Below are 72,089 nucleotides of genomic sequence, written 5' to 3'. Positions count from 1 at the left end.
CTGGGAGCTAGTCTCAGGCTTCCCAGGATGCCACTGAGCATGTGCAGGAACGAGCAGTGAATGCTGGGAGCACAGCATTCACCACATCCAGGAAATAAATGCTTGTGGGCTTCAAATGCCCACAATGAAGATGGAAACCGCCTGCAGTGAATAATATTAGTTATTCTTTCTGACGAAATCTGACACAGGCGGACATATTACACACAATATGTGAGTATGTAATGCTGAGAAGAAAAGTTTGTGAATGAACTAAAAAAAAAAAAACGATAGATAGGTGGACCCCCGCTTTAAAGTATCGCAAAAAAACGGCATGGTCATAAAGGGGGAGTAAATCTTCCAGGGCTGAAGTAGGTAAAAAAAAAGAAAAAATTTTCTGTTTTCATGCATTATAGCCCCATATCACATTAAATTATATTACTATATTGTGAATACAGTCAATACAAAAGTCTGTACCAAACTTCACATATCAGTTTACTCTCTAATATTCTCTGTTGGCTGGAACTGACTCCTCCAATGTAAACGTTTTAGGAATACAGTGCTATAAATATGTCAGAAAAAATCCCAACCACTACTGATCTGAACTTGAGAACTGGTGCCAAACTGGAATGGGTTCAAATATTACACAGCCTCAAAAAAAAAAATAAATAAATAAATAAAAAAACCTCTTATGCCGCGTACACACGATCGGACTTTACGACATACTTGGTCCGGCGTACCGGATTTCGTTGGACAATTCGATCGTGTGTGGGCTCCAGGGGACTTTGTTTTCTCAAAAGTTTGACGGACTTAGATTTGAAACATGTTTCAAATCTATCCGACGGACTCGAGTCCGGTCGAAAAGTCCGCTCGTCTGTATGCTAGTCCGACGGACAAAAACCGACGCTACGGCAGCTATTGGCTACCGGCTATGAATTTCCTTGTTTTAGTCCGGTCGTACGTCATTACGTACGAATCCGTCGGACTTTGGTTGATCGTGTGTAGGCAAGTCCGTTCATTCGGAAAGTCCGTTGTAAAGTCAGTCGAAAAGTCCGCCGGGCAAAGTATGCTGTAAAGTCCGGTCGTGTGTACGCGGCATTAGTGCCTTGCTTTTTAGATCTGTTCTCAAAGTTATTTGGGGTGCTGATTAAAAAATTGCATTGGCTAGACTGCATTAGCATTATTTTCTTCAGATTTTAGTCAGTTTTTGAAAAGATCTTTCTGATCAACTTGTAATTATGTTTAATAGTTTGTGTTTTTGCACACAAGCTAGCAGATATAGTGAGAGTGTTTGTGTACTTCCAATTGTAATTTTACATTGGAAACATTGGATTCTAAAGTGTCAGTTAATAACTGTATTATAGTTATGATTGTATAGGAGGTGTGTGTATATTGCCACTCATATCGTTTCATTTTTGCAGATCAAGCAACTTAGAGGTTATGACTACTTTTTTTTGTGTGTGTTTCTTTCATGCTACATGGAGATGAAAAAAAAAACACTACTTTAAAATATCCTCATTTTTAAAGGGCAACCAGTGAAGAATGATGGCATTTATGCTGTATCTCAAAAACTAGAGCAGATAGGAAAAAATTGGTGGCATTTTTTAAATCAATGGGTTCAATATACTCAAGAACAGGTCTAAAATTTGAGGCACCAAAATGTGTTTTAACCTGTGTTAATAATATATCTTGCAAGTGCTTGTTAGTAATTTTTAATAATAGGTGATGAACAGCAATAAAAAAAAAAAACACTCGTAAATTTCCACGCTTGATTCTCCATATCTTAACCACTTGCCAACTGGCTCACACCGATATACGTCGGCAAAGTGTCACGTTCTTGCGAAACCCCGTACGGGTATGTCTTCCCATTTAAGAGCCCTTTAAGAACCAATGAGCGTGGCCGGCGGGCACAATCACCGCAGGCCACCCACGATCGTGGGCACGAGACCCAGCATGGGGATTTGTGTGTGTAAACACACAAATCCCTGTTCTGACAGAGGAAGAGAAGCAGATCGTCAACGATCTGGCTCCTCCTTTAGTCAGTCCTATCCCCATACAGTTAGAAACACACCTAGGAAACACATTTAACCCCTTGATCGCCCCCTAGTGCTAACCTCTTCCCTGCCAGTGATATTCACACAGCAATCAGTGCATTTTATAGCTCTAATTGCTATATAAATGTCAGTGGTCTCAAAATGTGTCAAAAGTGTCCAATCTGTCCGCCGCAATGTCGCAAGTACCCCTAAAAATCCCAGATCACCGCCCTTACCAGTAAAAAAAATAATAATAAAAATGGCATAAATGTTTCCTTTAGATTGTAGACGCTATAACTTTTGTGCAAACCAATCAATATACTCTTACTGCATTTTTTTTTTACAAAAAATATGTAGAAGAATATATATTGGCCTAAATTGATGAAGAAATTTGTTTTTAAAAAAGATTTTTAGGGATATTTATTTTAGCAAAAAGTAAAAAATATTGTTTTTTTTTTCAAAATTGATCCTTTTTTTGTTTATAGTGCAAAAAATAAAAACCACAGAGGTGATGAAATACCACCAAAAGAAAGCTCTATTTGTGGGGAAAAAAGGACGTAAATTTTGTTTGGGTACAACATCACACGACCGCGCAATTGTCAGTTAAATCAAAGCAGTGCGGTATCGCAAAAAATGGCCTGGTCATTAACAAGTTTCTGCCTGCCGCCCACTGTCAAATGACGGCGGGGCGGTGCGGCTCTCGTTCTGGGACACCGTCATATGACAGAAACTAAGTAAAATTTTTTAAAAATTCAAATATTTTGGTCTTTTTTTTTTTTTTTTTTTTTTTTAGTGAAAAATAAAAAACCCAGCAGTGATTAAATACCACCAATAGAAAGCTCTATTTGTGTGAAGAAAATGATAAAAATTTCATTTTGGTACAGTGTAGCATGACCGTGCAATTGTCATTCAAAGTGCGACAGTGCTGAAAGCTGAAAAATGACCTGGGCAGGAAGGGGGTGTAAGTGCCCGGTAGGCAAATGGTTAAGCAGGCAAATCTTCCGGTCTGTAAGCAGGTAAACTTTTTTATCCAACCATCCATCCATGGAACCATCCAACCATTCCTTCTATTCATGGAGGACCACATGTCGAGCAATGGTAAGCAGTCTTCCCGTTTCAGAGGGAGAACAGAGTCCCCCTGCAATTTACGTGCAATTGCACACAACCCTTACGCTCAACTTTTGGACCAGCTCTAGACTGCAATGAGCAACTTTCAAATCTTAGAGAATGGGGTCTGGGCCATTGCTCTTAGAAACAATCGCACTCAGAGAGGGCATCATCACCTCAGTGTCACTGAACTTTCCCGAGATGCATCATCACCTCAGTGTCACTGAACTTTCCCGGGACGCCTCATCACCTCAGTGTCACTGAACCGACTGCTCTGAAAAAAAGGTTTTTACAGGGCTGGTTTACTGTCCTGGCACCCAACGATCTTTTGGCCGCATTGGATTGGGACCGGCCATGGTATAGTTTCCATATCTTAAACATTTACACATTACGCCTATCCTCTTTCTATGGATTAGCTGTCCTAAAGTCTACTTACAGAAAATATATGATTCAGGGGCCAAATATCGGAAATCAGATGTTATACTGTATATATAACGCAAAATGCAAGAGATGTGCTACAGGAAAACAAAGGTTCCTTGGCTTGATTTTTTTTTTGTAATATCTTGTCACTTACCATTTTTTCAAAGTAGGAAAATGGATAGACAGACACCCATTAGAAAAGAATGTTAAAGCAGAATTTCAGAAAATATAGAAACTAAGAACATTTATTTTATGTTTCACAAATTTGTCCTGATGGCAGAAGGTATCCTGCATGCCCACAGTTCAACACCCCCTCCCCCCAAATCATGATCATGTTAAGCTAGGCATACACTAATAGAATTTCATTTTTCCTTGCAAGAACATTATAATAATGTTTGTTCACTTTTGTACTAAGTAGTGGAGTCAAATCGATGATCATTTTTAAACTCAACGATGAGAAAAATTGAAGGAGTAGGATGGAAATTTTTTCTTGAATGTACGAATTTCAAACAGTGTGTGTGTGTGATTTTCATTCCAGAATATTTATTGGATTTACTGAGAATTTTTATAGGATGTTTTTGTAATAATTTTCTTACAATTTTTTTTTCACAATTCTACTAGTGTGTACCCAGCTTTACTCATCTACCTGACAGGTGACTGTAGGATAAAATGACTTCTGAAGTTCTGCTAACTTAATCACCTCCCCACCCCCAGCATGTTGATTAGATACTTATGAGAACATCCCTCTGCTCCACCTATTCCTAATGGCAAGCTCCAGCTCCAAGCTCAGCAATATTATACAATGCAACCTCACGGTGATTGCCGTCCTCTCTCAATTTTAGTCCAGGTGTGCAGGGAATGAAACAACAATGATTGTATATACCTATACTGGAAAAAAATTACATTTTGGAAAAAAAAATTAATGTATTCAATCAGAAATAAAATGTGTTTTTATAGGCACTTGCCAATCTACCTGCTTTATTTAATTTATTTAATCAACTCTCCAATGTCCATAGCTAAACATATATATTAATCATTTCTATGTATGTCTGAATAAAAAAGAATTTTTGTATAAAAAAATATTTTTTGTTCTAAAGAGTTATAGCTGGAAACCTTTTAATTTGTTATGGACAACAAATGTTACCTCAATGCATTTCACATACTCAGCAGATCACAAATATCTGGATATGAGGTGATGAGATATATAAAGAGTATCTGTGGCCTAGGGGAAGACATAGATTGTACCTCAATGGGATTAAGATACAAAATACAAATTATTAGAAATAATGAATGCATTTGAGAATTAAACAATAAAGCCAATCATATTTAGAAGCAAGTCTATTCTAGCCTGCCATTAGGTCTGTTCTGGGTAGGATTACCTAGATTTGGGTCTACAGTAACTGCGGGTGCTGATAGTACTGTTGTCTTTCATGATGCCAACAGATGCCTAAAGAACAGAGAGCCTCAGATCCTTAGATACAGAAAAATGTTCTGCCTTGTGGCCAAGAAGCCAGCACAATGAATTGGGATGCCATGATAAGTAGTATGCCCCTCAAAATAAACTGTCTGAAACTTTTTCTAAAATTACTCGGTGAACTGTGGCCAAATGGTCACCATAATGCATTGTATAGCCAAGATATGCCTTGTGCCCCACTTGACCTGAAAAATATGATACTACAACGTGAAAGCGATTAGTGAACATTTTTCATTTCTTCCTCCTTCTTGACACCTTACTTGCACACATATGTACAAATGTTATCTATTATTAAATGTAGTAGTTAGTCACAAAAACTAGGCTTGTTCCTTAATGTTGAAGACATTTGACTAAACAGCTTCTTTGGTTCTAATCAATGCCGGGGTCATACTCCAGGATTTATACCACACAGATACCTGAATCACCTTAATGTACTAAACACCATGGAATGTGTCAAGGCAGATTATTTTCCAAGACTGGGAATCAGTGGCGGCTGGTGCTCCCTTTATTTGGGGGGGGCGCGACAAACAAACCCCCCAGCCCGCCCGCCAGCCCCGCACTTACCACATCCAGGTCAGGGACGACTTTGGTGGCTTTGGTGGCTTCCACGGCTTCCACGACTTCTCTTCCCGGCCAAACCGGTCACTTCTCCTCCTGGCCAATCCAGTCTTAAGTCCTGATTCCTGTTCTGATTTGCCGGGAAGAAAAGCAGGAACACAATAGCGAATGTTGATTAGCTAATGTCACAAGTGGGTGGGCTCACCCGCTTGTGACATTAGCGAATCAAGCTTTTTGAAGCCAATTAGAGCCTCAGGCTCTAATTATGTGCTTAAAAAAAAAACAAACTCATAGAAATCTATGCGTCCGGCGCCTGGCTTGGAGATTAGGGGCCGGCGCATGGAGATTAGGGGGGTGAACCTGTCACCACTGCTAGGAATGACATTCAAGTTTGGATTAAGGTAGATTTCAACCCAAGCATTGCGTGTCTGCCATTAGGGAAAACAGCAAACTATTGGGTTAAAAATTAACAAAACCCCCGGACTTAAAGACAAACTCATTTAGATAATTTAGCTGAACTGATTAAATGGTTTAAAAAAAACAGTTATATTCCCAGCATTCGCGGAATTCTAATTGTCACATTTGCTTGTGTTCTCAACCAAACTATCAAACCATCAAATAGCTGGTGTCATAACTGATCACATGTGCAAGATGACAGCTTCATTGGCTGAAAGGTTAGGACTGGTTTAGTTACTCTGTGACTATAACCCAAATACATTTACATTCAAGGCATGCTTCTAGTTATAACTGTCAAGTGTGCTTATGTTAGCTTTCGACCAAACTGTCAAGTCATTAAATGGCTAGTGTCATAGCTGATCGCATGTGCAGTATCATGGCAACTGCAGAGCTAAACAGGTTAAGATGGCATGCTTCTTGGCAGCAAAGGCTAGGAGGGGTTAGTTCCACTTTAATGACCAAAAAAAAGAGGTTTGTAACTGTGCCAGCCCCCTCCCTGTAAAAGTCAACTCTCCCATCAGCTTTTTAACCATCTGCATTGGAGTTGGATTCACCCATCATATTAACAGTGAACAGTTCTTCTCAGGGCTAAATGTTTGTGATAGCAACAACTTCTGTGGATGTTTTTTTGCTGGGGTGTTTTATTGAGATTTTTCTTTTTTTTTTTTTTTTTACAATGTTTTTATTAGGGCTTTTCAGAGAAAAATACAAAAAAAAGGTAGACAAAAAGGAGGATCTCTGTAACAGGCTGATGATGATGTTGGTTGTGCCTCCAGAACAACCGGACATCCCTATTGGGAGCAAACTGTGTCCGGGTGGGGGCATAGCCAACCATCTCTCTCTTTTTTATCTTTTCTTTTCCCCAAATTATTTTAATGTAAAAGATTAAGAGAGACATTCGTATATGCAAGACATTGAAATAAATAATTAAACATTGATTAATGTCTGTGAGTCGTATAACATCTCTGTTTGAACATGTAAAGTAGAAAATTCATCAAAATTGAGCATATAAAACAAGCAAGCGTAACTTATTCATCCTATCGGATGTATCTGTGAGCCAGAAAGGGGGAAACTAGTCCCCTTCTGTTGGGAGAAAGGGGTTTGGGAGAAGAGGGGAGGGGGGAGGTAGGCAAAGTATTATTGGTCGGGTAAGTGCATGGTCTTACCGGGTACCGTTTTGAGTCCCCACAAGTGAAGGGGTCATATGAGGATTGTACATGGGTAACCATGGAGATGCTGAACCAGGTGGTGTAGGCCAACTGGGGTAGGGATGTGTGGTGTAGAAGATATTGTGCCAGAGTGTAATCTGGAGAGTAGGGTGTTATGTTTGCCATGAGGCGGTGTACTTCTTTCCAGAAGGGTTGTATTCCCACCAGATGTGGAGCAATGAGCCGTGTGCTGTGTTGCACCTCCAGCAAAGTGGTGATACATTGGGGTGGTATTTGTGTAGCTTATCTGTTATTGAGTTTTTTTTTTTAATTTTCTTTTCTTTTACATCTTTCTTTCTGTTTTCTGATCCTCCATTGTGGCCAAGCAAAAACACAGTTCATTAAAGATGTAGAGATTTGAGCGGAGATAGGATTGGGTCCAAGAGGACCAGACTTTCTCACAGAGGGCTAGTCTATCATCAAAGATAGTCATCATTTTGACATTAATCATAATCCAAGGTACTCAGCGCTTAACTTTGGACAGAAATAAGGTGGGGGGTCTTCCATCCTTTTGCAATAGATTGTTTTAACAGATGTTAAAATAAACATCATATACTTGAAGGAGAAGTATGGCCAAAGCTCTTTTGGCCATACTTCTCCTGTTGGTCACAGGAATGCACTCCTGTGACCCAGATTCAGCTGACAGGGGGCTAAAGCCCTCGACTGATGTCACAGAGCCTATCCAGGCTCTGTAGAAATCCTGAGAGTTATGTTGGGATCAGCCCAGATCCTTGATCCGGCACACCGCTGAGAGCCTGTGCCATCTGTTACCGCCCCCTTCACAGCTCAGCGTTCCAGTGAGCACTGGAGGGGCAAAGCAGAGAGTAGTGATTAACAGTCACCACTCTGCACTCAAAGTGGACCCGAGAACTGAGCAATCAGTGGTTTTGATTGCACAGTTCTTGGTGTAGAGACAAGAGGGGACAGCTGCAGCACTGGATTGATGCCTACTAAGTGAGTATAAATGTTTGGGTTTTTTAAACCCTCACTGCTCTTTTAATTACTCCATTTGTAATGTCTTGCCGATGCTTGAATAGCAGCTCTACCTTGTGTTTGTAAAATTAGTGGTGAAAAAAAGCACACAAAGAAAATATCATATACATTCCTCCAAACGTCAGGAGCTACAGAGTATGTGGAGAAATTTGCCTGATTCAGCGCAACTCCAAAAACACAATGGTAAGTAATTTTTATGTAAATTTGGCTACACAAAATGGAACAAAATACCAATGGAAAAGAAGTCTCAAATTTGTTTCTAAAGCCAACATATTGGGAGAGTTTGACTGCCATATTTTAGACTAAATGTAAATATTAAAATCCTTCGCGCTAAAGTGACAGACAGGAAGTAAAGTGACAATCACAAAGTGAATAAATGAAACTAAAAGTGAAAGAATTATATGATGATATCTAGGATGATTGCAGCGAAATCGGAAAGTGTACACATGGCACTCGAGAAAAGAATAGGGATAAGAGGATTTCGCGCATAAAATCTATCATATAAATAAATAAATAAATATATACACATCTAATAATATTGATATGTGGGTGTGCAACAGAGCAAATCTTAAATAAAGTGCATCAATAAAGTGCCCGTGCTAAAAATTCATATATCACAATACATAATCACATTAAAAAATCAAATCAAACGCGTGTGCAAAAATGCAAAACATGTGCAGCAAGGGTGCCAAACTGCAAACAACGTAGTGTAGGATACTTCCAATCAATGGATATATCAGAAACAAGTTAATAAAAATGACCATACAGAGTTCATGAGTGATCACTCATGAACTCTGTATGGTCATTTTTATTAACTTGTTTCTGATATATCCATTGATTGGAAGTATCCTACACTACATTGTTTGCAGTTTGGCACCCTTGCTGCACATGTTTTGCATTTTTGCACACGCGTTTGATTTGATTTTTTAATGTGATTATGTATTGTGATATATGAATTTTTAGCACGGGCACTTTATTGATGCACTTTATTTAAGATTTGCTCTGTTGCACACCCACATATCAATATTATTAGATGTGTATATATTTATTTATTTATTTATATGATAGATATTATGCGCGAAATCCTCTTATCCCCATATTTTAGACTAGTCTTACTAGTCTTCGACTTCTGCATGCATAGATTAGATGCATATGCATAGATTAAAAGAATGAAAGGTTGTATTAGGAGAAGGAAGGAATAGACAAGGGGCACCATTCCCCTTAATGAGAGTCAAACAGACACTTGATTTAAAAGCCATAAGGGCTTGAATATCCAAAGATATCCAAAGATGGATAATTTAAGCTGAAGAAGTAATTTTGATCTGAAGATATTCTGCAATCTCAGAGATGGAGAGTTTATATTCAAGGGTCAAGTGTCCCTGTCGGAGGGCGGAGAGAAGGTTGGTGCCATTGTCACATACAACCATTCCTGGCTGAAGCTGGCGTGGTGTTGACCATCTCTGAGCTTGCCCCTGCAGTGCCGACAGAATTTCTGTCCCAGTGTGGCTCCTGTCCCTTGAGCAGACCAACTCAAGTGCCGCATGACATCTTTTTGCTTGCGTAGGCCCTTGAACGCTTATGGAGCACCGCTGGTTTAGAGGAGAAATCTGCAGAAGAGGCCATAGAGGAAGAAGAAGAGGAGGGGGTGAAGGAGAGAGCTGTGGCAGAATCACCACTACTAGCATTTTGGAGGCGTGGTGGCGGAACAAGCTCCAACAATACTGAACCCTGTCCTGCATCCTTCCCAGCTGCCAGCAGAGTTACCCAGTGCGCCATGAAGGAAAGGTAACATCCCTGCCCATGCCTGCTAGACCATGAGTCTGCGGTAATATGCATCTTACTGCTGACCACCCTGTCCAACAAGGCCAAAACATTGCCTTCCACATGCCGGTAGAGAGCCGAAATGGCCTTCCATGAAAAGAAATGGCGTTTTGGAACCTGCCACTGAGGTACAGCACACTCCACAAATTCATGAAAGGGGGCAGAGTCTACCAGCTGAAAAGGCAGCAGACTGCATGGGAGGTCGTCATATGTCTGGTCAAGCATGTGGTGCCCAAGCGGCTGCTGTTCTGGCCACGCTTGATCAGCTTCAGACATAGGTTGCAAACAGCAATGGTGCGATCTGCTACACACGTGTCAAAAAATGCCCACACCAAGGAACTTTTCAAAATCAGCGAGGAGTCAGCAGAGCCCTAAACCTGAGGAGCTCTGCGGTGTGATGCAGTAGAGTGGCTGCCCTTAAGCTGCCCCTAGAGGACATCCTGCCTCGTTGGAGTTGTGTATCCTCCTCCTCCTCTCTTCTATCAGGCACCCAAGTAGAATCAGTGACCTCATCATCCCCTCCCTCCTCATCACTGGAGCAAACTTGGCAGTATATGCTGCGGCTGGGGGAACTTGATTGCTGGTTTCTTGTCCTTCTTGGGCACCCCCTTTATCTAGGCTCATGTTACTCCCTTCCTCAACCTGGGAACCAACATCGTAGCCTTCTAATCACTGTGCATCCTCCATCAGCATGTACCCGACACTGTGATCGAATAGTTTGGGGGACTCCTCCGCGCATGATGGCGGGGCTATGGAAGGAGTAACTGTGGACAAGGAGCCGGTGGAATAGGCCACTTTGGCAGCTGCATTGGAAGGCAAACTACTCTGAGCCTGGGTGACAGAGGATGAGGAAGATGAGGACAGCTTTGTTATCCACTCCACCATCTCTTCTGCATGTTCTGGCTCAATAACACGGCCAGCAGCAGAAAAAAAGGACAAATGTGCCCCACGGCCACTTGCAGAGGATGCACCATGTCCATGACCAGAACTGTTGACTGTAGACACAGAGCCTGCTTGCCCTTTTTTAGTGGCCTGTAAGCGTCTGCCTCTCCTTGGTGGCCTTCCGGTGTAGTAGCAACTGAACTACAGTTGCACTGTATTGTGTAATGCATACACCACCAGAAAAGTAGTAGCAACTGCACTACGGTTGCACTGTATTGTGTACTGTGTACACCACCAGAAGTGTAGTAGCAACTGCACTACGGCTGCACTGTATTGTGTAATGTGTACACCACCAGAAAAGTATTAGCAACTGCACTGCAGTTGCACTGTATTGTGTACTGTGTACACCACCAGAAAAGTAGTAGCAACTGCACTACAGTTACACTATATTGTGTACTGTGTACACCATCAGAAGTGAAGTAGCAACTGCACTATGGCTGCACTGTACTGTGTACACCACCAAAAAAGTAGTAGAAACAGTACACCATGGAATGCACTGTATATGTAGACTACACTGGAAGCTGCAGAGTGTATATATATATATATATATATATATATATATATATATATATATATATATTAGACTGACTGTATACATATATCAAATACACTGCCTGAAGTAGATTATAAATAGTACACCACGGAATGCACTGTAGAATGTAGATCTAGGCTACATTGACTTGATGCTGCAGAGTATATATATATATATATATATATATATATATATATATATATATATATATATATTAGACTGACTGTATATATGTCCGGTCACCTTGAGGCTAGGTGACAGATGCACACCATTGGGATCAGGAGTGCACCGCAAAGTAGTGGACCCTGACTGCTGCGGATGGGAGTCAGGGTGGTAAGGAAGGCAGGGCCGCTGGAACACCAACACGGATCCCACCGGGGTTAGAGCATAAGATTCCCTAGGGTGCGGAGTCTAAGAGCCAGCAGGTGTTCACCAGAGCCTCTAGTGGTGAGGATGGACTGGGCTGCAACTGGCTCCAGGTCGCGACCCCTAGGGTCCCCCAGCTCACACCCACAGTAGGCAACAGGAGGATAGGGATAGTAAGGGAATAAGCCAAGGTCGGGGCCACAAGCACACAAGGACAACAGAGTTCATGTCAAAGGCTCAGGGTCACAGGCAAACAGGAATAGTTGAGAACACGCCAAGGTCAGTAACAGAAACAAACTTAGAGCACACGGCAGGCATTAAACAGGAAGCCAAACACACAAAGGTTGATCAGCAGAGCTGGCCTGCAGTGCAGAGGTTAATATAGAGTTCTCTGATAGGAGCTGGGATGGAGCCATGCTAGAGGAGAGATTATAAAAGCAGTAAGGTGAGAGTCAGCTGGTCTCTAGAGATGAACACATGGAGACAGGTAAGCTGACAGACAAAACTCTATTGCATAACCATGACAATATATATATATCAAATACACTGCCTGAAGTAGATTAGAAATAGTACACCACAGAATGCACTGTAGAATGTAGATCTAGGCTACACTGACTGGATGCTGCAGAGTATATATATATATATATATATATATATATATATATATATATCTGTCCACGCCAACAACACTACACAGGGCCGCCGTGTAGGCAGCCTTATATAGTGTGGGTCATCGACTTAGACCTGAGCCATGATTGGCCAAAGGCACCCTGCCTTTGGCCAATTATGGCTCTCTTAGCAGAGGGCGCTGGGATTGGCCAAAGCATGCAGGTCAGGTGCATGCTTTGGCCAATCATCATACAGCAATGCACTGCGATCTTGCTGTACATTATTGGGCATTCCACGGGCGCTCAAATTTCCCGCGAACGCCCCATAATGTTCGTCCTTCGGCGAACGGTGAACACCAGATGTTCGAGTCAAACTCATGTTCGACCCGAACATCAAGCTCATCCCTACCATCCACCAGAGTCCACATCATGTGAAACACACTCCCCTAGGGGCTTACACTTACCAAAGGGATGTAATTCAAAAGTCCTGAACACACCAGGTGTCTCCCGTTTGGTCCGGTTATCTCAAACAGCTCATCGCCCAGGGTGGTTTTAGTCATGTAAAAAAAGGCTCCACACAGCGTGATACCATTTTAAAAGTTTATTCAAGATGACCACCCCCTTAAAAACACACTTGAATATAAATTGTAACAGGCATTTTGTTGAAAAAACAAACTGTGTGTTATCAACAATCAGTATGGAATGCCGTCTGCCATCCGTCTGTCCAATCACAGCTGATCACATGTAAACAAGGAAATTCCGGCTATCGGCTTTCCTCTCCTCACACTGACAGCGTGTGAGGAGAGGAGATTAGATCAGCTGCATTTCCTCACATGGAAGACCTGCACAGATAATTAGGGCACTGATCATCAGCAGTGTTGCCAATCAGGAACCTTCAATGATGCCAATTAGTGATCATCAGTGATGCCAATCAGTAATGCCTTTTAGTGCCCATCAGTGCCTGCTCATCAGTGCCACCCATACGTGCTGCCCATCAATGCCGCCTATCCATGCCACCTATCAGTGCCCATATGTGCCCATACTATCAGTGACCACCAGTGCAATCTGTCAGTGCTCATCAGTGCCGCCTATCAGTGCTCATCAGTGCTACATATCAATGCCGCCTATCAGTGCCCATCAGTGCTGCATATTAGTGCCTCCTCATCAGTGCCCTTCAGTGCCGTCTCATCAGTGCCCAACAGTGCCGCCTCATCACCCGCTGAGATCTTCCATCAAGGCCAAAAAACGAGAAGCTTGATTGATATTGGTGTAGTATAAGAAAATTGATGGATGCTAATAGAAGGCTATGAGGATCTGAGAAGAAACCAGCTGGTCAGGACACCCTCTCAGAAAGCGAGTCAGGTCATATATGGATAGAAGACGTCCCGAGTAGATATCTCCAGGATTATGGGAGATCCTTTGACATGGCTGCAGTTGCACTCCTCAAGAGCAGTTGCTCCAGAGCTTAGTCAAAGAGCAGAAGCTCTGCTGACTTTCACCATCCAATCACATGCAAGAAAAAATGCAGTTTTTTTGTGCGTGCACGTGTTTGAGTGTTCTTAGCAAACAGAAGCTTAACCTCATTTACTAAGCTCTGAGGGAAACTACCCTTGCAGAGCGTAACTGCACTTTGCAAAGTGCACAGTCTATTTGCCTTTAGTAAATTAACCCCAAAGAGTGCTCTAGGGAGCACAGTTGGTGAAATTCAAGAGTTTCTGGAAAAACTAGGGAAAGAAGACTGAATTTAAAAAAACAGCATTGGTTTATTTGACCATTAAACATTAAAAGAACAACCAGATCTGTTCCTGAGGTTCTAACAGGCCCACTTTAGCTTTGTTGAAGGGGACCATATAATCCTCCAAGATGCTCAAGCTTGTCCCAGTGACATGTTATGATTCAATATTTTTTTGACCTCTCAACATTTCGTCTGGTGCCTGTACCTGATGAATGTTAGTTTTTGCTCTGATATAGAGATGATGGGTTCAGAATCTGAATCATTTGGAATGAAGTGATATAGAACTTTTATGGCATGAAATGTGTGATTGACAGAGTTACAGAAACTGAATGATGCTATCAAGTCAGCATGGACCAAAACCCTTAACGAGAGTTCCCAGCACCATGTCAAATCCATTTTATAAACATTTTGGCACTAACTCCCAATGACTCTGATGAAATAGATCAGTTAGATTTTGAAAAACTGTTCAACTAAAACACAGTAACTTCCTTGTCAAAGTTCTTATAGCCTTTGAAATATCTTTGTTCCTCAGAGTGTAGACAAATGGGTTGAGTGTTGGAACAACAGCTGTATAGAGCAATGACAACAACTTGTCCAATTCCCTAGAATGCTTAGACTTTGGTTTGGTGTACAGTATAATGATTGGACCAAAGAATAATATTACTGTGGTAAGGTGAGAGGAGCAACTAGAAAAAGCTTTGCGTCGCCCTTTTGATGACTGAATATTCAGTATGGCAGAGATGATGAATACATAGGAAGTTATAATGAACAAAAAAGGTAAAGTTGCCAACAATATAATCTGAGATACCAGAAGTATGTTTCTGCTTGAAGGATCATTAGAGGAAATGGAGTACAATATTTTCTGATCACAAAAGAAGTGGTCAACATTTTCTGTGGAACAGAAAGATAACACAGATGTAACCAGCACATTGATTACTGCATCGATCACAGATATAAGACAAGTGGACATTGCCAATGAAAGGCATACATTTTTGCTCATCAGTAAAGAATACTGTAAGGGCTTACAGATCGCCACGTATCGGTCATAGGACATGGAGGTCAACACAAAAATATCAAAAGCACCCGACAATGCAAAGAAGTATACCTGAGTCATACAGGCAGAGAAAGACATCCGGTGGTCATGTGTTAGGAGTATGGAGAGAAGTTTTGGAAGAGTAACTGAAACATGTAAAACATCAGCTATGGCAAGATTACCCAGGAAGAAATACATTGGAGTATGCAGCCGAGGAGCCAAACACACCAGTAGAGCAATGGTCATGTTGCCAACAACAGTCGTCAGATACATCCATAGAACTGCAGTAAAAAGGATACAGTTTTCTGTTTCGGTGGTGGAAAATGCTAAAATGTAGAACACATTTCCTGTGGTGTTCCAGCATTTTTCCATCTTTCCTGTCTGGACTAAAGAAGATGTAATTGTTTATTTAATATGAATAATATGCTTACCATTATGTCCAGGTCGTGATATGGCTATGAACAGTCAGCCATTTCTTTATCGTACATCACGGGACATAGAGCAGGCTATATATACATTACTAACTGGGTTATGCACCATCTATAGGTGAATGGACACTGGCAGACAAAAAATATAGACAGGAAGTCCCCCTCTATATAACCCCTCCCATACAAGAAGTACTTCAGTTTTTTTGCCAGTGTCTTGAAAGGTGGATGGGAACGTTTGTTTGAGCTCTCTATGAGTTACATATTATGGTCCCGGGACGGTTCCTGAGAATCAAGGGACAGTTTTCTTTATCGGATCCATTTAAAAATTTCGATATGCTAAGATGAGTGGTACCCGAACCTCGCAAAGAGGATAAGAAGATTCAGTAAGGTTTTGCCTGTAATTGGAACCTCAGGGCGCTGGACCCTGCGTAGTGGAATCCTGGGTACTACACAGCTCTGGTAAGGCAACTCCTGCGGGGTGCTGTACAGATCCAAGGGAGTGGACCCTCATAATAACAAGGGTACCCAGTCCTTGAAGGTCCTTGGGTGACAAAGCCCGCTGTGATGGATGAAGGTTGGACCTCTGTCTTGCGTCAGGGTCCTGCGGCGGGAGTGGTGAGTAGCCTCTGTGCAAGCAGGGGCATGTTTTATTTCCATTTCCCATGCAACATGTGTTTGTTTGTGGCTGTTATTTTGTAAAAAATAAAAATAAACGGACTGTGCTTGACATATACCCCTGTTTCTCTTATGAAGAAGCAGGCCAGTTGGTTTAGGAAATGCATTAAGAAGTTCCTCCACCAAACAAGTCGACAAGGGTTAACACAGTATATATTTGATGCTGTATATTTATAGACAAATCTAAGTTGATGGTACCCTGTTTCCCCAAAAATAAGACCTAGCGTGATTGTCAGTGATGGCTGCAATATAAGCCCTACCCCCCAAATAAGCCCTACCCTGTTTCCCCGAAAAATAAGCCCTACCCTGAAAATAAGACCTACAAGGACTTTAACTAGGGCTTATTTGGGAGGTAGGGCTTATATTGCAGCCATCACTGACAATCACACTAGGTCTTATTTTCGGGGAAACAGGGTAGTAGGAATGATAGGGCATACGTCTAGTGGAATTGGTGAAAATTAAGGCAATGTGAGTTGTGTCAGAGCCATTTGCTGGGGAGAAGAGCTGGAGATGCATTCCACATTAGACATGTGCACTGCCAAAAAATGTGTTCGTTTTCCTTTCATTCATTTTTTTTTCGTTTTTCAGGTTATTCGTTATGAACAATTCGTAAAGTTCGAATATTCGTAAATTAGAAAATGAGTACATTTGTAAATTTGTAAATTCGTAAATTTGTAAATTCATAAATTCAAAAATTCGTAAATTTGAAAATCTGAAAATGAGAAAGAAAATCCGAAAATTTAAAAGAATAACTAAATAACTAATATTAACTAACTATTAAATTATAGGTATTGGAATTTCCTTTCAAATTTAGCTGTTAGTGAGCGTAACGAATACTAATTTATCCAAAGTTATTATCCGAAATAATGAATGCCACATCTAAGCAAATGGAATGGAATGAATTAATAATAAATAATAATAATAATAAAATATATATTATTATTATTGCTATTTATTATTATTCATTTGTTACATTCCACTCGTTTAGATACGGCATTCGTTATTTCGGATAATTTGTAACTTTGGATAAATTCGCATTTGTTACGTTCACTAACAGCCATATTTGAAAGGAAACTCCAATATCTATAATTTAATAGTTAGTAATAGTTAAGTTATTATTAGTTAGTTATTATTTCAGATTTTCACATTTTCGGGTTTTCCGGCTTTTGGATTTTCGAATTTCCAAATTTTTTAATTTCCAAATTTTTTCATTGGCAGATTTTTGAATTTAAGAATTTTTAAATTTATCATTTTACAAATTTTCGGAAATTCAAATTTACCAATATTCGGAAAAATTTGTTTAACGGGTTTTCGTTAATTCGGATATTTCCGAATTAACAAATTTGTCTAAATTAGTTAAAAAATGAATTTGGAATGAAAAAAATTGCACATGCCTATTCCACTTAGAGGCTGTTGTGCTCATGGGCATTATCCATCTGCACTGTATACCCTTCTATAACCTGGAGGTCAGCTTTTGGTGGAACTTGTATTTTTGAAGGTGGTGAAACACATTGGAAAAGCACCAGATACGGTTGGAGTATTTCACAAGCACTAGTTTAACCACTAGCCAACCAGCCGCCACAGCTATACTGCGGCAGGTTGGCACGGCTGCTATACGTCGGCTCTTTAAGGTGCTATAGCAGGTGTGCACGCGCCCGCAGCATGTCCCCGGAGCCGATGCGCGTGTCTGGCGGGCACAATGTCCTCCGGGCACTCGTGATTGCTCCTGAGAGAACGAGAACAGGGATTTGTGTGTGTAAACACATAAATCCCGTTTCTATCAGGGGAGTAGAGACAGATACTAAATAGGAACAACGATCGGTCTCCTCCCCCAGTCAGTCCCATCCCCCACATTTCTGTCATTTTGCACATTTGAAATATATTCACAGATGGATTATTTATTCACATAAGCACTTTAGCTGAGCATTATGCCTAAGTCTGGTTTCACCACGCAGCACAGATCAGGGGGTCCAGTGCGTCCCCGTTCACCTTTGCAGGTCGGATTTCAGCCTGAATTTCTGGCTGAATTCAGACCTGAAATGGACCAGAAGACGCACAATACTCCTGTGCAATTCGCTCCAGAGATGTGTGAACCAGCTCCATAGAGAGCCGGTCACAATCTCCTGACATGCGGCTCTTTGTTCTGGCATGGATTTTAAGGGGAACCCCCACGTCGAAAAAACGTGGCCCCCCACCCTATGTGAATGAGTATCGGGTTGATTGTACCCCTACCCATTCACCTAAAAAAAGTGTCAAAAATAAAAAACAGAACACATGTTTTTAAAGTAATTTATTAGGCAGCTCCGGGGTCTCTTCTGACTTCTTCTCCGGCTCTTCTGATGACATCTTCTGCCTCCTCCGCTGATGTCTTCTGCCTCTGCTGGTTCTTCTCCCCTCTCCGAGTCTTCTTCACTGATGTCTTCTAGCCCTCTCCAGTTCTTCTCCCTCTGTCTGCTGTCTTCTGCCTCTACTGGGTCTTCTCCACTATCTTCTCGCTCTTTTGCTGGGTCTTCTCTGCTGTCTTCTTCCGATGTAGACTCAATGCTCTCTCCCGTTCTAATGCTGGGTGGGTGCACGGTGTGCCACTACTTATATTGGCATGGGGTGGGGTCACCGGATGCATGCCCCTTATGACATCACCGTCCATCATGCCCCGGGTGGTGACATCATGAGGGGTGGGGCCTCCGGATGACGTCACACGGTGACCCCGTCCCATGCCAATATAAGTAGTGGCACACTGCACACCCAGCTTTAGAGCAGGACAGAACATCGAGTCAACATCAGAAGAAGAACAGAAGAAGAAGAACAAAGGGAGAAGACAGCGGAGAAGACCCAGCAAAAGAGCGAGCAGATAGCGGAGAAGACCCGTAGAGGCAGAAGACAGCGGTCAGAGGGAGAAGAACTAAAGAGGGCTAGAAGACATCATCAGAGAGCAGAGAAGAACCGGAGAAGGGAGAAGAACTGGCAGAGATGGAGGAGGCAGAAGAGCCGGAGAGGGGAGAAGTCGGAAGAGACCCCGGAGCTGCCTAATAAATTACTTTAAAAACATGTGTTCTGTGTTTTATTTCCAGATTCCGATAAGCTCCCCGCCCGCAGACCCCAACTACCAATGGCCGGGGTTGTCTGGAAGAGGTGCTTGTCCTTATCAGGGCCCCCCTGCCTCAAAGCACCCACCCCCCATGTTGAGGGCATGTGGCCTGGTACGGTCCAGGAGGGGGGGGGTGCTTGCTCGTCCTCACCCCCTTTCCTGACCTACCGGGCTGTGTGCTTGGATAGGGGTCTGGTTCCCCCTTAAAATCCATACCAGACTGAAGGGCCTGGTATGCTCTTGGAGGGGGAACCCATGCTGTTTTTTTGGCGTAGAGTTCCCCTTCAAGATTATCAGAGCACAAGTCACACGCCAAAGTTGAATCAGTTAATATGGTGATCCGACTTTGATCTGACTTTAGTAATACTCAATGGGCTAAAGTAGGATCAAAGTCAGACCAAAGTAGTGCAGGGACTACTTTGAAGTCGGCGCGACTTGAAGTCGTACTAATATGAACAGTAGTCATTGGAAATTGTGGGGGAAGGCTTGTCATATGACTTTGCAGTCCCAAATTGTAGGACAAGATGTACAAGTGTGAAAGGGGCCTGAAAGAGACAACGCATCTACCGCATTTTGAACTGGTATATATTGTATTCAGATATATTGTTGCAGCAGTCTTTATATTGTTATTTTGACACAGAGCACCGATTGAAAGATTTATTTTAGTAATTAAAAAAATAGATAATGATAGATTTTCTTTAAAGAATAACTAAATCCAAGAATACAAAAAGGTTATACATTCCTGCTTACCAGTCCTTAGATGTGTTGGCTAAATAAACTTTCATTTTTCAGGCTAAGAATGTTTTCAATAAGTGCAGAAAATACCTGTTGATCTTACCAGAAATGCTGTGTCCTTGTCACTTCCCATGAGCTGATCTCCTTGAATAAATTAATAGTCCCTCAGTCTAATGGAGATAAAGAGAAGAGGACATTTTTGAAACCCATCCTGAGTGACAAAAACTTCCTCCATACATAAAGTAGAGAAGTGAGCATAGCTACCCAGGAAAAAGAGCTTTAAGGAGTTGTGCCTGTATTTACCTGCTCTGTGCAATTGTTTGGCACAGAGCAGCCCACTAACAGCCAAATTTGAAAGGAAATTACAATAATTGTAATTTAATAGTTAGGTATAGTTAAGTTATTATTAGTTAGTTATTATTTCAAAGTTTCTAACTTTTGGGGTTTTCGAATTGAAGAATTTATGAATTTACGAATATTCGAATTTACGAATATTCGTAAAAAATCGTTAAACGGGTTTTTGTTAATTCGGATATTTCTGAATTAACAAATTTGTCGAAATTCGTTAAAAAAAACTAATTTGGAACAAAATGAATTGTACATGTTTATTGGGGAAGCTGCGCGTGTCACTATGGGCCATACAGGCTATACACAGTATATGCCCATCTGTAATAATTTTAATCTTCCAGGAGTAAATAAATACAGGTTTTGACTGTTGGAAACAATCTGATCTTTTATATCTTCGTCAACTATATAATAGAGGTACTGGTAATGGATGCTATCTTTTGACCTTATTGTAGAGCAGTACCACTTGTCGAATAAAGTATTTGCCCAGTACTTACAGCTTTGCCAGGCATTGCAGTCTCAGACTCATTTAGATCCCATATATTTTCACTTTTCAAACAATATTTCGATGGTAGTGACACCGTCTGAATCTAAAAAGGGTCTAATTGGTGATTTATATGAAGGTTTAGTGGGGGCAGTTAGCTCTAAAACTTTGATTAAATGCAGACAGACATGGAGTCAAGATATGCGATTTAGATGAGGATCAATGGATAGCGGCGTTAAAGCTCCTTCCAGAAGTTTAACTTTCCTCCTCACAAAAGCTGACACAGCTTTATATACTCCACAGAGTCTATTATACCCCCTCAAAAATTGTTCTTTTGGGGTCGTTGACACCTAATTGCCCTCATTGTTATATGCATACAGGCACATTAATTCATATGTTATGGCACTGTCCTAAACTAATTTGGTATTGGAAAGATGTATTTCGTATTGTATCTGAACTTCAATTCCATTGACTCCTGATCCTAAACTTGCCCTGTTGGGTATATTTCCGGAGGACTGTCCATTATTCTGTCAGAAAATTGTATTTACCCATCTGTTATGTCTTGCCCGTAAGTTGATTTCTCAACATTGGCTATCTTCCAACCCGCCAACTTGTGTTCAGTGGTGCACGCCAGTAAATGCTATGCTGGATAGAGAGCGACTTATTTATAAGCACAGGGGTTGTATGCATAAATTTAATAAGATCTGGTATTTTTGGTTATCCTCTCCATATAGAGTATTCAATAGTGTGGATGATCTTTTTGCTTCTATCAATAGTGTTGCTGCACTATGATGTGTCTATGGTATGGAATTTTTTTTTAATCCAGCAAACTCTTGATTAGAAAATAAGAGAGGTGTACAAAAGTTTAGAGCAATACAATAATCTCCAGTACGTAATGTTACAAACCACACTTGAAATAACCAAAGGTTTACAAATATCTATAAGTTCCAGTCAGAAAAATTCTAAGAACAATCACAACGGTATGTTCAAGTGGTTGTAAACCCTTACAACACACTTTTTGCTACAGGTAAACCTATAATAAGGCTTACCTGTAGCTACCCTGGATACCTTCTAAACCTGAACGGTTTAGGAGATATCCCCTGTATTTGCATGTGCTGACGTCATCGGCACATGCGCACTGAAGAAAACTGAAGCAATGGCACATACGTGTCTTTGCTTCAGTGAGTGTGCTGTTACCGCGTGACGTCATCGCGGCTCCGGCCAATCATAGCGCCAGAGCCCGCGATACCCAGAAGTAACTCTGGGAGCGATGTTGGCCACTGGAGCGGTGTACGAGGACGGCTGCAGAGGCTTTGATCTTAGGTAAGTAATTCATAATGAGCTAGTATGCTATGTATGCTAGCTCATTATGCCTTTAACCACTTAAGGACCGCCTCGTGTCGATGTACGTCGGCAAGGTGGCACGGGCAGGCAGAATCACGTATATGTACGTGATCTGCCTCCCGCGGGCGGGGGGTCCGATAGGACCCCCCCGGTGCCCGAGGCGGTCCCCTTTTGTCCAGCGGCGATCGGAGATGAGGGGGAGACCATCCGTTCATGGTCCCCCCTCGCGATCGCTGCCGGACAATCAGATCATTCCTATGCTGCTGTATGCTAAACAGCAGCAAAGGAAATTATGTCATCTCTCCTCGGCTCGGTATTTTCCGTTCCGGTGCCAAGGAGAGAAGACTGCAATGTGAGTGAAAACACACAACACACACAGTAGAACATGCCAGGCACACAAAACACCCCCACCTTTACCCCCCGATCCCCCCCCATCACCCCCTAATCACCCCTCCCCCCCGTCCCACTGACACCAAGCAGTTTTTTTTTTTTCTGATTACTGCATGGTGTCAGTTTGTGACAGTTAGTGTGGTAGGACAGTTACTGTTAGCCCCCTTTAGGTCTAGGGTACCCCACTAACCCCCCTAATAAAGTTTTAACCCCTTGATCACCCCCGTCGCCAGTGTCGATAAGCGATCATTTTTCTGATCGCTTTATTAGTGTCACTGGTGACGCTAGTTAGGGAGGTAAATATTTAGGTTCGCTGTCAGTTTTTTATAGCGACAGGGACCCCCATATACTACCTAATAAATGTTTTAACCCCTTGATTGCCCCCTAGTTAACCCTTTCACCACTGATCACCGTATAACCATTACGAGTGACGCTGGTTAGTTAGTTTATTTTTTATAGTGTCAGGGCACCCGCCGTTTATTACCGAATAAAGGTTTAGCCCCCTGATCGCCCGGCGGTGATATGCGTTGCCCCAGGCAGCGTCAGATTAGCACCAGTACTGCTAACACCCACGCACGCAGCATACGCCACCCTTAGTGGCATAGTATCTGTATGGATCAATATCTGATCCAATCAGATCTATACTAGCGTCCCCAGCAGTTTAGGGTTCCCAAAAACGCAGTGTTAGCGGGATCAGCCCAGATACCTGCTAGCACCTGCGTTTTGCCCCTCCGCCCAGCCCAGCCCAGCCAAGTGCAGTATCGATTGATCACTGTCACTTACAAAACACTAAACGCATAACTGCAGCATTCGCAGAGTCAGGCCTGAACCCTGCGATCGCTAACAGTTTTTTTGGTAGCGTTTTGGTGAACTGGCAAGCACCAGCGGCCTAGTACACCCCGGTCGTAGTCAAACCAGCACTGCAGTAACACTTGGTGACGTGGTGAGTCCCATAAGTGCAGTTCAAGCTGGTGAGGTGGCAAGCACAAGTAGTGTCCCGCTGCCACAAAGAAGAAGACAAACACAGGACCGTCGTGCCCATAGTGCCCTTCCTGCTGCATTCGCTAATCCTAATTGGGAACCCACCACTTCTGCAGCACCCGTACTTCCCCCATTCACATCCCCAACCAAATGCAGTCGGCTGCATGAGAGGCATTTTCTTTATGTCCTCCCGAGCACCCCTACCCAGCGAACCCCCCCAAAAAAGATGTTGTGTCTGTAGAAAGTGCGGATATAGGCGTGACACCCGCTATCATTGTCCCTCCTGTCCTGACAATCCTGGTCTTTGCATTGGTGAATGTTTTGAACGCTACCATTCACTAGTTGAGTATTAGCGTAGGGTACAGCATTGCACAGACTAGGCACACTTTTACAGGGTCTCCCAAGATGCCATCACATTTTGAGAGACCCGAACCTGGAACCGGTTACAGTTATAAAAGTTAGTTACAAAAAAAAGTGTAAAAAAAAAAAATATATATATATATATAAAATAAAAAAAAATAGTTGTCGTTTTATTGTTCTCTCTCTCTCTATTCTCTCTCTATTGTTCTGCTCTTTTTTACTGTATTCTATTCTGAAATGTTTTATTGCTATTATGTTTTATCATGTTTGCTTTTCAGGTATGCAATTTTTTATACTTTACCGTTTACTGTGTTTTATTGTTAACCATTTTTTTGTCTTTAGGTACGCCATTCACGATTTTGAGTGGTTATGCCAGAATGATGCCTGCAGGTTTAGGTATCATCTTGGTATCATTCTTTTCAGCCAGCGGTCGGCTTTCATGTAAAAGCAATCCTAGTGGCTAATTAGCCTCTAGACTGCTTTTACAAGCAGTGGGAGGGAATGCCCCCCCCACCATCTTCCGTGTTTTTCTCTGGCTCTTCTGTCTCAACAGGGAACCTGAGAATGCAGCCGGTGATTTAGCCAGCTGACCATAGAGCTGATCAGAGACCAGAGTGGCTCCAAACATCTCTATGGCCTAAGAAACCGGAAGCTACGAGCATTTCATGACTTAGATTTCGCCGGATGTAAACAGCGCCATTGGGAAATTGGGAAAGCATTTTATCACACCGATCTTGGTGTGGTCAGATGTTTTGAGGGCAGAGGAGAGATCTAGGGTCTAATAGACCCCAATTTTTTCAAAAAAGAGTACCTGTCACTACCTATTGCTATCATAGGGGATATTTACATTCCCTGAGATAACAATAAAAATGATTAAAAAAAAAAAAATGAAAGGAACAGTTTAAAAATAAGATAAAAAAGCAAAAAAATAATAAAGGAAAAAAAAAAAAAAAGCACACCTGTCCCCCCCTGCTCTCGCGCAAAGGCGAACGCAAGTGTCGGTCTGGCGTCAAATGTAAACAGCAATTGCACCATGCATGTGAGGTGTCACCGCGAACGTCAGATTGAGGGCAGTAATTTTAGCAGTAGACCTCCTCTGTAAATCTAAAGTGGTAACCTGTAAAGGTTTTTAAAGGCTTTTAAAAATGTATTTAGTTTGTCGCCACTGCATGTTTTTGCGCAATTTTAAAGCATGTCGTGTTCGGTATCCATGTACTCGGCCTAAGATCATCTTTTTTATTTCATCAAACATTTGGGCAATATAGTGTGTTTTAGTGCATTAAAATTTAAAAAAGTGTGTTTTTTCCCCAAAAAATGCATTTGAAAAATTGCTGCGCAAATACTGTGTGAAAAAAAAAAAAATAAACACCCACCATTTTAATCTGTAGGGCATTTGCTTTAAAAAAATATATAATGTTTGGGGGTTCAAAGTAATTTTCTTGCAAAAAAAAGATAATTTTTTCATGTAAACAAAAAGTGTCAGAAAGGGCTTTGTCTTCAAGTGGTTAGAAGAGTGGGTGATGTGTGACATAAGCTTCTAAATGTTGTGCATAAAATGCCAGGACAGTTCAAAACCCCCCAAATGACCCCATTTTGGAAAGTAGACACCCCAAGCTATTTTCTGAGAGTCATGTCGAGTCCATGGAATATTTTATATTGTGACACAAGTTGCGGGAAAGAGACACATTTTTTTTTTTTTTTGCAAAAAGTTGTCACTAAATGATATATTGCTCAAACATGCAATACATTCTGTTGCTTCTCCTGAGTACGGGGATACCACATGTGTGAGACTTTTTGGGAGCCTAGCCACGTACGGGACCCCAAAAACCAAGCCCCGCCTTCAGGCTTTCTAAGGGTGTAAATTTTTGATTTCACTCTTCACTGCCTATAACAGTTTCGGAGGCCATGGAATGCCCAGGTGGCACAAACCCCCCCCAAATGACCCCATTTTGGAAAGTAGACACCCCAAGCTATTTGCTGAGAGGTATAGTGAGTATTTTGCAGACCTCACTTTTTGTCACAAAGTTTTGAAAATTGAAAAAAGAAAAAAAAATGTTTTTTCTTGTCTTTCTTCATTTTCAAAAACAAACGAGAGCTGCAAAATACTCACCATGCCTCTCAGCAAATAGCTTGGGGTGTCTACTTTCCAAAATGGGGTCATTTGGGGGGGTTTGTGCCACCTGGGCATTCCATGGCCTCCGAAACTGTGATAGGCAGTGAAGAGTAAAATCAAAAATTTACACCCTTAGAAATCCTGAAGGCGGTGATTGGTTTTCGGGGCCCCGTACGTGGCTAGGCTCCCAAAAAGTCCCACACATGTGGTATCCCCATACTCAGGAGAAGCAGCTAAATCTATTTTGGGGTGCAATTCCACATATGCCCATGGCCTGTGTGAGCAATATATCATTTAGTGACAACTTTGTGCAAAAAAAAAAAAATTTGTCACATTCCCCCAACGTGTGTCAAAATATAAAATATTCCATGGACTCAACATGCCTCTCAGCAAATAGCTTGGGGTGTCTACTTTCCAAAATGGGGTCATTTGGGGGGGTTTTGTGCCATCTGGGCATTTTATGGCCTTCAAAACTGTGATGGGTAGTGAGGAGTGAAATCAAAAATTTACGCCCTTAGAAATCCTGAAGGCGGTGATTGGTTTTCGGGGCCCCGTACACGGCTAGGCTCCCAAAAAGTCCCACACATGTGGTATCCCCGTACTCAGGAGAAGCAGCTGAATGTATTTTGGGGTGCAATTCCACATAGGCCCATGGCCTGTGTGAGCAATATATCATTTAGTGACAACTTTTTGTAAATATTTTTTTTTTTGTCATTATTCAATCACTTGGGACAAAAAAAAATAAATATTCAATGGGTTCAACATGCCTCTCAGCAATTTCCTTGGGGTGTCTACTTTCCAAAATGGGGTCATTTGGGGGGGGTTTGTACTGCCCTGCCATTTTAGCACCTCAAGAAATGACATAGGCAGTCATAAACTAAAAGCTGTGTAAATTCCAGAAAATGTACCCTAGTTTGTAGACGCTATAACTTTTGCGCAAACCAATAAATATACGCTTATTGACTTTTTTTTTACCAAAGACATGTGGCCGAATACATTTTGGCCTAAATGTATGACTAAAATTGAGTTTATTGGATTTTTTTTATAACAAACAGTAGAAAATATCATTTTTTTCAAAATTTTCAGTCTTTTTCCGTTTATAGCGCAAAAAATAAAAACAGCAGAGGTGATCAAATACCATCAAAAGAAAGTTCTATTTATGGGAAGAAAAGGACACAAATTTTGTTTGGGTACAGCATTGCATGACCGCGCAATTAGCAGTTAAAGTGACGCAGTGCCAAATTGGAAAAAGGCCTCTGGTCCTTAGGCAGCATAATGGTCCAGGGCTGAAGTGGTAAACTTGCAGGTTTTTTTGTTTTTTTTGTTTTTTTCCTAGGGTTTACAACCCTTTTAACACATGTATATCCGAGTATGTGGGATGAAATCAGGGAAAATACAAAACTCACAGTAATCCATGTTTGCATGTACAGTATATAGTTACATAGTTAAATAGTAGGTGAGGTTTAAAAAAGACACAAGTCCATCAAGTGCAACCTATGTGTGTGATTTTATGTCAGTATTATATTGTATATCCCTGTATGTTGTGGTTATTTAGGTGCTTATTTAATAGTTTTTAGAAATTATCGATGCTCTCTGCTGAAACCACCGCCTGTGGAAGGGAATTCCACATCCTAACCGCTCTTACGGTAAAGAACCCTCTACGCAGTTTAGGGTTAAACCAATTTTCTTCTAATTTTAGTGTCTTATTAAATTCCCTTACACAGAAAAGTTTTATCCCTATTGTGGAGTCACCAGTACGATATTTGTACATTGAATATCATATCCCCCCTCAAGTGTCTCTTCTCCCGAGAAAACAAATTCAGTGCTCGTAACTTTTCCTCATAACTAAAGATCTTCTTGCAAGGTTTCCACATTCTGCGGAGAAGTTATTGCCCTGCTTAGCTTAGTATCGTCCGCAAATACAGAGATTGAGCTGTTTAGCCCATCCTCCAGATTGTTTATAATAAATTAAATAGGATTGGTCCCAAACAGAACTCTGGGCGACCCCAGTATATGGGGAAGGAGGTGGTATTATACATGTATACAGTGCTCAATTAGTGACAGGTTCTTCCTCCGTGAAAGTAGATGCTAAGTTTAACCAACGATCCCAGATCTTATGGTATTCTTCTGGGCATTTTCTATGTATATATAGATTACATTTTTGTAGGGTAAAGACAGGTTGACAGCCGCCATCCATTCCCACAGTATAGGAGAGGAGGCCTGGAGCCACACTCTCGTTATCAACAATCTAGCCGTAAACAATGTTTCCTGTAGGAAAATGTGGTGATGCCTAATACTTTCCGGGTCTGGGAGAAGTCCCAGCAAACACTGTTTAGGGCATAGGGTCAATGGGGAGCCCATGCGGTCATCGAAGAACCAGACTACCTGTGTCCAGTACCCCTGAATGATGGGGCAGGACCACAACAGGTGGTAAAAAGAGCCACTAGATTCTCCACATCTAGGACATGAGGTGTCTTGGTGCTGCTTACACCTAGATAAACGGATAGGGGTCATATAGGATCTGTGTAGTATATATAGCTGGGTAAGTCTATCAGATAACTTTGGGGAAAGCAGCTTACAGGATGCTAAAACAACTTCCCACTCTTCGTCCTCCAGCTCCCCCATGTCTGCCTCCCATCTAGTTTTTAGCCAAAAGGCTAGTTCAGCCACTGTTGGTTGGAGACTATGGTATGGTATGGAATTACTGATTGTTATGTAATGCTAATCATTTCCCAGCAACGGCTGCTATATACCGGAAACAAACTAATGTTATTGTTAAATGTATTTATTTAAAATATATATTTTTTTGTTCTGTATAGGTATTTGTGATGTGCTTTGTTTATATATGTGTAATTTCAGTGCCACTGATCCCCTTCACCCTCTTTCAGTCACTTCCTGTCTACATGCACTCACTCCAGCATCTGCTACACATCATTGCCTTAATCAGGCTTCCTGATAATGGCTATGACAGAATATACATATGACATTTTTGTCAGCATGGTTGCTTTGAGACCCCATCACAGGCACATGTGTGTCACATTGTCACATTATTGTTACCCTAACAATTGTAAGGCTCCACATTTGAAAATGTTTAAAACTTTTTTGAAATTAAAATCTGCAAATCCTGCATTTTAATATGATAATTCCCTAAACCTTTAAACAATTAAATATTTTGTAAAAGAACATGCCCAATAGAATAAAATGATTGCAGTTTAATTGTTTTATGTGGCACAAAAAATGCATAACTATTTATCAAATGCATGTTTTCAGGAAGAAATGCACTAAAATGAATTTTAGTAAAAAGAAACAGAACACACTTTTTTTTGTAAAATATAAAAGATGAGGTTGCATCGGATAAATAGATACCAAGCGTGTCAAGCTATAAAATTGCGTGCAACCATAAAATTATTAAAAATAATGCTACCCAAAATTCTCATTAGGTGACACTTTTAAAGCCTTTAGAGGTCATGAGTTTAAAGTTAACTGTGAATTATAGCTCTAGAATTTTTCCTCTTACTCCAACAGTGATGGCGATACCTCCCATGTGTGGGGCGATGTATGGCTACAATGGACATGCGCACCCAATACTTTTAAAAAATGCTTCTTTTTATTTGTTTTATTACAATTGTATTTTTTTTTTTACAATTTTTTTCATGTAACTTTATTTATAATTATAAAGTGCCGTGTGGTCACAGGCAATTTTTTTTTTTATTTAGAAATGAGGTGTCTATTCTGCCCTCAAGGTCATCCCTGCCCTCCACTGCAGCTAATCAAGTACAGGATTGTATATTGCATTGAATTTTACAGAAAATTTACAGCCGCTACAGATTGAAAAGGAAAGGTAATTTTGAATTTGTAATATTTAAAATGACAACAACTTTCAGAATAATTGGCTCAATTGCGCCACAAAAAATAGTGAGACTTATGAGGCACTTAATTTACAAAAAGCATTAAAAGCATGTTAAAAGCAATACATTGCTTTAAAATGGCCATACCCAACACAAAATGCTAACATTCAAATGTGGTTACTGAAAAACCCCACCTTATATGTAAAAAAATAAAGTTATTGCACATTGTATTGTATGTTGTTTTTATAATTTAGACCTTATATATGGTTTTATCATTTAGATCCTATATACTCCTGATGGAGCAGCAGCTCAATTTCCTGGAAACGTCCCGAGTTAAAGGCTACCTAATCAATTTAATCTATGGGGTTGCAAGAAAGAAACGTTTTTTCAGTAACCACTTTGGGATGAGTATGACCATTCAGCAATGTATTGATTTTAACATGCTTTTAATATATTTTGGTATAAATAAAGAATGAGAGAATTTTAAATAAAACTATTGTTGTAAATGCATTGGCTCAAAATTCCCAGCATTTTTATCTTCATTGAATTGCAATACCACTTGTGTAGCATTTGTATATGCTACCTTTTTTAATTGCTATATTTTTTTTTCCATTAAAGTGAAGTTGCTCTTTAAATATGCTTACTTAACACCCTTGGAGTTCTGCTTTTGCCTATTTTATTTCAACAAATTAGTAAGTTCACTAATGTCTATGGCCTGGCCCTATAACTGAATGATATGTTTCTCTGCAAAATAAAATGCTGCTTTGCATATTTATTTTCCTAAAGTTAAGTTTCCCTTCAAAAATTTCTATAATATAGACAGCAGTGTTTACCTAATAACACGTCATTCCCTCAGCAAGTCACAAATATCTGTAGGACATGTAAGATATACGTGAGATATATAAAGAGGTTCCAAGGCCTAAAGCCGCGTACACACGGTCGGACTTTTCATCTACAAAAGTCCAACGGACGCCGACGGACTAAAGCTGGCTGGTAATCAGATTGTGTGTGGGCTTCTCCGGACTTTCAGCAGACTTTTTCAGCCTCAAATCCGACGGACTTTAGATTTGAAACATGCTTCAAATCTTTACGTCGTAACTACGACGGACCCCGAAATCCGCTCGTCTGTGTGCTAGTCCGACGGACAAAAACCCATGCTAGGGCAGCTATTGGCTACTGGCTATGAACTTCCTTATTTTAGTCCGGTGTACGTCATCACGTACGAATCCGTCGGACTTTTGTGTGGTCGTGTGTAGGCAAGTCCGTTCGTTAGAAAGTCTGCTGCAAGTCCGCCGAAAGTCCGCCGGAAGTCCGCCGGAAGTCTGTCGGACAGGCTGTCGGACTTTTGTAGACGAAAAGTCCGACCGTGTGTACGCGGCATAAGGGAGGACATAGATGGCACCTTGGGAATGTTGGAATTAATTAATTCATTTGAGGATTAAACAACAAAGCAAACACAAATGCTCAAAATCAAGTATAAACCAGCCTGCATTAGGAGAAATATGGCCTGGATTTGGGTTTGTAGTAATGGCTGCTGCTCGCGCTGGTGTATTTAATGATGCTTGCAATATAATTCCCTTTCAACTGCGAATGATAATTTGATTTTACATAGATAAAGGTGGACCTCAGTTCTCCAACCCACCATAACCTCATTGTTTCTCTTTGTAACTCTATGTATATAGACTGGATGTGGACCTCAGCTTTCCAAACCCCAAAAACCAAATGTTTCTCTTTGTAACTCTATGTATGGAGACTGAATGTGAACCCCAGCTTTCTAAACCACAAAGAACACATTGTTTCTCTTTGTAACGTTATGTATAAATACCGGGTGCTCAGTACCATTTTCAGAATTGTAGAGTGCCATATCAGGTGGTAGCTGGGTGGCTGTATCTAGCCTTATAAAAATACAAAGATCCAAGAAAGCATCTCTGTTTTCAATTATTTTTATTAAGATATTTTTCACATAAAAACATTCCATATCTTCACATTTCAAAACCTTATATAGAAAAACATACTTAACATACATATATATATAAAACAAAACACATAATGACCACAATCGACATAGCTCATGGATAAATCTCATAATACCTTCCAGAAGTGTTAAAGGTATTCCACCATCTCCCCCCTCTCCCATCTCCAAAGAAAGAAAGAAAAAAAAAACACCTTCCAAAGTTTATAACCTAGTGTATCCCATTTCCTTTTTTTTTTAGTGACCCCTTGTCCCATATTACTTATTCCCAATCATAATTATCCTTTATCCTTTAGAAGGCATCTCTGGCAAGTAGGAGCAGGAACTGTAAGGTTCATGCTACAAAGCTGTGGAATTAGTCTCAACTTTGCCAGTTGTGAATACTGTGTTGCCTTAAGTACATTTCCACCAGCATATTAAAGCAGAAATAGGCAAATAGTTAAAGAGGCAGTAAACCCAGATGGGTTTTACTTCCTCTTTTGCTCCCCGCAAGGCCTCCAAATTAAAAGCATAATGGGCTAGTATGCATTGCATACTAGTACATTATATGACACTTAATTGCAAACAAAGCCCATGCTGTCCCCTGTGCAGGCCGTGTCCACTTTCGCCCCTCTTCCTTCCGGGGCCGCGGACTCCGGCTCGTTAACTGTCTGAAGCTGCGTGACGTCACTCCTGCGCATGCGCACGGGAGCCATCAGTCACAGCACACGCTGGGGGAAGAAACGGTCCGTTTCTTAACAGCGCATGCGCCGATGACGACATTGGCGCACTACAAGTGAAATATCTCCTAAACGGCGCACGTTTAGAAGATATTTCCACTATCTGTAGGTAAGCCTTATTCTAGGCTTACCTATAAATAAAATGAAGACAGAAGGGTTTACAACCACTTTAAATAAATGTATGTGAAGTTTCTTTTGAGATTTATTCACCCCTGATCTCACTTTTTTTCTGCTGCAGGTAAAGTAATAGAGTTTGGTCTTTGATCTATCCCAGCCTTTGAATGGATAGAATTTCACTCATGATAGCATGCCTATGTGATCTCCCCTAACCAACAAGCTCTCTTCTTAAAGTGGTTGTAAACCCTTACAGACCACTTTTGACTACAGGTAAGCCTATAATAAGGCTTACCTGTAGGTACCGTGGATATCTCCTTAACCTGCATGGCTTAGGAGATATCCCCTAAATCAGCATGTGCCAACATCATCGGCACATGCGCACTGAAAAAACGGACTGAGCGTGCCGTTTCTTCAGCTGATGTGCCGTTACCGGTGGCTCCTGCGCGTATGCGTGGGAGTGATGTCATTGCGGCTCTGGACAATCACAGCGCCTGAGACCACAATACCCGGAAATAACTTCGGGAGACATGTTGCCGGGCAGAGCAGCGTGCCGCTGTGGGGGCTTCAATCAAAGGTAAGTATTTCATAATGAGCTATGCTATGCATACTAACTCATTATGCCTTTGTCTTTATTTTTTTTTTTCGTGGGTTTACAACCACTTTATGATTGGCACCACCATGCATTAACACTAAACAGCACAAAATAGCACAAAATGCTAATTTGTAGTCCTGTGAGCCTCCAAGTAATTGACCAAATCTGGTCTCCAAAATAGTATATCTTTGCAAATGATCAGCTGCTAACGTTACGCATGTCTCATAACCATGCAAAATAGTTAAACCAAATTGTACACACGCTGCGCTTATCAAAATAAAAAATAAGAAATTTCCACTAAAATATTAATAAAGTGATATTGTGCCTAACATATACAAAATCTATTAATAACTATTAATACTATACTATACGTTAATGTGCAATACATTTCAATGAATGAATAAATAGGTAAAAGTACTCCAATAAGCCCGTGTATTGCAAATATTCCACAAAGCTTGTGCAATTTTAAAACATTAATAGATAATTCAACACAAACATCTATGCGATTTAGTGTTGCATCCAAGCATATCAGTACTGCATCTATGCAATATGGTATTAGTGCAATGTTCGAACAATAAAAAGTTAAAAAATACAAAAAAACGCATCCATGCAATTTGGTGCTACATCCATGTGATTCTATTCAATTCAGTGCTGTGTTGCTGTGCAATGATTAAATTAACAGTCCGATTTAGTGTTGCATCCATGCATTTCAGAGCTGCATCTATGCAATATGGTATTAGTGCAATGTTCAAACAATAAAAAGTTAAAAAATACAAAAAAACGCATCCATGCGATATGGTGTCGCATCCATGTGATTCTATGCAATTCAGTGCTGTGTTGCTGTGCAATGATCAAATTAACAGTCCACAGATCTTCCACAATCCATTCATGTGTTATGGTGAACACAAACTAAAGTGCTGTGCGCTCATACAAGTGCTCCCCCCCAGATGATAGCCCCTCACCTTAGGGCGTGCGACCTTGCAATTAAGCTTGGTCAGAATGCGCCTTAGAACCTCTCTGGGTTCGATGTTATATGCAGGGTCCTGGATAGATTTGCACTGGTGCCTCTGTTCCTCACAGCAGTCCCGTTTGTACAGTAACAAGGCGCTTAAGGGCGCCACACTAAAACAGCAGAGACGAACGGGCAACAGTGGCCGGTATGGGGTGGCGTGCTAATCTGTCCCAACAGGTTGTATGTATAACGTTCCGTCCTGTCCCCTTCCCCTACGCGTGTTTGATACAAGGGGTATTTCGTATCTTTATCAGGGGGTGATTTGATTGGACGGTGAACCTGTCAATTAATATATCCTCTCCGTGGCCATTTTGTTGTGGCCTGCTGACACTCTAGTGAGCAATCAATGTGTTTCTATGGGAGAAACGTCTATATGCAAAAATAAATGGATACAAATGGCAAAAGATAATAGGAAAATATAAAATAGAAATAGAAATAAAATACAAAATAGCACAAAATAATTTGTTTGCATATATATTTTCCTGTCGCATCATGGCAGCATACACCTATAGGTTGTGGCTCCGCCTCCGAAACCTGATAGGACCGCGTAGCTATTAAACCTTGAGAGGGCCCCCGCCCCAGTATTCTCCTTCTTTTCCTCACCTGACACAGGACCGAACAGCACCCCTTACAGCTCTCGCCCCAGCCAGGTTCAAGCCTCTCCTGGGTGGAAGTCCTTACCTGTACAGCCTCCTAATGAGCTAAACGGAAGGAACCCCACTCTGATGGTCTCAGGGGTATGTGCCAACATTTACTGGTGAAGGAACCATACCTAACCATCTACCCGGACAAGGTAGTCTTGAAGCCATCGGATCGCTTCATCCTGAAAGTATCATCTTCCTTCCAGTTTAATCAGGAAATATGCCTTCCCACTCTCTATACAGAACAAGGTAACCCACATCCACTTGATGTGAAGACCAATATCCTGGCCTACCTCTCGGCAACCAGTAACCTTAGGAAGACTGAGAATCTCCTAGTCATCCCACATGGATTTAGGAGAGGACAAGCAGCAACCTCCCACACCATCGCAGCATGGTTGGTGAAAATCATTAAAAGAGCCTACTCTTCTAACCAAGCACAAGTACCTGAGGGCTTAAAGGCACATTCCACAAGGGTAATGGCGACCTCCTGGTCAGCCTACTGCAGGGTGTCTTCAGAAACCATCTGCAAGGCAGCCACCTGGTCATCAAAGAATACCTTTATATCCCATTACAAAGTGGACTCTGCTAGGTTGTCCATAGCAGAATTTGGGAGAGCAATTATACAGTCCAACACCTCTATACTGAAGGTGAATGAGAAAATCCAGACAGCTGCACTCCAGGAAGATGTAGTTCAAAAATTATTTATTGTAATAAGTTCTTGAGCATGTAGCATACAAAACACTGTGGCAGAAAGTACAGGCAATCAGCTAACGCGTTTCGCGCTTATACCAAGCGCTTTCTCATAGCTAACAATAAAAGAAATTAAACCACATTTATATTATCCACTGGGAATCATGTGACTGTTTGATAATGCAAAAATCTGCATCAGGTGCAATGGGGCAGTGAAAAACGTGTGCACCTGTTTGTAGATAGCCAGTGCTATAGATAGAAGATTCCTGTGAGAATTTAAATGTGTGTAGAAGTGGGAAAAATAGGAACCTGGTGGGGATTCTACATGTTAAAAAACGTTTGAAATTAAATTTTGAAAATTGAAAATTAAAAATTAGAAACTGAATATGTGACTAATTAAATAAATATGTAAGAAACAGTGGATATAAGTGAAAAAAAAAAAAAAAAATTTAATAATTATGTACAGATATATATATACATATATATACATGTTATTAGTGGAGATGTCATTTTTTCCTCTCCTTTTCCTGTTCTTCTTTTTTTTTCTTCCCTTGTTCCTGTCTTTCAGCCTTTTCTGTCTTTTTCTTTACATATATATGGATAGATATGCTTTAAACAGTTGTTTTTACTTTGTGATTTTTAAGTTTAATTTTTTGTTTATTATGCATATTTGTTTGAATATTTTCCACTGATACATGTATTTGTTTATTTATTCTCTCCTTTTAGGAGAGAAGCTACGTATACATAGATTGTGGAGACCCAAATTGTTACAGTTATTTAATCTATATGTGGGTATACATGTGAATGTCCGCATTTTTATCTAGACACATGGTCTCACTGAGAAGGATAATGGATGTACATATTTGTATATTTTACATAATCACACGTAACCACGTATGATATGAAAGTTTTCCAATTTTAACATTTTTTCTTATGTATACATCTTCCAGTCAATGCACACATAGCTTACCACTTTTCATGTAGTTTTCTACAACTTCATGTCACGTTTTTGCAATCAATAATTATTTATATACACATTATTATTATTATTGGTAAAAAACTCTTTCTTAACATGACAAACAGGGTGACACATTTGTCCTTTTTATTTTCATATAGCACAAACGTATATATCCATATGCATATGTCTTTTTTAGCATTGACCGCACTAATGATTGTTCACTTATATCCACTATTTCTTACATATTTATTTAATTATTCACATATTCAGTTTCTAATTTTTCATTTTTCATTTTCAATGTTTAATATTTAATTTCAAACGTTTTTTAACATGTAGAATCCCCACCAGGTTCCTATTTTTCCCACTTCTACACACATTTAAATTCTCACAGGAATCTTCTATCTATAGCACTGGCTATCTACAAACAGATGCACACGTTTTTCACTGCCCCATTGCACCTGATGCAGATTTTGGCATTATCAAACAGTCACATGATTCCCAGTGGATAATATAAATGTGGTTTCATTTCTTTTATTATTAGCTATGAGTAAGCACTTGGTATAAGCGCGAAACGCGTTAGCTGATTGCCTGTACTTTCTGCCACAGTGTTTTGTATGCTACATGCTCAAGAACTTATTACAATAAATAATTTTTGAACTACATCTTCCTGGAGTGCGGCTGTCCAGATTTTCTCATTCACCTTCAACATGATTCAGTATTAGCCAGCACCTGGGGCTCTTTATCCTGGGAGACAACTGAGTTGATACCTGGAAGTGGATCCATGCCTGTGCGGTGAGAATTTTCCTGCTCCAACACCTCTATACCTTGTAAATAAACTTTCTCTTCTGCTCATACCCACCCACTTTAGTAGTTATTCCCCATAGGTGTAAACAAAGGAGAGGTTCCCCCAGGGTGGGGTTTTTAGGCAGCACAAAAAGAAAGGGAGTCAAATTCAATATCAAAAATATGACAAATTTATTGAAATATACCATAAAAGTTAAAACAATGAGCTCCAGTGGGGGGTACTTGAGATAAAACTACATATTAGATAAGCTGAACATACATTGGCAGACACATATTCACAACAACGCTAGGTAGCATGAATATTTGAACCTGACGCGTTTCAACCCCTGTGCTTGGGGTCTTCTTCAGAGGATTAGTCTGCTGAGAAATATACATGAATAGAAATAATACACGTAAATAGGTTGCATTGGTATAATGATAATTTCATTCACCATGCGGTGCATAAATATATAATATAATTACCCAATAATGTGTGTTCAGCAGGGAAAGGAACAGGACCTCCCACGTGGAGATCCCCTAAAAAGACTGTCCTCCCGTCTTCCCCAGAGGGAGAACACCAGGCACCCCTACCGCCAACACGGTTCGGACCAAGGTAGTGAAAACAGCGATGTGGCTTGCGAGAGGTCACACTCTTGGGCACCGCCCGTCAGACTGATAGCTGACCAGGGAACACAGAAAACGGCATTCCGGAACACTCTCGGATGTTTTTCGCCACTACGCATGCGCGGGGCCCCGCGCGTGCGGCGTGACGTCATGGACATCGCGAGATTTCGGCGAGAGTGACGATCAGTCGGAGCCTAGCTCTTCCGGAACGCCGGGGAAGCCACGCTCGGCTGCCACAATGGCAGCCATGCCGCCCGCCGTGAAGCAACCAGGGTAAACACACACACCTGGACAAATTACAAGCAAGTACACACCCCCAATAGGCAATATAAAAGCGGTATCTGCAACATATCCTCAGTCTCTCTTTCCCTTTGGTGGACAGCAGGCACTTTCCATCTCTCACCTTGTAAGTACTCTTCTCTTTACTTCACTTTGTTTGACACTACTTTTTGCCCTATACAATGGGGGCTCGTGCGAATAGTATAGTGCGAATAGTATTTGACTTCGCATTGACCCCCATCCATGTATAACGGTCCTGTTTTATAACGGCCCGGTTACTATCCCTTTCTTTACATTTGATACTCTTGTGTTTATTTATTTTTAGACTGGTGGACTCAGAGTGAGATACCAATCCACTGAGCCCGCTACAGTTTGTGACCAATCCCGGGTTGGCTGACAAGCAACAGTCTTATGTATATGGGGCAATGTAGTGCCAAAACACATGCTATTTAGCACCTTCTTTGAGGTAATCAATTCAATTTGCCCAATTGCTTAATCCCTTTTCCCCCCTCTTCCTCCCCCTCCCTCTTTTCCCCTTCCCCCCCCTCCCCATTTTCCTAGGTGTTTTCCCCACTGTTTTCGTTCCTTCTGTTCTTCTTCCCCCCCCCATTCCCACTCCCCCCTTCCCTCCCGTTTCCCTACCTTTTTCCCCCCTCCCCTCCCCCCTTCCTTCTCCCCTCTCTCCTCCCTCCCTCCCCCCCCCCCCTTTTTCTTCCCATCCCCCTCCCTCTTCCCCACCCGTCCTATTCTTGGCATTTCCGGTCCATTCACTTCTATTTCATCACATTTTCACACCTAGTTATTGTTATTTATCACCCATTTTCCTTCACCTTTTTATTTTATTTTCTCTCACTCGGATCACCTCCACATAGAGCACAAACTGAGGTGCTGCCTATACCTTATACTGCCTATGAAGAATACCATGTATACTTATATACTTTATATACTTCATTTTTTGTGCCCTGGGCGTGTGTTGGAGACAGTCGTCCCCTGGCGTCCCCTTTTTGGACACATGTTTTAAATGACTAGATCCACCATGGAGATACCTTCTGGTTACTTTTACAGGTGTACTTTTCTGTGTTCCCTGGTCAGCTATCAGTCCGACGGGCGGTGCCCAAGAGTGTGACCTCTCGCAAGCCACATCGCTGTTTTCACTACCCTGGTCCGAACCGTGTTGGCGGTAGGGGCGCCTGGTGTTCTCCCTCTGGGGAAGACGGGAGGACAGTCTTTTTAGGGGATCTCCACGTGGGAGGTCCTGTTCCTTTCCCTGCTGAACACACATTATTGGGTAATTATATTATATATTTATGCACCGCATGGTGAATGAAATTATCATTATACCAATGCAACCTATTTACGTGTATTATTTCTATTCATGTATATTTCTCAGCAGACTAATCCTCTGAAGAAGACCCCAAGCACAGGGGTTGAAACGCGTCAGGTTCAAATATTCATGCTACCTAGCGTTGTTGTGAATATGTGTCTGCCAATGTATGTTCAGCTTATCTAATATGTAGTTTTATCTCAAGTACCCCCCACTGGAGCTCATTGTTTTAACTTTTATGGTATATTTCAATAAATTTGTCATATTTTTGATATTGAATTTGACTCCCTTTCTTTTTGTGCTGCCTAAAAACCCCACCCTGGGGGAACCTCTCCTTTGTTTTCAGTTTCCAAGGGGTGAGCAGCGAATCCCTTTTCTCCTCTCCAGTGTCTTTCCATTTTTCATTCCCCATAGGTGTATGCTGCCATGATGCGACAGGAAAACGGAAAATTGTATACTCACCTTTCCGTAATTTTCCATTCCTGTTGCATCTTCATGGCAGCATACAGATGCCCACCCGTCTGAGGTGAGGTATATATATACTGAGAAAACTAGGGCGGGGGGCCTCTCAAGGTTTAATAGCTACGTGGGCCTATCAGGTTGTGGAGGCGGAGCCACAACCCATAGGTGTATGCTGCCATGAAGATGCGACAGGAAAGGAAAATTACGGAAAGGTGAGTATACAATTTTCCGTTTTCTGGTAATGCTAGGCAGTTGTGTACAGTGTGATGCCATTAGATCAGTAAATTAACTTTTAGAATAGATGAGGAGACCTGAACAGCAAATGAGGGGGAATCTTCTAATGGGAACGTCTTCCCCGATGACAACTGTATAACAGCAAATATCCTCTCACTTTTATTTTACTTACTGGTCCTTCTCTGTTATGGAAATTAAAAGAAATGTGTCTTCAGATACAAGTACCACAGATTAGGCAAAAAAATAAAAAAGATTTACAGTGAGTAACAACAAAATAAATGTGAACTATTTTGGATGAATGTTACTAAACCCAGGACCCTGCATTCACTATATCTGGTCTCCCATAGTACATAGAACATGGAAATACAATTATTTTAGTAAATATAAACTTCTAAATACCTTTTCTCATCAGCAGTATATAGCAGTCTTATGACTTCTATCAGTGTCTGGTTAAAGCTTGTAGGAGGAGTTTTCATTCTCTTTTTAGTGTCCTATGAGGCTGCAGGACCCCGGACCCTCTGTCTGGACAGTGCTGATTGGCCCTGTGCTGATCAAATGCACCTTCCTAAAAAAAAAAATCTCTAGCAGTACACACCAAACTGAGCATGTGCAGACTGCTCCCAGGGCTCTGTGCTATCAGCAGATGGATAAGGGACTATGGAAGAAGGGGAGTATCAGAGAAGACAAGATCAAACAGCCTTTTTACACAATGCGCAGGATTAACCCCTTAGGCTCCACAGTGAGTATAACAAGCATGCTTTACTGCGTGTACAGACTGATTTTACTGTTGTGGGTTTAGTAACACTTTAATCTTCATGTATAGGAGCGTGCATAGGGTGTTCCGGGTGTGCCTGGGCACACCCTAATTACCCCGTGTGCATCAGCATTATCGCTCTGTGTGCTGGCGGGGAGATGGAAAGTATCTCCCTCTGATCAGTTCTGCCATTGATGAACTGCTACTGTACTTCTCATTCACTGCACCGGCTCTGCTATAAGTGTATATATATATATATATATATATATATATATATATATATATATACACATACGCGCATGTGTTTGAGCTTTGGGGTGCACACCCTAATGCAATAGACTGTGCACAGCTATGTCTTCATGTATCTAAAATGTATTGTTTAATTTATTTGGTACACAAGCTTGTTAATAAAAATAGCAGACATGGTTGAGAGGTTAAAGCGGGGTTCCACCCAAATTTTGAACAATATCTGTATGTATTCTCTTCCTTGCCTAGATGCTGACATGCCGTTTAAAAAAATTTAAATCGCCGTAATTACCTTTTATTTTTCTATTCTTCTTTGCACTTCTTGGTTCTCCTCCCGTGGGAGTAGGCGTGTTTCTAGCCTCTCCCAGACTCCTGGGAGCTAGTCTCAGGCTTCCCAGGATGCCACTGAGCATGTGCAGGAACGAGCGGTGAATGCTGGGAGCACAGCATTCACCACATCCAGGAAATAAATGCTTGTGGGCTTCAAATGCCCACAATGAAGATGGAAACCGCCTGCAGTGAATAATATAAGTTATTCTTTTCGACGAAATCTGACACAGGCGGACATATTACACACAATATGTGAGTATGTAATGCTGAGAAGAAAAGTTTGTGAATGAACTCAAAAAAAAAAAAAACGATAGATAGGTGGACCCCCGCTTTAAAAATGCATGAGCTGAGGGGCGTGGCTTGGCAATGGCCGAGTGAGGAGGTGTTTTTTGAGAGCTCCTGGTTTACCCTTCTCCCAACCGCTCAGCATACGGTTTATTCACAGGAAAGTGAGGCATGTTAGCCTCCAAGAGATACAGAACAAGAGCATCAGTCAGCGGGAGCCAGTCACCGTCTTCACGGAACGGGATTCGGAGATATTTCCGCGACTCACAGCAGAGATCACCGGGTGCCATTGCAACAGCGCCGCGAGCCCTGCATCGGGTAGAGGCCGACACACTGGACTTACCTGCCTCCCCGGTACCGTCTACTGCTTCTGAGGACTTCTCAACATCACCGGCTATATTCCAGTCAGAGATGGCGAGCTCCTACCAACAACAGAGCGGACTGCCGGACGATCTCCGAGCCATCTTACAGGCCCTTCCCACGAAGGCGGATATCGAGGCGCTCCCATCCAAAATGGACATTGAAACCCTTATACTTCGGGTGGAAGAAGCGCATACCAGAGATATCCAGGAGGTCAGGGCTGAGATCCAATCGATCTCGGATCGGATGGAGGTAGGAGAGGCTTCAATCTCCTCTCTCACACAGAGAGTGACAGAACTGGAGCAATCCCCGGACTCACAGGCGGCCACGGCGGTGGAGCTACAGCTCCATTTGGAGGATTTGGAGGACCGCAGTCGCCGCAACAATTTGCGGCTGCGGGGCCTCCCTGAAGCAACAGGCGCGGAGGATCTGGAGGAAACGGTGGTGGCGATCTTCCGGAAGGTCCTGGATGCACCCCCGCCCTCAATAGAGCTAGACCGGGTCCACTGAACCCTGGGACCATGATCGTCAGACCCTGAGAGACCCCGAGATGTATTATGCAGGATCCACCGCTACACTCAAAAGGAGCTGATACTTAGAAAGGCATGGGAGCTTGGTGAGGTGGATTTCGACAGTGCTGCTATCAAGATATTGCCAGATTTATCCAGGGCCACCCTAAAGAGAAGAGCGATGCTGAGACCCATTCTGGAGCTATCCAGGAGACAGGGTTGCACATATAGGTGGGGATACCCTCTGGCGGTTACCTTCAGAAACGGGAATACCTCCTTTACCCTACGTACACAGGCAGAGCTACCAGCCTTCTTTACATTTCTCGGTGTGGAACCGATCCCGGTCCCAAACTGGCTGGCACTGGTCCCGCGTCCGATGGGCCGCTTAGGTTCCTCCACCCAGCGGGCTTACCAACCCCCACGCCAGCAGCGTTCAAGAAGGAGACAACGGACCCCCTCGGCTGAGGGGCCACGTGAGTCATGACTTCTCTACCCTTTGGCAAACATGACTGAAGCCTGATCGAGTTTAACTCTAGTTTCCGTGATTTCTGCTGACTATTTGCTCCCCCCTTTTTCTTGCCGTTCTGGAAACACAGCACGTGGGACTTCCACCTCCTGACTGAGACGCAGGCTCTAGGTAAGAGAATGGGACACATTAATCCACCTAACAACAGCCTCTCATCTCTACCTTTTGACAGCATCTGGGAGATGTGGAGCGTGACACGGGTCTGGACTAAAGTTCAGGGACGCTTACACTTCGCCTTCTAGGTATGTGCACACGTTACAGAACTTCTGGCATTGAGATGACTCATACTTAAGGCCATCATGGTTACAAATACAAGGACACAGAGATGCCTGTACTGTCTCTCTTTGGGAGCAGAGAGGGTGTCTTTGCCTGCTTTCGCCCACATCCAGGGAGACATTCTGAGTCACCATGTGTTAATAACTGCATGTATTGGTGTATTACAACTGGGGAATGGACTTGAGATGAGAGGGGGGCAAGTATTTTGATTTGATTATTGCTTATTGCTGGGGGTAAGGGTAGCCTGGTTACGATGGTTCACAATGGCTTGGTGGTGGGACTGGGTCCTTTCCGTGCGGCTCCCGGTCGTTCAGATCACCCTGGAAGGTCAGGTAGTTACAAATGGTCCCATGGGAATTTGAGATCTCCATAGTCCCGATAGTAGAGGGAGACCTGTGAGGGTTCTCCTTTACAGCCTCTCCCCCCCTATTCTTAGACTAAGGATTTTGCGAACCGAGGCTCCGACTTGGGGGAGGTGGGGGGGATGAGCCACGCCGCGCACTCAGCCAGGTGGAGACCATGTGCATATAGTTAGAGGACCTGGGGCAATTCAGATTTAGAGCAAAGTAGGAAATTGGTCAGCATATGTTCAGTTGTTCTCATGATCAGGCTTGGGGATTGTAGGGAATGCTTACCTTACAAGTTGGTTTTTCTGTATTGTAAACCTCTGACTGAAGTTTATTTGTTTTCTCACTAAAAAACTTCCGTTTCAAATGTGAGTTCTAACCGTTATTATTTTCAACAAATTATATTTTCATGCGGAATGGGATTGGGGGAGTCGGGGGCCTCCCCACTGGCTGTTCCTTGCCTCATCCCCACATAGGCCTGCGCTCGATTACTAGTTTTCTACTAGTGAGCGTTCTAGCACTCCAGTGCTACATATTTAGACTACCTCTCTTATCTCTCTTATTCTTACTCCTTTTTCCTCTGTTTTCTATACCCTTCTCTTTCCTCTTCTTCCCTCATTCCCAAACCTACCCTCCCTTTTTAAGTTATTCACATTTCACGGGGGGGCCATGGAGGCGGTGACTGTGTTGTCCTTAAACGTGAAAGGCCTAAATGTACCGGAAAAAAGGCGCATGTTGCTGAATGATCTCCAGCGCCACAAGGCCAATTTGGCTTTTATACAGGAGACCCACTTTAAAGAAGGTAATCTACCAATACTGAGGAGCAGATGTTACCCAACGGTGTACCACTCTATGTATGGGGCTGTTAAGTCTCGGGGTGTGTCCATACTGATTTCACGGTCTGTCCCTTTGAAGTGCACAAAGGTGAAAACGGACCCGGAGGGCCGATATTTGTTCCTCAGAGGAGACATCGGGGGCATGGAGGTGACGCTGGCGAACATTTACGCACCTAACAGCCACCAAGATCAGTTTATCTCTAAGACACTAGACATTTTGGAGGGGTTTACTGGGGGCCAATTGATCCTGGGGGGAGATTTTAATGTTCCACTGATCCCAGCCGAAGACACTTCCTCAGGGTACTCATCGGTTACGCCGGCAGTGAGGAAACGTATAGCCCGCTCTCTACACAAAGCACAACTGATTGACGTATGGAGACTTCTTCATCCGTCAGAACGAGACTACACTTTTTACTCTAATCCAAACAAACTTTACTCTAGGATTGATTACTTCCTAGTCCCCCATGCCCAACTACATGCCATCCACAGTTCCTCAATTGCTTCCATTACTTGGTCTGACCACGCCCCTGTTATAATGACGTATGCCCTAACTGATAGCCTTACTTCTAGAACGCGGACATGGAGACTGAATGAAAGTCTTCTACAGGATGAAGAGATCCACAAAGAGGTAGTTAAGGAATTGGAATTTTATTTTCAGACTAATGACGCCCCTGACAGTGACCCGGGGATTGTGTGGGAAGCTCACAAGGCAGTGATGCGAGGAGTCCTAATCAAACATGGGGCACGTATAAAGAGGCAACGTGCGGTGCAATTGAAGTCGCTCTTAGAGGACTTACATAAAACTGAGGCTAAACACAAACATGCTCAGACTCCTGCGGGAGAAGCGGAACTCCTGCTTATACGTGCCAAAATCACAGACATAATGCAATATCGGGCCAAAGCGGCGATACAGGTATGTCGACGGGTGGCGTATGAATCAGGGAATAAGTGTGGTAGAATCCTAGCCAACTCACTGAAGGAACAGGTTTTAGCAAGTTACATCCCGCACCTTAGGACGACCTCAGGCCAGAAAATTACACTCCCCAAAAGCATTGCACGAGAATTTAAAGACTTCTATGCCTCCCTTTACAACATACAGAAACCAACCCCCTCACGTTCTCAAATTGAGGACTATCTGTCCAAGTCTGGACTGCCTAAATTACCCGCTGAGACCAGCGCCTTGCTGGAGGACCCCATCTCCATAGAAGAAATAAAACTGGCAGTAGGTACCATAAAACTAGGGAAAGCCCCGGGCCCAGACGGGTTCACTGCCCAATATTACAAACTCATGTTGCCGTACCTAGGGGAACATCTATACAAATTTTACAACTCCTTGGGCTCGGGAAGGAAAATCCCTCGGGATACTCTATCAGCGCACATCACGGTGATACCCAAGGAGGGTAAGGATGCAACTGCATGCGGAAGCTACAGGCCTATCTCACTCCTCAATGTAGACCTAAAGATTTTCACTAAAATAATAGCCACCAGAATTCAACAATATATTCCGTCCTTAATCCACCAAGACCAAGTAGGGTTTGTCCCAACTAGAGAGGCTAGGGACAACACAATCAGAGTCCTTAACCTATTACACATAGTCAACAAAGAAAAAACCCCTGTATATTTTTAAGCACGGACGCGGAGAAGGCCTTTGACAGGGTGGATTGGAAGTTTATGATCTCTGTTTTGGATCACGTGGGAATGGGCAGTAAAATGCTAAATTGGATCAAGTCGGTCTACACGGACCCGACGGCCCAAGTACGTGCTAATGGGGTCCTTTCAGATCCTTTTATGATTAAAAACGGAACCCGCCAGGGTTGCCCTCTGTCCCCGCTCCTCTTCGCCCTGTCACTGGAACCCTTCCTGTGTACTATACGCTCCAACCCTGACATAACAGGAGTTGATATGGGAGACTCACAACATAAAATCGCTGCATATGCAGACGACATGTTGTTCTCTCTCACTAAGCCACTGATCTCTCTTCCTAATCTTCTGCAGGAGTTTCGGGCATATGGAAGTATTTCAAATATGAAAATCAATTTTGACAAGTCCGAAGCAATGAGTGTTGGTATGCCTTCAGATTTACTCCAAACACTTAAAGACAGTTTTAAATTCAAATGGACGGCGACGGCCCTAAAATATCTAGGAACACTTATACCCCCCAAAATATCCCAGATATTTTCCTTGAACTTCCCACCGCTACTGTCAGGGGTCCGGGCTCTACTGGCCAAATGGCATACAGGGCTACATTCATGGTTCGGTAGATGCAATATTCTAAAGATGTGTATACTGCCCAAATTTTTGTACTATTGCAGGCACTGATTCAAATCCCCTCCTCCTTTTTTGCTCAAATCAGCGCTCTGTTCTCTGATTTTATCTGGGCTCATAAAAGACCCAGACTCAACAGACGTCAGATAACACTCCCCAAATCATTTGGAGGTCTAGCAGTTCCTGACCTCCGCAAATACTACTATGCGACTCATCTGACCAGACTAATTGACTGGAACCGCCACCAGTCCACTAAACAGTGGACTAGAATGGAACAAACCCAATGCACGGTCCCCCAGCACAGAACACCATGGATTCACACCGTCTTACCTAGAGCAGTTAAAAATCACCCCCTAATAGGTTTGACAATACGTACGTGTTCATTCTTATTTACACAATACCGACTCTCATCACAAAACTCTCAGCTCCGCCCGATATTAGGAACACCGGAATTCACGCCGGGATATACAGACCCAAGTTTTCACCTACTGCGACAGTCAAACTGTTTCGAAGCCTCTCATTTTTTTAGGAATAACCGATGGCCCACCTTGACCGAACTCATGAGTTCAGACGGACACTTCCGCCTGGATTTTTGGAGAGCAACACAACTCTCTCATTTTCTCAAATCACTCTCCCCCCCTGGTAGCTACACTTCAACACTGACCACTTATGAAACATATTGTTCGGAAGAGGGCCCAATGTCCCACGCCCTTTCTGCCACATACCAACTATTGATTACTCCATTAGAGGAACCCCGATTGCATTGTCTAGAGGCTTGGGAGAAGGACTTGCACTGTACCTTCACGCCTCGCCAAAAGCAGAACATATTACAATTCATACATAAATCCTCGATATGCACAGAGATGCAAGAGACTAATTATAAGATTCTCACCAGGTGGTACAACACCCCAGCAAAATTAAATATCATATTCCCATCTACCTCGGATCGCTGTTGGAGATGCCAGAGCGAAAGGGGAACTCTACTACATGTCTTTTGGAGTTGCCCCATGTTGGGACAGTTCTGGAAGACCGTCCAAAATACGACACAGAGATTCACTGAACGCCCCATAGCTGCAGATCCAGCCCTCTTCCTCCTACATGCCTCCAATATACCTGGCAAGGACTACAAAAAGTCATTGATCCGTCACCTCCTTGACGCTGCCAAAGCGTGTATTCCCTTACTCTGGAAATCCAAGCAACCTCCTACTATTAGTATGTGGGTTAGGAAAGTGGAGGATATCAAAAAAATGTAAGATCTCGTTCTCACATCCCGGAACCAAAATTAACGATTTTCCAGGACGTGGTCTTTGTGGAATATGTTCATTTTCTCAGACGAGGGCCAAGCTCTCCTGGAGAGTCAGACTCCAGGTTAATAAGTATCCAATTGGCCGGACACACGGTTCTATAAGGGGGGAAGATAAACTAAAATAGATTAAGATATGGGCGACTAGTAGTGATGTGGGCGGGTGCGGTTGTTGCCTCCATGAGCCCCCTTTGCTTGTATTTCACCTCTTCTTTCCCCTGTTTCCTCATCTCCTCCCCCCCCCACAGGCCTCCCCCTCCCCTCCCTATTTCTGTCTCCCCTTTCCCTCAGCTGGCTATCTAAGGGCCTTCCCCTTTCATTCCCCCCCCCCCTTCTTTTTAGCTTGTCCCTATTATTCTATCTTTCCTCCCCCTCTCTTCCCTCGGTGTTTTCATCTTTTCATTCTGAACTACTCTTTTCTATATTTTTAAGAAAATCGGAAATGGAGAGGGATAGACTTACCTGATAACGTACTAATATGACATTAGGATTTGAGACTGTACATTAATGCTGTGATATAATTACTGATGAAACCAAGAAGATTACTCTGTTAAAAGCTGTGCCTTTATTTATTCTTGGTACTAACAGAGGATGTGTCCTCAGTTATGTCTGCATATCGATGTATAAAAAAAAAAGGTTGTAATGATGTCTTATCCTCTCCGGATGTTGAATAAAGATTTATATTTGAAAAAAAAAAATGCATGAGCTAAGTGACTGCTGAGGCAAAAGTACCCATCCAGAGAGGGACATTTCCTACAGTCAAGATATAAAGCATATTAACTAAATACTTATATCTGTATACCCCTTACAGACCAGAGAAATTTTTACATTTACAATATGGGTCTGTTTATTCTCTAATAACTTTATCATTACTTAAAGTAACAATGTCATCCATTTTATATATCTCTATCTATCTATCTATCTATCTATCTATCTATCTATCTATCTATCTATCTATCTATCTATCTATCTATCTATCTATCTATCTATCTATCTATCTATCTATCTATCTATCTATCTATCATAGTTACATACATAGTTACATAGTAGGTGAGGTTGAAAAAAGACACAAGTCCATCAAGTCCAACCTATGTGTGTGATTATGTGTCAGTATTTCATTACATATCCCTGTATGTTGCGGTCATTCAGGTGATTATCTAATAGTTTCTTGAAGCTATCAATGCTCCCCGGTGAGACCACCGCCTGTGGAAGGGAATTCCACATCCTTGCCGCTCTTACAGTAAAGAACCCTCTACGTAGTTTAAGGTTAAACCTCTTTTCTTCTAATTGTAATGAGTGGCCGCGAGTCTTATTAAACTCTCTTCTACGAAAAAGTTTTATCCCTATTGTGGGGTCACCAGTACAGTATTTGTAAATTGAAATCATATCCCCTCGCAAGCGTCTCTTCTCCAGAGAGAATAAGTTCAGAGCTTGCAACCTTTCCTCATAACTAAGATCCTCCAGACCCTTTATTAGCTTTGTTGCCCTTCTTTGTACTCGCTAAATTTCCAGTACATCTCTCCTGAGGACTGGTGCCCAGAACTGGACAGCATACTCCAGGTGCGGCCGGACCAGAGTCTTGTAGAGCGGGAGAATTATCGTTTTATCTCTGGAGTTGATCCCCCTTTTAATGCATGCCAATATTCTGTTTGCTTTATTAGCAGCAGCTTGGCATTGCATGCCATTGCTAAGCCTATCATCTACTAGGACCCCCAGGTCCTTTTCCATCCTAGATTCCCCCAGAGGTTCTCCCCCCAGTGTATAGATTGCATTTATATTTTTGCCACCCAAATGCATTATTTTACATTTTTCTACATTGAACCTCATTTGCCATGTAGTCGCCCACCCCATTAATTTGTTCAGGTCTTTTTGCAAGATTTCCACATCCTGCGGAGAAGTTATTGCCCTGCTTAGCTTACTATCGTCTGCAAATACAGAGATTGAACTGTTTATCCCATCCTCCAGATCGTTTATGAACAAATTAAATAGGATTGGTCCCAGCACAGAACCCTGGGGAACCCCACTACCCACCCCTGACCATTCTGAGTACTCCCCATTTATCACCACCCTCTGAACACACCCTTGTAGCCAGTTTTCAATCCATGTACTCACCCTATGGTCCATGCCAAAGCACCTTATTTTGTACAGTAAACGTTTATGGGGAACTGTGTCAAATGCTTTTGCAAAATCCAGATACACCACGTCTACGGGCCTTCCTTTATCTAGATGGCAACTCACCTCCTCATAGAAGGTTAATAGATTGGTTTGGCAAGAACGATTCTTCATGAATCCATGCTGATTACTGCTAATGATATCATTCTTATTACTAAAATCTTGTATATAGTCCCTTATCATCCCCTCCAAGAGTTTACATACTATTGATGTTAGGCTAACTGGTCTGTAATTCCCAGGGATGTTTTTTGGGCCCTTTTTAAATATTGGTGCTACATTGGCTTTTCTCCAATCAACTGGTACCATTCCAGTCAATAGACTGTCTGTAAAAATTAGGTACAATGGTCTGGCAATCACCTGACTGAGTTCCCTAAGTACCCTCGGATGCAAGCCATCTGGTCCCGGTGATTTATTAATGTTAAGTTTCTCAAGTCTAATTTTAATTCCGTCCTCTGTTAACCATGGAGGTGCTTCCTGTGTTGTGTCATCAGGATAAACACTGCAGTTTTGGTTACTGAAGCCCCCCGATTCACTCGTGAATACTGAGGAGAAGAATAAATTCAATTGACCTGTGATCGCTGTTACCTAAATTGCCCCGTATTTCCACATCTGTGATCAGGTCTGTATTGTTGGTAATCAGTAGATCCAGTAATGTTTTATTTCTAGTTGGTGCGTCTACCATCTGACCCATAAAATTTTCCTGCAAGACATTAAGGAACTGGCGAGCCTTAAATGAATGCGCGGTTCCCTCCGCCCAGTCTATGTCTGGATAATTAAAATCCCCCATTATGATAACACTTCCCATCCTTGCTGCTAATCCAATTTGTGATAGGAGATCCGTCTCCACTTCCTCCCTCAGGTTAGGGGGCCTATAGCATACTCCCAGTATTATTTTCCCCTTAGCTACATCCCTTTGGAGCTCTACCCATAAAGATTCCACCTCCTCCCTAGCTCCCTCAGTGATGTCATCTCTCACATTCACTTGTACATTATTCTTGATATATAGGCATACCCCTCCCCCTTTTTTACCCTCTCTATCCTTGCGGCATAGGGTATACCCTTGAATGTTTGCCAGCCAATCATGAGAGCTGTTGAACCAGGTCTCTGAAATTCCCACAAAATCCAAATCCTCCTTGCACAACAGTATCTCTAGTTCACCCATCTTGTCCGCCATGCTCCTGGCATTGGTGAACATGCCACATAGTTTAGACCGGTCGCATATTGTCCTCGTATTGGGTGTTTCAAGATTGCAACTAGGACTTGCTACTATACTCACCTTGTGTTTTTGTGCTTTGGTTAACCTACCACTAATGCCCCCAATACTACCCTCTGGAATATCTTCCGCGCTGGCTATCACTGTCTCTGGACCCTCCCTCCCATCGCCTAGTTTAAAAACCCCTCTAACTTTTTGGCCATCTTCATTCCCAGCAGATCTGCACCCTCCTCATTTAGGTGCAGTCCGTCCCTTCTATAGTACCGGTTACCGACTGAGAAGTCGGCCCAGTCCTCCAGGAACCCAAACCCCTCCTTACTACACCAGCTCTTCAGCCACTTGTTTACTTCCGTAATCTCCCTCTGCCTTTCTGGTGTGGCTCGATGTACCGGTAGTATTCCTGAGAACACTACCTTGGAGGTCCTTTTCCTCAATTTAGCACCTAAGTCCCTAAAATCGTTCTTTAGGACACCCCATCTGCCTCTGACTTTGTCATTGGTGCCAACGTGCACCATGACAGCCGGGTCTTCCCCAGCCCCTCCCAGTAATCTGTCCACAAGGTCCGTGATGTGCCGAACCCGAGCGCCCGGTAGACAACATACTGTTCGGTGCTTCAGGTCTTGGTTACAGATTGCCCTCTCTGTCCTTCTAAGAATTGAGTCCCCTACCACCAGAATCTGTCTTTCCTTTCCCTTTGCTGCCCCCCCACTCTCACTGGAGGAGTTCTTCCCCTGGCAGCTAGGAGAGTCCCTCATCTCCAGAAGATAGATAGATAGATAGATAGATAGATAGATAGATAGATAGATAGATAGATAGATAGATAGATAGATAGATAGATAGATAGATAGATAGATATTTCATACAAATACTTCATTTTTGTATATTATTTTTTGCAGCCAATAACAGGAGTCCCGCTGTCAGAATACAATGTCACAGCATCTAGGATTCCACCATCCCCTTCGCTTGTGTGGATGGGGAAATACATAAAAAAAATGTATTCAGCTCACTGCCTGATTAAAAAAAACATAAGGCATCCATGGCCAGCTTTAGAATTTTTTGTTTCTGCTCTCATGGATGGCAGAGTCAGAATTTTAACCTTTTGGAATGAAGTTGAATAAGAGGTCCTATTCAGGACATACGTTTGACCGACAGAGCTGCAAGAATTACATGATGTTTTAATAAGCATGGACCAAAACTCTAAATTAGTACTTTCCAGTACCAGTTTCCAAACCCATGAGCAAGATATTTCTGCACATTGCACTGATAAAATAGATTAGAAAAGAGAATATTTGCTAGGTGAACTTTAAAGGCGCATAGTAGTGTAGTTGAGGGAGTATACAAAGTATTTTTAGTACAACAAATATTTATTAATGATTAAACATAATCACTAAAAATGTACATATATAGATATGAAAAGATGGATTGTCTAAACAGTTTCTAATATTGTCACCATATTTGTAAACACATATGAAGTCCTCTTTGCATCCAACGCGTTTCGGAGTACAGTCTTTCTCCTTCTTCAGGTGTGTATGAAGAGGAAAATATATCTATAACATAGTTAAAGAACAGTAAATTTCTAGTGATAAAGAGTTATAATCAAACAAGCGATTGTATGGAAAATTTTAACTACCAAACACTTACATAGTGTTTGGTAGCAAGACGAATCAAAATATATAGCAGTAAAAACTGTGTCTGTAGATTCGCTATTTCATATAGGCATCAACAACAGTCTCTAAAAGACTGAGTGCTGTAAACAATACTCCCAAGGAAAGGGCTGGAAGCTCCTCTCACATTCCACAGCAAAGGAGTGGCCAAGGGGATATACTGGGGCCCCAGGCGGAAAACCCTGTAATGAAGAACAATTTAAAATGTAACCCCAAACTGGAGCAAAGGTGTACTAATATACATTTATTTATATAAATATTTTCTCACTCTAGTTAACGTGGTGTACCTGGGTATGGCCATTGCACACAACCAAAGCAGGAGAAGCCACAGCAAATGAAGGGAATAACAGCAACTGCAGGATATACAACAATGGTCTATCAATTAGAAGTATCTAGCAGATGATCTAATATTAAGAAAATATGTGCTAGGGTATCTAAAGGAGATGATATATATATATATATATATATATATATATATATATATATATATATATATATATATATATATATATATATATATATACATAGGTGGCCCATATTTTAATATAATGATCTAGTGACTATAATGTGTATATTGCAATAGAAATAATACTGAAAAATATTTAGAAATGGCCAAAGATCTTAGTTGGATATGTATATTGATTTCGAAATGAGATAAAATCCCTATATAGATATATAGATACACATATAAATTATATTATAGATAGTTAATTGGTTGGCCATTCCCACAGCGTATTATACTATGCATAATCTTAAAAGGAGAGAGGTAATGTTTCAGGTTAGTAAAAATTATATATAAATAGTGACAAAGCAAAACTTCTCCAAAATCATGCTTTACCTTGAGCACAGAGTTCTTTCAAAGACCAGCCGTACGTCCAGACATCCAGCAAGTTACTGATGGATGTGAGAGAGCGCTGGTAAAATAAATTTGTTTTAAATATATAATAGATTATCTTTTGAAAAACAGTTTCACTAAAATATGTTCCTCCTCCTTGTTACATCCCTTATAGCATTCAGAATATCTTTATTCCTCAAAGTGTAGACAAATGGGTTGAGCAATGGAACCACCGCCGTATACAGCAATGACAACAACTTGTCTAGTTCCCTAGAATGCTCAGATTCTGGTTTACTGTACAGTATAATGATTGGACCAAAGAAGATTATCACTATGGTGAGGTGGGAGGAACAACTGGAAAAAGCCTTCTGTCGCCCCTTTGAGGACTGAATGTTCAATATGGCAGAGATGATGAATATATAGGAAGTTATAATAAGCAAAAATGGCAAAGAGGCCAGCAATATAATCTGGAATACCAGAAATATGCTTCTGCTTGTAGTATCACTAGAGGAAATGGAGTACAATGTTGTCAACTCACAAAAGAAATGGTCAACATTTTGTGTGGGACAGAAGGTCAACAGAGACGTAACTATTACATTGATTGCTGCATCATTACCAGATGTAAAATAAATGAATAGAATTATTGCATTGCAAACATCTTTACTTATTAAGGAAGAATATTGTAATGGCTTACAAACTGCCACATATCGGTCATAGGACATTGAGGTCAACACAAAAATATCACACACGGCTGACAATGAGAAGAAGTACACCTGAGTCATACAAGCAGAGAAAGAAATCCGGTGGTCATGTGTTAGGAGTATGAAGAGAAGTTTCGGAAGAGTTACTGAAACGTGTATAATATCAACTATGGCAAGATTACCCAAGAAGAAATACATTGGAGTATGGAGCTGGGGAACCAGACACACCAATAGAGCAATGGTCATGTTTCCAAGGATGGTCGTCAGATACATCAATAGAACTGCAGTAAAAAGGAGACATTGTCCGCTTTCAGAGGTGGAAAATGCTAAGATGTGGAACACGTTTTCTGTACTGTTTGAGCATTTCTCCATTTTTGCTGTCTGCAAAATATAAGGTATAAAAGGAGTATTTTATGTAGTTGGTAAGGCTAAATAAAGACACCAGCCCATCAAATTCAACCTGTTAAGGTTTTAAATTCCTTTCCTATTAAAAATATATTTTTCATTACCATATTAATATGTATTATATATTTACCACGTCTGGCAGTAAATATACAATAAATGTTAATATTGTAAATTGTATGAAGGTCTAAAACTAACAAAAAACAATTACTAGTTAAACAAAATAAACCTTATTAAGAGAGCTCTAACATACTTCTAAATACAAACCGTGAGAAAGAAAAGACATAATAAAAAAAATGTATGTAGCACCCTCTACTTAGATAGGTGCTAGAGGTAAGATTTGCTTAGAACAGGTAAATTTAGGCAGGCCTAGCTGGAAGCTAGGCCTTTTTGTTTTAATCTGTGTGGGCTGGGAGTGGCTCAGAGTAGGCTGGTGACTCACAGACAGCATTACTTCATTGTCACTTCCCTTTTCCTTCTAGAGGATTCTATAAGAGAGGCAGGGAAAAGAGGTGGAGCTGTTTGGGGTGTCTCAGGGAGCCCTGACCAATCCCCAACTAGGATTGGCAGAGGGCAGGCCTCCTATATATACCCAGAGTCAGCCCAGCTGGGGAGAAGTTGTCGGGTGGAAGAACTGACAATGGTGTCCCAGTCTGTCTGGGCCTTTGGGGGCTCTCCCCATTCTGGGGGGTGACCTTGGGCCTGCAACTTTGGTGCAGGACAGAACCTTTTAACACATGAAGGATCTGAACAGGAGGCACAGAGAGGAGTCAGAGAGGACAGCACGAGCTAGTACTGCCAGGCAAGTCTTCAGGAGGGAACCACTGGTTTGCAGTCAGGAGGGCTGGTGAGTGACATGTGCTATCTGGAGGACTGGAGAGGCATGCCAGAGAGGACTTGGAGGAAACAGTCAGAGCTGGGTGTGGAGCCAGTAAGGAGTGAAATTTCATGGGTGGTGGAGTCAGGCAGCTGAAGCCAGGAGGGCTGTCAGGCCCTGAAGAGGGCTGACTGGGAGCAGTAGTCCACCATAGGTCAGCTAGCACACAAAGACTTCCTATTATTTTGCTACATTTAAGGGGCCTGCGGTCCCTGCTGGAAAATGGGAATTTCTAGGGCCTGATTGAGTCAGTGTTGGGCCTGACCATGTGCTGGCTGTACCTGGAAGTGAAGAGTTGTGCAGGAGAGAAAGAGAGAGAATTGAGATACAATCAACCAATTGTTTGTTCTACTGGGCATCCCATATATTCCCTTCCCTATCCAAGTTCAAATCCCTCAATAAGAATACAAAAACAAGCATATGGACTGTTCATTGTCTCCAAGGAGATTGGGAAGTGAATGCTGGGCTGGGCAGGGTGACAGGTGGGCCACAACTTTCAGCAGCCCCTATGGGAGTATCGCTACATTTAAGTACAAAGCATATATTCCATAATTTCCTGTGCTTGAGGGCCCTATTCTTGTAACTGGTGCTCCAAAGACTCCCCCCCCACTCCATCTAGTGTGTGTATTGTTATAGACCTCTCCTTCATTAAAAAAATGCAATGAAGGTGGCCAGCCTTTCATGAATACTTAATTTCCCATGAAAAAAAGTCATGAACTTGCATACTTAATTTTCCCTCCAAAAAAATTTGCACTAAGGATTTGTGTTCAAGGGGGCTGACTTATGTTAAATACAGGGGATTGGAAACTAGCCAGTCTTAAAAAGGATGAGTAAGATTTGAATAGAGATGCCCACCAATCAGAATCATCCCATGCAAACTAATGAAGGAAAGACCTATAAAAATACACACACTAGATGGAGTAGGGGAGAGAAGTCTTTGGAACACCAGTTACCATAATGGGGCCCTCACGCACAGTTCCATGGCAATTATGGAATATATCCTTTGCACTAATATCTAAATGTGTCAGGATCAGGGGTCAAGCTCGAAGACCAGTTGCTATAGCAGTGGGAAGCTCACACAGGAATCAGTGGGATAGGTACACCGGCAGGTCCTGCTAGCGGATGACACAGGCTCATCTCCAGTGCAAGTACTAACCGATGTTCACCAGAGCTCCTGATGGTGGAAATGGATTTTGCTGCATGTTAGTACCATGTCACAGTCCTCAGGATCGCCCCACCAGGAAGTGAGAAAGCCAGGTCCTGAAGCCGATAGGCAGATAGGGATAAAACAGAAGTGTAGTCAGTAAACAAGCCAAAAGGTCAGTAATGAGTAGTTGCAGGTTGAGATCAGTTAGAAACATAGTTGAGAAACAAGCCAAGGGCCAATACCAAGTGGTACCAAATATGGCAGCAGGGAAGACAGGAGTGAGATATTGGCTGGAGAGAGCACAATAATCTGGCAGATCGGAAGTTCAGAGACATGGCTTAAATCAGGAACTTTATGGGAGGAGCAAAGAGTTTAAGGTTCTGCAGAAAACAAGGCACAAGGAAGGATTGTCCAATGGATTAGGCACAGAGCTGTCCAGTATCTCGGGTAGCTCCGTGAGAAGAGTTACTGTCAGACACAGCCAGAAGCCCCAGGTTCAAACCTAGGCCCTGACAATATGTTTGTCTTATGTCTTTTCTCTCTCACTGTTTGTATTTAGTATCTCTCTTAATAATGTTTTTTCTCTGTAACTAGATAGATTGTTTTTGTTAATTTTAGACCTTCATACTATTTACCAATAAATGTCTGTTGTTGTGTTGAAGCTTTCATTCATGGTCAAGAACTCTCATTTACCAAATCATATCAGAGAAATATGAAATCTCATAATATACTGTGTAGATTTTGGTCAACAATATCTTAATTTTGCATTCAAAAACATAAACAAACAACTGTAACAAACCAGTAAAAAACAAAAACAAAAACAAAAAAACAAACAACACATACAAAAACAAAGACAAGCAAACAAAAAAAAAAGTGGCTGCATTCCTGATTCCATATCTTATATTAGCTAATAAAAATGAGACTAGAATCATAAGTAATTGATACTGCTGTTCTAAAGTACTCTTTAGCTTTTCAGTATTGTACTATGTACAGTGCCTTGCAAAAGTATTCACCCCCTTGGCATTGTTCGTGTTTTGTTGCCTCACAACCTGGAATTAACATGGATTGTTTGAGGATTTGCATCATTTAGTTTACAGAACATGCCTACAACTTTAAAGATTATTTTTTTTATTGTGAAGCAAACAACAAATAGGACAAAATAACAAAAAAAGTCAATGTGCATAACTATTCACCCCCCTAAAGTCAATACCTTGTAGAGCCACCTTTTGCGGCTATCACAGCTCCAAGTCACTTTGGATAAGTCTCTATGAGTTTGCCACATCTTACCACTGAGATTTTTGCCCATTCCTCCTTGCAAATCTGCTCAAGCTCCTTCAAGTTGGATGGTTTGCGCTTGTGAACAGCAATCTTTAAGTCTGACTACAGATTTTCAATTGGATTGAGGTCTGGGCTTTGACTAGGCCATTCCAACACATTTACATGTTTCCCCTTAAACCACTCAAGTGTTTCTTTAGCAGTGTGTTTGGGGTCATTGTCCTGCTGGAAGGTGAACCTCCGTCCTAGCCTCAAATCACACACAGGTTGGTACAGGTTTTGCTTAAGAATATCCATGTATTTAGCACCATCCATCTTTCCCTCAACTCTGACCAGTTTCCCAGTCCCGACTGCTGAAAAACATCCCCACAGCATGATGCTGCCACCACCATGTTTCACAGTGGGGATGGTGTTCTTTGAGTGATGTGTTGGGTTTGCACCAGACATAGCGTTTTCTTTGCTGGCCAAAAAGTTCAATTTTAGTCTCATCAGACCAGAGCACCTTCCTCCATACATTTTGGGAGTCTCCCACATGCCTTTTTGCAAACTCAAAACGTGCCATTTTGTTTTTTGCTGAAAGTAATGGCTTTCTTCTGGCCACTCTGCCATAAAGTCCAACTCTATGGAGAGTATGGCTTATTGGCGTCCTATGTACTGATACTCCAGTCTCTGCTGTGGAACTCTGCAGCTCCTCCAGGGTTACCTTATGTCTCTGTGCTGCCTCTCTGATTAATGCCCCCCTTGCCCGGTCCATGAGTTTTGGTGTGCGGCCGTCTCTTGGCAGGTTTGCTGCTGTGCCATGGTCTTTCCATTTGATTATGATAGATTTGATGGTGCTCCTAGGGATCATCAAAGATTTGGGTATTTTTTTATAACCTAACCCTGACTTGTACTTCTCAACAATATTGCCCCTTACTTGTTTGGAGAGTTCATTGGTCTTCATGGCAGTGTTTGGTTAGTGGTGCCTCTTGCTTAGGTGTTGCAGCCTCTGGGGCCTTTCAAAAAGGTGTGTATATGTAATGACAAATTATGTGACACTTAGATTGCACACAGGTGGACATCATTTCAGTAATTATGTGACTTCTGAAGGTAATTGGTTGCACCAGTGCTTTTTATGGGCTTCATAAAAAAGGGGGTGAATACATACGCACATACCATTTATTTCTGAAAAATTGTTTTTTGTAAATATTTTTCTAATTTTATTCCACCAACTTAGACTATTGTGTTCTGATCCATCACATAGAATTCAGGTTAAAAAACATTGAACTAAAGGCTGTAATGTAGCAAAATAGGTAAAAAGCCAAGGGGGGTGAATACTTTTTCAAGGCACTGTACATTATTTAAGGAAAACAAAGGCTTTGTTTTGTGGATATTGTCTTGCTAAAATATTTTATTTTTCACACAATCTACAGACAAACTAATTTTTTCTACTTTGACCACTGTTAATTTAAAAAAAAAAATGTGTTGCTATCAATCAATTATTAATTGTATATCTAGAGGTTATTTTGTTGAATGTTTAGAGGTTCTGCAATAAGTTTATCATTCTGTATGTTATCATTTTTTTGTTTTTCATTTTGATTTAGCTTAAGCTAATATTATTTGATGGTATTTTTTATTTATTAGAAATTTAAATATCTTCAATTAGATACAATTTTATTAAGGTTATCATATGATTAAAAAAAACAACACATTGCCTAGTTTTAAAGATTTGTGAAATGACATTTAACTCTGTTATTTATTAAAACTATTATCATGTAATATTTGTAGCAATTCAGTTTGATGTTCTTTGTTTTTTTGTAGCCCTGATAAAGGGAGGGGTATAAGAGCCCCAGAAACATGTTGATTGCTTAATTTCGTCTCAGTATGAACTAATATAAATTATTGTTTGGACTCTTTGACATTTTACCTTATTTTTACCTTGGTAATGCTTTTACCTTAATAATGCAAAAGCGGCCATAAGTTTTTTATTAACTTACATAGGTCGTTCATATTTTGCATGTTGGTAGAGTAACTCTTCCTCTATAGTAGCTCTTCTTATTTATTTATTTTGATTGCAAACATTTTTTAATAATAATTTAATAAATAATAATTTTTCATTTCAAATAATGGATTCCAGACAGAAACAATGTGTCGTCACTGAGTTCTTGAAGGAGGAGAGGTGCAGGCTGTCCTTCATTGATGTTTTCCCACTGCCTGGTTTGTCTTCAGTGCTAGTTTACCCTTTTCTAAACTTCTTCATCCATCTGTGCACTTTGCTCTTGTCAATGGTGTCATCTCTGTAAACATTCTGTAGGCTTCTGTGGTTGTCGGACAGCCTGCACCCCTCCTTCATCAAGAACTCAGTGAGGGCACGTTGCGTCTGCTTGGAATCCATTATTTACCTGCAATGAAAAAGAAAAAGAAAGAGAGTTACTATAGACAAAGAGTTACTCTACCAACATGTGAAATTTGATGAACCTATATAAGTCAATAAATAAGTTATGGTTACTTTTGTATTATTTTCCCTACAGCCGTTGTATATTTATTTTCTAAAAAAAGCTTTTTATTATGGTAGAGACAGCAAAGTTTACCTGACAGCATTTTACTTAATCAATAGATTACAAATATCTATGTGATGATGCCATATAAATAGAGGATCTAAGGCCTAAGGGAGGATATAATTGTCACCTCAACGGGATTGTGATAAAGAATAAACATTGCATTGAATTGAAATTAATGAATGCATTTGAGGATTAAACTATAAAGTAATGCAGAAAGATTGTAGTTTAAGTAATACTTTTTAGCAACTACTTTTTTGGTATCTTAAGTTAGCTTGTTAACTTAAATTGCTAAAGTTTAACTAAACCCAAAAAACAAAAATGTAATAAATTGTAGCTTACCAATCATTGGATGTGGTGGCTGCAATATTTTATTTTTTTTTCAAGCTAAAGGCTATTATTCCTTTATTTTCACGTGGTGATCAGCCAGTAGTACATCTCCTGTCTGAGGATGGCTACATTCACTTCTCCACTGTATCTATAGAGGAGCAGCATAGCCACCCTTAGATAGCAACACTATCAATCTGTGGAGAGGGTAGTGTTAAATGGACTAGTAGATTTGGATGGACTTTACATAAGTGACTAACAATTTAAAGACGATCACCAGCTAACATTTATTAAGTAGTCACAGCAAACAGTTTTTTTCCCTATTGGGATAAAGGTTTTACATAAATAAATAAAAGCTGACCGTTGTCATTGGTAAATAGTTTGTCTCAACTCTCCAACTGCCATTTTTGCTGGACACCTTGATCTTTTAAAGGAAGCTAAAAAACAACAGACCGCATAAATTGATGGTGCTATGTAAATACCTGTAATAATAATAATTAAGTTAAGCATAGGGACACCTTCTGTAGGTTATTTTCTGGTTGTCCTCTCTTGCCGAAAGGAATGATAACTCAAAAATTAATTTCTATTCAGAAGGTTCCCTGGCTCGTCACCATGGCCAATGAGCCACTTTTGGTCTACATCACAGCTACTGGCAGCCCGTTAAGCTGCATCATTATGGAGCTGAGATTTGATATATGTCCAAAGACCTGCAAGAACTTTTTTCAGTTGTGTACTGGACAACCAGGATTTGGTAACATAGGCTCTTGCTAACACAGAGTCATTCTAGACTTTGTATGCCAAGGTGGAGACTGTACCCACCACAATGTTGGAAAATCTATCTATGGAAAGAAGTTTGCTGAAGAAAATGTTAGCCTACAGTAAACTGGACCAAGAATTCTGTCTATGGCCAGTGCTGACCCTATCACAAATGGTTCCCAGTTCTTCAACCTGTACTACTGCAACCAGTTGGCTTGATTGAAAGCATATTGTGTTTGGTTCAGTTGTGGAAGGCATGGATGTTGTGAAAAAAAAATGGAAATCTATGGTTCTCTATCAGGGAAGACAAGTAAGAAGCTTGCGATTGCTGACTGTGGCCAGATTTAAAGGAACTTGGAACTCACATCTTCATTCTAGTCTTAACATCACAAGCATTCCTTCTCAATCAGATTTGGAATTCTTCAGTCCTTAACTGTCTCTGGTGTTTAATCGCATCTTGCAATCACCCCCGTTTTGTTTACATTTTCCCATATGTTCTGTTCTTTGCAGAACACAATATAAATAAAAAATATATAAACCATAAAAAAGTTATTTGGCTAAAGTAAAGGTGGCCAGACACTGTTTGAAACCAAATGAAATTGATTTAGTGGGTGCCCCTGTCGGCCCATTCCCGCCTCACATATTGTGATTGAAAATCACGAGTCAGGCAGAAAATTGTCAGTCAAACAGTGGCTGGGTGCAATCATATGCAGTCGTTCCCCAGGAATTCTGACATGGGTCAGTGGTGGCTGTCAGAATGCAATAATCTTGCACTGGATTTACCAATAGTTTGGATAAAGAATATTATTTTTTTTTTTTTTCAGACTTATACTAATAGTGTATAAACAGCTTAGGTATTGCAAGCTTTCGTTAGCTTAGATCAGGGATCTCCAAACTACGGCCCTCCAGCTGTTGCGGAACTACACATCCCATGAGGCATTGTAAACCTCTGACATTCACAGACATGACTAGGCATGATGAGAATTGTAGTTCCTGAACCATTGGAGGGTCACAGTTTGGAGACCTCTGGCTTAGGTTAACAAACTTTCTGCATTAATCAGTGGCTAACATGGTACAATCCTCTACTACTGCAATAAAGTAAGTTCTGTCCAGACTACTTTAATTTGTATGTCCAGTCATAAACATTTTTCCTTTGGATAGAGTGTGCATGGTTTGCTGTTATCCAGGGCATCATTAGGGAGATTTCTACTTACTATCTGCACTGCTAAGTTACGCTCTTCAGAATGAAACATTAATATTCATAAAACTAACAATAAGTGTTCTAGGTATGAAAAAATTGCTGGAAAATGTCACAAGTGTTTACCAAGCCCTCACAAATTCTAGCCGTATTTTACTAAATAAGATGATTTCCTATGATCGATTGCTCAATCTAGTGTCTTTGAGGTATTTCATGAAAATCCTGTGTATACTCTGGCCACTAGAGTATGGCCACTAGAGGGAGCTAATGATCACAGAAAATCAATATTGTATAGCGCAGGGATGGCGAACCTTGACACCCCAGATGTTTTGGAACTACATTTCCCATGATGCTCATGCACTCTGCAGTGTAGTGGAGCATCATGGGAAATGTGGTTCCAAAACATCTGGGGTGCCAAAGTTCACCACCACTGGTATAGAGTGTATCAGCAAATGGCTCTTCCTCTATGGAACGCCTCTTTTTCTTCTTTTTTATTGCAGGAAAATAATGGAATCCAAGCAAATGAAACATGCCATCATTGAGCTCTTGGCAAAGGAGGGGTGCAGGCTGTCCGCAATTGATGGTCTCCCACTGCATAGTTTGTCTTCAATGCTTCTCTTCTTTAACCACCTCAATACCGGACACTTTCACCCCCTTCCTGCCCAGGCCATTTTTCATCTTTCAGCGCTATCACACTTTGAATGACAATTGCGCGGTCATGCTACACTGTAACCCTGTTAAATTTTTATAATTTTCTTCACACAAATAGAGCTTTCTTTTGGTGATACTTAATCACTGCTGGGTTTTTTATTCTTTACTAAAAAAAAAAAAAAAAAAAAAAAAGACAGATTTATTTGTTTTTGACACAACTGAGGTTTGATTGATTCAGTTGTTTGATTGAATCCCAAGCACAAAGGATAGGTAATCAAATACAACAATTGAGAGAAAATTTTAATTCCATTCTTAATGATAAAGCCAAAACGAAACTTGTCCACTGTCGAAGGGCATTTTATGAATTTTTCACTGTATTACATATCAGACACAAAGAGACGATAAAATAACATTGACATATCAGTCATCAAAAGCCAAAATGTGCTAAAACCAGCACTAGATAAGTAAAACAGTACACAGTGAAAACACATTTTGAATAAAATGCAAAAAAAAAGAAAAAAAGAAATAAAAAGAAAACATAGCTGTATAATTATTTTACCCAGGAAATTAGTAGACATGTGCACTGTTAAAAAAAATTGTTTGTTTTCGTTTCATTTGTTTTTTTTTCTTTATTTGGTTTGCATACGGGGGGGCACTGGACTCATAGCTTACTATGAGGTTTTTTTTTCTCAAGCACGTGATTAGAGCCTGAGGCTCTAATTGGCCTGAAAAAGGTTGGGCTCAGGACGCAGAGCACTGCACCCCGAACCCACCTACTTGTGACACTAGTGAATCAATATTCACTATTGGTTTCCTGCCTCTCCCCCCCGACCAATCAATGCAGGAGGTGGAAATAAAGGAGACCAGGTTGGCTGGGAGGAGAAGACGGGGGAGTTGCGGTGGTAGAGGGGTGAGTGCGAACCTGGGGGGGTTGTTTGCCCCCAAAGACGTTTAGCACCAGCCGCCTCTGTAACAAGCCTTTGCATATTTTCACTTAATTTACTGAATGGTGAAGTTCTATTAACATTCGTCAGCCAATTCAATGTGCAAGCAAAAGCACTTTTTTTTTAGGTTCCTTGCAAATGATTGGGTATCCTTTGATAAGTGAATTTTCACCACATTTACTAAGCTCTGGGGAAAATTCTCTTGCAAAGTGAACAGCTTATTTTCCTATAGTAAATGAACCCCTGCATGACCGTGTACTTGCTGACCGTGTACAGTACATATACAGTGGCAAGGTGGTTGTGTTTTAACGTGATCCTGCACTTTCGAGTCTGGGGCACGCAAGCACGCCACCGGCAACCCGCTCCTGCTGTGATTGGACACAGCGGGAGCCAATCAGTGGGTCTTGATGTCCGCTGGCGACCCAAAGAGAAGCAGAACGGCGGATTGCTTATGTAAACAAGGCAGTAGACATGTGCAGAACAAAAAAATGTGTTTAGTTTTGTTTAGTTTAGAATCGTTATTTACATAAATTTGTTTAGTTAAATTTGTTTAACCAGTTTAATTTGTTTCTGGAATTAGTTTTTTTATATGATTCAAATCAATTCAAATTTTCGGTGTTCAAATCAATTCGATTAATTTTCAAATTAATTTTAAATGGTTTTGGAATAGTTTTCAAATTTGAAACATTTTCAAATTCTAATAGTTTTCAAGTTATAATAGTTTTCAAATTCGAATAATTTTCATTCGAAAAGTTTTCAAATAGTTTTCGAATTCTAATAGTTTTCAGATTCTAAATGTTTTCAAATAGTTTTTGAATTCTAATAGTTTTCGAATTCTAATCATTTTCAAATTCGAATAGTTTTTATTTGAAAAGTTTTTAAGTTTGAAGAGTTTTCGAATAGTTTTCGAATTTGAATAGTTTTTCAATTTTCAAAGAGAATAAAATAGAATAGAAAATAAAGGAATGGAATAGAAAAAAACATAATAAAATAGAAAATAATATAACAGAAAATAAAAAAATACAATACAATAGAGTAAAACAGAACAAAATAGAATAGTGAATAAAAGAACAGAGTAGAATGGAATAGAATAGAAATTCATAGAGTAAGAAAAGAACATAATAAAATAGAATAAAATAGAAAGAATATAACCATCTTCTGGAATTCGAATAGAAAAGAATAGAATCGAAAATAATATAATTAAAAAAACAATAGAATAGAATAGAAATGTGAATTTAAATAGAATAGAAAATAATAGTTTAGAATAGAAAATAACAGAATAGTATAGAAAAAAACAACAGAATCGAATATAACCATCTTCCTATTCTAATCTATTATTTTCTATTCTAGTCAAAACAAATTGATTCTATTTGAATTTTGGGAAATGATTATATTCTTTCTATACTATTCTATTGTTAATTCTATTCTTCTATTCGTTTATTCTTTTCTATTATTTTCTATTCGATTCTATCCTATCCTATCCTTTTCTATTCTATTCTTTTCTATTCAAAATCAAATTTATTCTATTTGAAATGCAAATCTCGGAAGATGGTTATATTCTTTCTATTCTATTGTGTTCTATTCTGTTTTTTTCTATACTATTCTGTTATATTTTAATTTGTTATTTTCTATTCTATTCAAATTTGAATTGATTCTATTTGAATTTTGGGAAATGGTTATAATATTTCTATTTTATTCTATCATTTTTATAAATCTATTCTTTTCTATTCTATTATAGTCTATTCTATTCTTTTTTTTTCATTCTATTCTTTTTTATTCTTTTCTTATGTACAGGAAGTCCCCGAGTTTCGAACATCCAACTTGCGAACAACTCCTACTTACGAATGGGATGGTGGGCACATTCGACGGAACCTTTTCGACGGCGGGCACATTCGACGGAACATCGGAAAACGACATATCTACCGTTCTGCCCATGCTGTTCCGACTTACGAACATATTCGACTTAAGAACAAACCTACAGTCCCTAGCCGTTCGTAACTCGGGGACTGCCTGTATTTGAATTCAAATTTATTCTATTTGAAATTTGAATTTCAGAGGATGGTTATATTCTTTTTATTTTATTCAATTATTCTATTCTATTCTGTTCTTTTATTTTCTATTTTATTCTGTTTTACTCTATTATATTCTATTCCTTTATTTTCTGTTATATTTTCGATTCCATTTTTTTTTCTATTCTATTCCTTTATTTTCTATTCTATTTTATTCTTTTTGGAAACTGGAAAACTATTCGAATGCGAAGACTTTTCTAATTTAAATTTGAAAACTATTTTAATCGATGCGAAAACAAATCAAATCAATGCGAATTTGAATTCCATCCAATTCTAAAATTCTAACACATCCGAATTTTCAAAAAACGGAAATTAGTCTGAATTTCAATTCGGAACTAAAATAACTGCAGATGTCTACAAGGCAGATTGCCGTTCTGTCAGTAGGAAAGGTAGTGATCCTGTGTTTCTGTTAAGCAGGAATACAGATCTCTGCCTTACCACAGTACAAGCACCTCCCCCACACAGTTAGCAAGCACCCCTAGGAAGATATTTAACCCTTTGATCGCCCCTGATGTTACCCCTTCACTGACAGTGCCATTAGTACAGTGACAGCGCATATTTTCACTGGTCCCCCAAAAAAGTGTCAAAAGTGTCACTTAGTTTCCGATTTGTCCATCGCAATATTGCAATCCCGCTATAAGTCTCTGATTGCCAACATTACTAGAATAAATAAATAAATAAATAAATAAATACAAATTTGTTATACGCTATACCTTTTTTTATACCTTTTTTTATTACCAAAAAAATGTAGCAGAATACATATTGGGCTAAATTGGTGAAGAAATTAGATTTTTTACATTTTTTTATTGGATGTGTTTTAAAGCAGAAAGCAAAAAATATTGTTTTTTTTCAAAATTGTTGGTCTTTTTTTGTTTATAGCGCAAAGATAAAAACCGCAGAGGTGATCAAATACCACCAAAAGAAAGCTCTATTTGTGGGGGAAAAGGGACATAAATTTTATTTGGGTGTAAAAAAAATGGCCTGGTCATGAAGAGGGGTAAACCTTCCAGAAGTGGTTAAAATGTTTAAAAAATGTAATCAGATATACAAACAGTATTGCATTTACAAATCATATAAACGCGAGTATTCTAGAATATTATAAAGCATAATTTTGCATATACCAAACACAGTAATGGGGCGTACACACGGTCAGACTTTTCGTCTACAAAAGTCCAACGGACGCCGACGGACTAAAGCTGGCTGGTAATCCGATCGTGTGTGGGCTTCTTCGGACTTTCAGTGGACTTTTTCAGCCTCAAATCCGACGGACTTTAGATTTGAAACATGCTTCAAATCTTTACGTCGTAACTACGACGGACCCCGAAATCCGCTCGTCTGTGTGCTAGTCCGACGGACAAAAACCCACGCTAGGGCAGCTATTGGCTACTGGCTATCAACTTCCTTATTTTAGTCCAGTGTACGTCATCACGTACGAATCCGTCAGACTTTTGTGTGGTCGTGTGTAGGCAAGTCCGTTCGTTAGAAAGTCTGCCGCAAGTCTGCCGAAAGTCCGCCGGAAGTCTGTCGGACAGGCTGTCGGACTTTTGTAGACGAAAAGTCCGACCGTGTGTATGCCCCATAAGAAATACCAATAAGAAAACAAAGTTAAAGCGGACCTTCAGTCATTTTTTCATTTTTCCATCTATTAACCACTTGACCACTGGGCACTTAAACCCCCTTCCTAACCAAACCAATTTTCAGCTTTCTGTGCTCTCACATGTTGAATGACAATTACTCATGTAACTCACGTAGTCATGCAACACTGTTCCTATATGAAATTTTTGTCCTTTTTTCACACAAATAGAGCTATCTTTTCTCTTTTTTTTCTTTTTTTCTTTTGGTGGTATTTAATCACCACTGGGTTTTTTATTTTTTTGTGCTATAAAAGAAAAAAGACCGAAAATTTTGTAAAAAAATGCATTTTTCTTAGTTTCTGTTATAAAATTTTAGTATTAGTAATTAGTAATTTTTCTTCATAAATTTTGGCCAACATTTATACTGCTACATATCTTTGGTAAAAATAACCCAAATCGGTGTATATTATTTGGTCTTTGTGAAAGTTATAGAGTCCACAGGCTATGGTGCCAATCTCTGAAATCTCATTTCTTGAAACCCTAACAAGCCAGGAAAGTACAAATACCCCCCAAATGACCCCTTTTTGGAAAGTAGACATTCCAAGGTATTTAGAAAGAGGCACAGTGAGTTTTTTGAAGTTGTAATTTTTTCCCACAATTCTCTGCAAAATCAAGATTTTTTTTCCTTTTTTTCACAAAATTGTTATTAGCAGCTTATTTCTTACACACAGCATATGCATAGCACAAATTACACCCCAAAACACATTCTACTACTCCTCCTGAGCACGGAGATACCACATGTGTGAGACTTTTACACAGCCTGGCCACATACAGAGGTCCAACATGCAGGGAGTACCTTCAGGCGTTCTTGGAGCATTAATTACACATATAATTTCTTGACTACCTCTTACACTTTTGAAGGCCCTGGAGCACCAGGACAATGGGAACACCCCAAAAATGACCCCATTTTGGAAAGAAAACAGCCCAACTTATAATCTATGAGACTTAGTGAGTCTTTTGAACATGTCATTTTTTTCTACAAGTTTCTGGAAAATGTGTAAAGAAAATGAAAACACATTTTTTTTTACACAAAGTTGTCCATTTATACAATATTTCTAACACATAGCATGCACATACCAAAAATTACACCCCAAAATAGATTCTCCTACTCCTCTTGAGTACGGTGATACCACATGTGTGAGACTTTTACACAGTCTGGCCACATACAGAGGCCCAACATGCAGGGAGCGCCATCAAGCGTTCTAGGGGCATAAATGTCAAATCTAATTTCACCAATTATTACACTTTTGTGAGGCACTCTAGTGGCATGGATGTGGCATGGATGAGAACTGATGTGGCATGGATGAGCATGAATGGGGATGGATGAGCCGTGGATGGGGATGGCTGAGTATGGATGGGATGACTGAGCATGAATGAGTATGGGTACGGATGGGATGGCTGGGTACGGATGGGTTAGCTGGGTACAGCTGAGTATTGCTGGGTATGGATGGGGGTGGATGGGATGGCTGAGCATGGATGGATGGATGAGTATTGCTGAGTATTAATGGTTTGCTGAGCATGGATGAGTATTGCTGTGTATGGATGGCTGGCTGAGTATGGATGGATGGATGAATATTCCTGAGTATGGATGGATGGCTGAGCATGGATGGATGGATGAGTATTGGTGAGTATGGATGGATGGCTGAGCATGGATGAGTATTGCTGAGTATGGATAGCTGGCTGAGCATGGATGGCTGGCTGTGCATGGATGGATGGATGGCTGGCTGAACATGGATGGATGGATAGCTGGCTGAGCATGGATGGATGTATGGCTGGCTAAGCATGGGTGGCTGGCTGAGTATGGATGGCTGGCTGAGTATGGATGGATAGATGGCTGGCTGAGTATTGATGGCTGGCTGAGCATGGATGGATAGATGGCTGGCTGAGAATGGATGGCTGGCTGAGTATGGATGGCTGGCTGAGTATGGATGGATAGATGGCTGGCTGAGTATTGATGGCTGGCTGAGCATGGATGACTGGATGGCTGGCTGAGCATGGATGGCTGGCTGAGTATGGATGGCTGGCTGAGTATGGATGGATAGATGGCTGGCTGAGTATGGATGGCTGGCTGAGTATGGATGGATAGATGGCTGGCTGAGTATGGATGGCTGGCTGAGCATTGATGGATGGATGGCTAAGTATGGATGGATGGATGGCTAGCTGAGCATGGATGGATGGATGGCTGAGTATGGATGGATAGATGGCTGGCTGAGTATGGATGGATGGCTGGCTGAGTATGGATGGATGGATGGCTGGCTGAGTATGGATGGCTGGCTGAATGGCTGGAGTGGGCACAAATCAGTGCTGTGAGCCTACGCATCCAGCCCACAGTGCTGCCGCAGCATCTGATCTCTCCCCTCTCTGTACCGATCTGTACAGAGAGGGGAGAGAGGAACCGGACGTGACGCCGGTTTGTTTACAAGTGAACGCTCTGTAATTTGACGGAGCGATCACGTGGTAAACGGCCGCTGTCAGTGGCCATTTACCATGATCCGTGATGCGCCGGGTCCTCTGGACCTGGCAGTCAAGGATGTTCCCCGATGCGCTCCCCAGAGGGAGCTCGGGAGCAAGATTCTGGGAGGACGTCAATGTACGCCCTCCCAGAGTTACCGAGCCGCGCTGTAGCCATCATTCTGCTATAGCGCGGTCGTTAAGTAGTTAAATCTTCTGTCCTTGTTGTTTTAACTTTGGATAGTAAAAAAATATTTCTGCCAGTAAATACCTTATACAGCCTACTTCCTGTTTCTTGTCTGGTAAAAAGCCTAGGCTTATCACATCATGCACAGCTCTCACTCACTCTCGTGAGACTTCACCAGGAAGGGAGGAGGGATGAGTTATAAGAGGGCCAATGAGAGCTGCAGAGCTGGAGGTGTCTCTCTGTGTGTCTGTGTAAATCCAGGAAGTGAACAGGCAGCAGCTTCAGCTGCCCACAGTTAAAATGGCTGCAGCCAGACTCAGTGAAGGGAGATTTCTGCAGCATATTTGGCAAATACAGAATCAGAGTACATAAAAAATAATATGCAAAGTGGTTGGAGGGAAGATTCAGAATGGCAAAGATATTTTTATTACCAATTATGTGAGCAGACTGCAGTTAACCTTTAAGGAATGGGGGGAAACAGGTATGCATATGGTTAAATATGGTATTAAGTTAATGTAGTCATTAGAGTTTTCTTCAGGTTGAGCCATAATA

General features: G+C 41.1%; 2 protein-coding genes and 1 pseudogene across 2 annotated transcripts; 1 reads left to right on the top strand and 2 right to left on the bottom strand.

Annotated features, from left to right (window-relative positions):
- Window positions 1-14,695: 14,695 nt before the first annotated feature.
- LOC141106644 (olfactory receptor 1J21-like) lies at window positions 14,696-15,634 on the bottom strand. The gene has a single exon (XM_073597588.1). The coding sequence runs from the start codon at window positions 15,632-15,634 to the stop codon at window positions 14,696-14,698; it is 939 nt and encodes a 312-aa protein (XP_073453689.1).
- A 38,884-nt stretch (window positions 15,635-54,518) lies between these two features.
- LOC141105229 (olfactory receptor 1J21-like) lies at window positions 54,519-55,454 on the bottom strand. The gene has a single exon (XM_073595118.1). It carries the CDS (start codon window positions 55,452-55,454, stop codon window positions 54,519-54,521), a length of 936 nt encoding a protein of 311 aa, XP_073451219.1.
- Window positions 55,455-62,259: 6,805 nt separating this feature from the next.
- LOC141105230 (peptidyl-prolyl cis-trans isomerase-like) lies at window positions 62,260-62,751 on the top strand (annotated as a pseudogene).
- Window positions 62,752-72,089: the final 9,338 nt, after the last annotated feature.

Source organism: Aquarana catesbeiana, linkage group LG08 (assembly GCF_042186555.1).
Source record: "Aquarana catesbeiana isolate 2022-GZ linkage group LG08, ASM4218655v1, whole genome shotgun sequence".
In the NCBI taxonomy this organism is placed as follows: Eukaryota; Metazoa; Chordata; class Amphibia; order Anura; family Ranidae; genus Aquarana; species Aquarana catesbeiana.
Note: the sequence above shows the minus strand (reverse complement) of the source record. Positions and strands in the feature narration are given on the sequence as shown.

What these genes read in the sequence shown, in the direction of transcription:
- LOC141105229 (XM_073595118.1), bottom strand. Translation starts at nt 55,454, where the DNA reads ATGGAGAAATGCTCAAACAGTACAGAAAACGTGTTCCACATCTTAGCA.
- LOC141106644 (XM_073597588.1), bottom strand. Translation starts at nt 15,634, where the DNA reads ATGGAAAAATGCTGGAACACCACAGGAAATGTGTTCTACATTTTAGCA.